Source organism: Panthera tigris, chromosome F3 (genome assembly GCF_018350195.1).
Source record: "Panthera tigris isolate Pti1 chromosome F3, P.tigris_Pti1_mat1.1, whole genome shotgun sequence".
NCBI lineage: Eukaryota > Metazoa > Chordata > Mammalia > Carnivora > Felidae > Panthera > Panthera tigris.
In genome coordinates this window covers 27,250,312-27,311,086 of record NC_056678.1, presented here as the reverse complement: position 1 = coordinate 27,311,086, position 60,775 = coordinate 27,250,312, and the positions used below count along the sequence as shown (strand labels likewise).

General features: G+C 45.5%; 1 protein-coding gene across 1 annotated transcript; it reads right to left on the bottom strand.

Annotated features, from left to right (window-relative positions):
- Positions 1-6,517: 6,517 nt before the first annotated feature.
- On the bottom strand, positions 6,518-58,109 carry STX6 (syntaxin 6). Its single transcript, XM_007096198.2, has 8 exons — positions 57,839-58,109; positions 37,052-37,221; positions 34,394-34,488; positions 26,196-26,258; positions 22,474-22,599; positions 21,169-21,275; positions 16,759-16,853; positions 6,518-12,533 (listed from the first exon to the last, which is right to left on the bottom strand). Exons 1-8 carry the CDS (start codon positions 57,871-57,873, stop codon positions 12,457-12,459), a joined length of 768 nt encoding a protein of 255 aa, XP_007096260.1. The 5' UTR covers positions 57,874-58,109; the 3' UTR covers positions 6,518-12,456.
- Positions 58,110-60,775: the final 2,666 nt, after the last annotated feature.

Below are 60,775 nucleotides of genomic sequence, written 5' to 3'. Positions count from 1 at the left end.
ACATGTGGCCTGAGGGAAAGGTGATGGGGGGGAGGGGACTGGCAATCCTGTGGAATGTATAGTGAATGTTCTCCTGGGTCCAGGCCTTACCTGCAGGAGCCAGTTAAAACTCCCTCTTTACTGCCCCCTGGAGGCTAGGGGGTGAAGGGTGCTCCCAGAGCCCCAGAGTGCTGCAGGATGGGGAGACTGAGCCACCTGGGATGGGGAATGAGGAGGGGTGGCTCCAGCAGGTGAGCAGAGGGGCCAGTGGAACAAGTGTTTGGGCCTTCAGGGTGTGAAGAGGGTGCTGGAACATCTCAGAGACCGACCTGGGGCTCCCAAAGCTTGGAAATGGCCCCATGGCAGGACAGGAAGTAGTCATGGGGAAAACACTGGCAGCTCCTGTACCCCCAATTCCTGGCCTTGAGCTCATGAAACTTGGGAAATTTCATATTGAAAAAAACTTATGGGAGCAAAGGCACCTCTGTTTTCTCTGGTGAGGACAACGTGCCTTTCCAGCTCCAGCCGGGAAGGAAGGGAAAGTAGGGGGCTCTGGCCAGGACAGGACTGGGAAAGGTCTCTAAGCAATACTGGGCATCTGCTTTTGTTACCTCCCAGGGCCAGGGCCAGGGCCAGGCTCTTGACACATCTTATTTAGTCCTTAAAAACAGACCTGCCATTTATGCCCTGTGTATCATCTGCCTTTACACAGATGGAGAGCTGAGTTGAGCAACAGTGACAGGACATTCAGACCTGGCCTCTCTGACTCAAGGCCACTCTTCCAGCTGTGACATCTCCCACCTCCCCCCCACCCCCCGAAAAAGGCTTGACAGAGGGGAGTAGACACTCTGGACTGTGTGAACTAGACCTGCACTTCTTCCTGAGTAACATGAGGCCAGGGGCCCTGACTCGTGTAGGTGGGTGGGGACTTTGGTTCCTCCAGACACCTGCCTGACGTCCCCATCTGCTCTGTCTGGGGAGCTACTAACCAGGTCAGCCCTGTGTCACCCACAGGACTGTCAGAAAGCGCCTGCTTAGAACCTAGTGGAGTAACTAGGAGCCAGGCCCTTTGACAGGCAAGGATCCCCTGGAGATGAGAAAGACGGGCTCAAGCTGCCATAGTCTCAGGGAGACACAAACATGCCCACATGGCCTGGTGCGTGCCGCAGGAGAGCCTGGCACCTGGCCTCTGGGGTAGACAGCCTGAGTGATCAGCTGGGGGGAGGGAGCTTACCGACAGGGGACACCCACGCAGGGTTTTGTAACATGAGTAGGAACTTACAGGAAGGATGAAGAAAAGGACGTTCAGGCACAGAAGATAACAGCGGGCGCAAAGGTGGCTTTTTCCTGTACCTAACCTATGACCTTCCCCCATCCCCCCACCCCCCAGGGCAGTTTATCGGTATTCTGTGTCCAGAGCTCTCTCCACCGAAGCCATCAGATTTGGGGACTACACAGAACAGAAAGTGGCTCCAACTTGGGCCTCAGACATGTCAATATCCTTAGGGTGACAGGTGGGGGTGGGGCGCAAGGTCAGAAGTCGCTAGCGGAAGCCGGGGGTGGGGGGATCTGGGAGGGAAGGGCGGTCCCTGACCAACCTCGCTCCCACCGTCGCCCGCTAGAACCTTTTTTTTTCAGGGCGCCTCTTCTCGGTGGCGGAGGGGCCGGCGGGGGGCGAGAGCTCATCTCCAAGGCGGAGTGCGGCCGGCACCAGGTTCCCTGGGAAGGGGGACCGAAATTTGTCGCGTGTCAGCGACTGTTCGCAGGCAACCGCCCCGCGCCCTCCCCGCCAGGCTACTCTGCTCCGACGCGCGTGTCGCCTGCAAGTCGGGACGGCCGGGCGGGGCGATCCCGCGGGTCCGGGCAGGTCGCACAGGCGGCTGGCTCCCCGCGGGTGCGCCCTCCCTGCCACTCGGCCGCCCGGGAGGTGCCCTCCGCGCCGGCCTCCCGGCCTTTGTTGCGCGCCGCCCGCCCTCCCTCTGTCGTGTCCGCGCTGTCCTTCCTGGCGTCCGCGGGGGCCGGCGCGGGAGACGGGGCTCTGGCCGCACTGCCCCGCCCCGGGGCCGCCCGGCCTGGCGCGGGCTCGGTTGGAGGCGCAGGACGGCTGGAGCCGGCAGTTTTCCAGAGGCTGGGGGCGGGGTGGGGACGGGTTGCACGCTCCCAGCCCCCAACAGACACACGACGCAGGAGCCCTCGCTGGGCGCCGGAGGCCGGGAAGAGGCTGGCCCTCACTTTGCCCCGGAGGGACGCACGGCTGGGGACCGCGGGAGCGGACAACCGGGAGGACTGGCCTGAGCAGGAGGAGGGATGGGACGGGAAGCGAGGCGACTCAGGACTGGCACGCGTGGCGGGGGACGCAGAATGGGGACCGGTACGCGCAGTGTTCCGAGTCTCAGGATGGAGGAACCACAGGCGCAGCTCGGATTTGGGAAATGAAGGTTAATTCAAAGGCGTGCAGTCACTGTGGCGTCTCCCAGCCTGCTCTGCTCCTCCGATCTCCCAGAGCTCTGTTGGGGACGTTAAGGATTCAGTACTGAATCCTTGAGGCAATTCTGCGAGGAACGGACTACTCATCTCTGCTTGCAAACTGGCAGCCGAAGACTCAGGTTAAATTATTTATCCAAGGTCACATTGCAAATATTACTAGCGGAGAATGGATTTGAACCCGGCCCTCTGTGACGGCCAGCCCGTGCGCGTCCTCCCTCCTGGAACCCTGTGGGGCTCACCTCATCCGGAGGCCCTCGAGCACCCGGGTTGGGCCGACCCCTGCCCCCAGCACCCCCGTCCCCCATCTTCACCAGGGCGGCGTGAGGGGTTCGGCTTCAGTTTTTCTGCAGGGAAATTGCGTTGGCGCTCCCATCTCCCCGCGGGGGGCGGGAGGAAGTGGGGACAAGATCATTTTCCAGAACAGAGTTTCCGAAAAGCAGGCGTAACCCACTCGTGGGTCATGTCTTGTGGGTCGACACCAATATTTTAAAAGGTAGCGTTTCGCACAAGGCACGTGTAGGTTTTGAGAACCAATTTTTTCAGAGGGGTGTGTGTATGTGTGTGTCCTGAGCTGTAACTTAAAGGATCGTTCTGACCCCTGCTCTGGAGCGCGCTGAGAACACGCCCTCGGCACCGCCTGGGGGAGTGGTGGTTGGAGAGGAGGCTGCCTCCGTCCTCTGTTACCCCTCTGTTACCCGGAGCTCCACATCCGACCTCCGCGACATCTTCCAGCGGTGCGCTGCCCGCAGAACGCTGCTGAACCTTCCTGGACTGGTGGCTCGTCCATATGTGCGTGGCCCCTAGGGGAAGAGGCATCCTTGATCCTACAGCCTTGTCGCCGAGAAGCCCGTGTCCCAGGGGCAGGGTACAGTGAGGTGACTGGACTTCCTGGTCCTCCAAACCGGCCTCCGTGCAGTGGGATTCCCGCGTGGGTACTTAGGGGCAGGAACTGTTGGATCCCTGATCTGGCCACGCCCCAGATTCCCGCATTCACTCACCCATTTCCTGCTGCTAATTCGAATGCCCTTGCTGGAACACCCTTTCCCTTGTCCACCCGCGGACTCCTTGGCAGCCTTCAAAAATACTAGAGATGCCTGTCCAGCTGTCCAGGGAAGCATTCCAGGAACACCTGCGTGCTGACTTTGTTCCTCTTCCCTGTGCTCCCATATAATCGGGTGCCAGGGCTCTTTATTGTGGCTCTCTTTTCAAATAGAGTTTCTTGCTTATCCTCCATCAAACTTACCTGGCAACACCTGGGCTTCCCTGGTCCATCTGTTCAACCCATTTCCTACCCCAAATCCCCAGGTTGGTTCTGGAGCCATTCACAAGGCTGTCACCGGATCCCCTCTCTCCCCTCCCCCTCTCTCCCTCCCTCCCCACCATCCTCTCTGAAGTCTCCCTCCTTCCTACAGAGCCAGAGCACCTGCTTAGAAATGGCAGCAGCCTTCCTTGGCAAGAAGCTCTGCCCAGCTCTCTCAGGCTGTGGGCTTGGCCAGGTCGGAGCGCCGGGCCCTGAGGAAGGGGCTGCTGTCATTGGCTCTGAATCTCTGCCCATGGAGCCAGGCTTTAACAGCTGCCCTGCCAGGCCTGGAGGGCATCCGGGGCTCTTCTGTGGATGCCTGGGTGCCCGCTGGGCCTGCCTTTGTCTTGTCCTTCTGCAATCTGGGCTCAGGCCCCAATTCGCAGTGTGGGGCTGTCCTCAGGGGTCTGGCCAGGTGCCAGGTACTGGGGAGAGGCCTGCCCCGCCCTTGGGATGCCCACGTCCCCAGGGTGGAGACAGCTACAGCTGTGAAGAGAGACAGACCAGTGTGCCAAGGGGTACAATGGAAGCCCCAGGCAGGAGGCCCCACTCCACCTGGTGAGAAGAAAGGCTTCCCAGACGAGCCAGCCGTGGGCTCAGCAGCCTCCATCCGAGCTCTGGTGTTCTCTCAGGAGCACGGAACGCTGGCAGTGGCGGGAGCTCACAGCAGCATTCAGATGCCACAGCTCTGATCCTCACCCTGGGCTCCACAGACGTCTCCAGGCTTTTCCGAGTTCGTATCAGGAGTCTGGCTCACTTACTTTTTGCCCGTTTCCAGCCAAATAAAAGCTCCAAAACATTTTATCAGCAAGGCCAGCCTGCCTGAGGTCCTTGGCTTAGCAGATCTCTTAACTGTACAGTGGGCATATGGGATTTGAGACGCGGTCAAGTCCAGGGTACCTGGTGTCTGTGCTTTATCTTCACTTCTTAGAGCAGTGCTTTAACCCACCACCAACTCCTACTACAGCTCTTTTCTCTTTGAAGGGACGCTGGCCTCATACTGGTCCAGTCAGACCTGGGCCCTCCTCCTGACCCTACCTCTTCCTCATTTACCCTTGGGCAAACGTCTTCGATGCTCATGCCCGTTTGTGGGTATAAACTGGGCCTCAACGGGGTTTCCCTCGTGGGGTTGTAAGAATGAAACGACCAAAATTTCACTCCCCGTCGTGTCCCTGATGCCCATGATCAAAGACCTGCCAGCACGTCAGATTCTTATCAAATGTTGGCCAGAAGTTTTAGCTGCTAATTAGGTATAAAATTTGAGAAATCTGTTCCTATGAGTTGATGACCTCTTCCCAAAGGCTGGCCAATCTTAATGTGAACTTTTGTGAACGCAGCTAGAATGCATCCGATGGTGTGGTGAGGAAGGGGATACCACTGCAGAGGTCAGAAAGGTTGGCGATTTGGCCATCCAAGCTGGGTTCTGAACACCTCACCTACCCAGAGGTGTATTGGTGGGGATGTTCGTGCCCAGGCTCTGCCTGCATCTGCACCAAATGGAGCCGCCGCTAACGTTCCAGTTGTCAGTGTCGTCTTGGTAGAAGGGTCCCTGTTTCCAGACAAGTGACGCTCCCAAGGTGCCAAGGATCAAGGTTTATGTGTCCTCTTGTACAGTGCAGCATTGTGGCAGTATGGACAGCCCTTCCTTCCTGGGAGTTTCATTTTTGCCCCAGGTCTCCTCTTGTATTTTCAACGTGAGTTTTATGTAAGACTTGTAGCCAGTGGGGACCTTGTGAGAGACAGCACATCACTCTTTTGCTGCACAGCAGAGCCACGAGTGGAGTCAACGTGCTGGTGGCTCCAGAACCCTCAGCCTTGTACACGGCCGGCTTTTTCTCGTCAACGCCACACAGTCCGCAGCTCCCCAGGCCTGGGAGAGGGGCAGATTTGCTTTTATCAGGGGGTACACACAGCCCTTCCTTCTCAAATATTAACTGTAACCCTCAAAATAAGCATTCATTCCTCTAGCAAGGCTGGTTAGTATGTTGACGTGTGTTAACCCTCCTTAGCTATTACATTTGGGGGAAGTCAAGCTGGGGACTCATGAAGCACGGATGTCCCAATTTCTGTGGTAGCACTGAGAGCCAGCAAGCGGCTCTGCCTCGTCTCAGCTGTGTGACCTTGAGAAATCACTTGTGTCCCCGTTCCCTCATCTGCACATTCGAGATAATACTAGATGAGGTAACTTCATAGTCTCAAAACACCATTTTAACTTATCATCTGCATTAATACAGATGAAGCACCTAGAACGCTGCTGGGCACATAGAAGGTGTTCAGATAATGAGGGAAGATGATGAGGACAGATGGGATGATGAAGGTCCCTGTCCTTAAGGAGCTTATATAGCCTCGTCATCTTGTCCGACACAGAATTGAAGGAAGGCTCTTTCACCTGCCAACTGGGATGGCCAGTGTTCTTGCTGGCCAACACTTGGGTGAGGGGGAAATAAAAGACTCAGTTCCTTCTGTGTTGTTTCTCTGCTCCCCACACTCCTTGTCCCAACTGAAACTGTGCCGTATGGTATTCTGAATCCATAATGTGGTTATTTTGGGGTTTAATAATTCACGTAACTTGCCCAGCCCAAGAGAGCACAATTTATAATTCGGATCTTCCAACAGCCACACGCTTTCCCCACCCGAGGCATACGCATATGTCTGTGTTTACTGGTGGGGGCAGAAGGAAGGAGCTGTATGTAAGTATGAAAAGAAATAAGAGAAAAACAAAACTTAAAAAACAACAACTGACAAAGGTCATGGTCTCTCCATTTCTCTTTTAATACTGAACAGTATTCTTTGTACAGCTGTAACATGATTTCAAGAGCAGAAATAAGAAACATTACTGATAGACTTCAGGGTGTAAAAATACCACTTTGAAAGACGGCTAGTTGAGATTTTTCTTACGCAAGTATTTTTAAAAAGTTTTCAAGTTTATAGTGTCATCAGTTTGTTTAATGTCAGGATTATGATCAAAGCTATGGAAGAGGTTTTATTATGCAGGGATGGTTTACTGTAGCCTAAATTCCATGAGGCAGGAGCAGTGATTCTGAAACTACAGTGGGCAGCAGAATCCCCCGGAAGGCTTGTGAAACAGCCCACTGGCCTCACCCCCAGAGTCTGTGATTCGGCAGATCCAGGCGGGCCTGGGAACCTGCATTTCTAGCAAGCTCAGGGGCCATGCCGCCGCCGCTGGTCCCACACCACACTTGGGAGACCCAGCCTGTCGAAAGAGCAAGAATGTATCTACCTGTGGAGGGGGGTGTAAACTGGCACCAGGGCTACTGGGCTCTTCTCGTGGGGAGGAAGGGGGGTGCGCACCATCTGGAAATCACCCAGGCATTTTAAATTCGAATCCTTGATCTCACGTCTTTAGTTTGTGCCTTCTGGTTATTTAAAAATAAAACACCGTAGGTTATTTATCCTTGGAAGAAAAATACGACAATTTAGTCCTGCTGAGTGTTGCCACGTATTACACATTCGATTTTTTCATTACGCCAATTTCTGATTACAAATGAGCCAGTGAGAGCTGATCTCCACTTAACACAAAACGAATCCACAATCATTTACAGCTTGCGGTCTTTGGCCCTTTCCTGGTTTCCAGGCCACCCTCACCCAGGGCATTCTCCTGGGTCAAGTTAGGACACGCCCACATCAAGCTTACAGGTAAGTTCCAGTAACTTCTTAGTGGGAACACCTGGCTGGCCTCTCCCCACCCTGCAGACACTCTCTTTTCCTGAGGACTAGGACGTCTGCCTCTCCCAGAGCAGACTTACCCCCAGGGCTGCGATTCCTGTTCAGTAGCATGGTCCCGGCTAAAGCCCGCTCTCTGCAGAGTCCAACAAGAACAACGCTGGACATGGGGTCACCCCCGGGCTGACAGAGAGCCTGGCTCGTGTCGAGAGCTGGGGTACCGCCAGGGTGACAGAACAAGGCCCGAGAGCTTTGGTCAACAAACAATGAAGCCGGGTGGTCTTATGTCTAACACCCCCTGGAGGATCAAGTGGCTTCTGGGTTCAAGAATTCATAGCCTTAAAAAAAAAAAAAAAAAAAAAAAAAGAAGGTAAAATACACTTTCTCACTGGCTGCACTTGGCAAACCAGGTCCCTACCAAGCAGTCGGGCAGGTGACTGGGACAATGACTGCTGAAGTGCAGTTACTGTCCACACGGCCTTGGGGAGGGGCATTTCTGGACAAAGGTCACATTGGAAGGAAAACAGCACCAACACATTAGTCTACGTCAGAGGGAAACCAAGCTCTTTCTCCTTCCTCCCCACCTCCCCACCCCTGCATTGGTAAAGAGACTCTAACGTAATAAGGAGCTGTCACATGCAGGTAGATGGCAGCAACACAGCCAAGGGGCCGCTGGAACTTTCGGAGCTTCAGTGTTTGTCCAAAAGCAGACGCCCAGAAACTGGAGCGAGGGGTGAGCATGACAGGTCACTGCCGGCCTACCCTCTTGCGCCGCTGAGGTCACTGGCCGCACGCAGTGTACGAGCTCCCTGGGGCCCAGCCCAAGACGCACCCCGGCAAATGCCGCCCTGTCTGCTGGGGGAGCTGCAGTGAGTGGTCTCGTTTCTAAAACAAAAGGGCCGCGCTGGGTGGTCCACACGCTTCCGAGCGTAGGTCAGGGATGCTGGCCCCAGAAGCCAGCAGGTCTGGAGTTTCTGGAGTTTCGGCCCCACCGAGCGACCTGTGCTAAGCTGTGCGGGCTTCTGTCTCAAAGGGTCACTGCAGGGCTGCCCTCGCCTGGACGGCTGTTTCCCTCTGCTTAGAATTCTCTTGATTTTCTGGACTCAATACCAGTCGGCAGCTTCCCAGTGAGCAGGATGGCAAGTAAACACGGGGAGCCTGGTGTCCGCATTCACATCCGACGGACTGCTGCGCAAGCACATTCATGAGAGCCGGGACAGGGCAGCGGACAGAACAGAGAGTGGGTCTCCCCTCATCAGGCCAGCCTGGTGACGGGACTGCCCCTCCCTCAGAAGCAGAGGCCCCGGGGGGGGGGGGGGACGCTGCTGCACCCCCGCCAGCAGCCCAGGCCCATTCCGTGGGGCGTGGTCTTCGTGAACCAACTCGGGTCAGGCGTGACGCGGTGTGACAGAGGGTCGGAAGGTCTGAGAGCTCTTTGGTTTCACCTCTCTCTGCTCTTGATGGAGAAAGAACACGTTTTTCAAAAATGTTATTCTTCAAAAACCTGGGAGGGAAAGAGATGCCAGCGAGAGGAACACAAAGAGGGAGGTAGTGCATGCCGCGTTTTGGAACTTCTGCTTTTCAGACTGTCCCAATTTTGTTTCGCTTCCAAGTTCATCCTGCAGTACAAGGTGAAGCCAAGTGATCCGAGTCCACAGAGCTGAAAAGCAACTCCTATGTATAATTCAGTTCCTAGATCTTCAAATGCTATGAATTCTCTAGAAAGGTAATGGTCTCACTTTATAGCCAGGGAAATTACCAGAAGAAAGATCTTGGCTCTGCCACCTTCGCTTACAGAAGGTAAAACACTTAACAGAGACAGATTTCTGTTGGAGTTAGACTAGATTTCTCTTCACAGCCCTGAATCTCACGAGGTGAGAAGGAGTAGAAGTTGCCAAGTGGTTGGCTACCAGACCCATCAGTCTGTTTAACTCTGGCTAAAAGCAGAGAATAATGGGCAAGCTCCCAAGTCTCTCCCCCTTCGGCTCTGGCGTGAAGATCGTCATGTAACACACACACAGTGACTTCCAACTGCCACCCAGCAGCGGGCACACAGAGAGCACGGGGCGTTTTCAGTCCACACAAAGGCAAGATCAAAGACGAGGATGAAAACCTAAAGGTATTTCGGTTTTCCAGCTGGACCCCCCACTCTGGCTAACTCTCTCAACGGTTCATTCCCCCAATTAACCCCCCAAATCAGCTGATCAGAAAAACGTTCTTGCAATAAACGCAAGTTGAGCTGTTTCTCTTTATCCATCACATTCTGCCAGTTCCTTAGAAATGATGAGTACGTGTCGAGGTGCAGAGGTTGGAGAAAGCCCAACTGCTTCTAGGATGTGCCCCTGAGCAGCGCGGGGGGGTCACCGGTGTCCACTGCTCTCCCCCTCCTATCGGCCGGGGAACCACTTAGGTGCCCTCTGGAACCCGGCAGTGTCGGGATCACCGAGGAGGCAACATTTGTCCTCAAAAGTCAACCTAAGCCCCTGGGTTACGCTCTTGGACCGCCATGGTTTGCGGTCTGGGTGGAGGCTTTCAAATGAACACTCATCTGTAGCGATGCCCCGTAGGCCCAACAGGGTCAAGCCTAGGATCAAGCCCGCTGGGCCAGGAGTTATGCCTGGGGCAGAGCCGGCTCTGACGAAGATATTAAGAGGCTGCCTGTCAAAGAACAGTTCCTCTGAGGCGAGGAGACAGGGGCCTGCAGGGAGCACGCATGCAGTGCTTGTATTTTCAAGTAAACTTTCCTCCTCATAAATAATTCCCTCTTCGGCTTCAGGACTCTCGTCTACAATAGCCACTGTTCAGCAAATACTTGAAATTAGGTGAGGTCATCATGCCGATTCTAGATTCATCCAAACACTTAGTAATTAAGCCTTCAGATTACAAAACCTGCCGCCCCCCAGCCCCCCTCCCCTCCGACACCAGGGAAGCATCTTACTCATTCACGACCAGGCGTGTTCCCAACAAGCCCCACTGACGCATGTGACAGTTGTGTGGGGCACAGTAAATCTGGTAATAGGAGGACAACAGCATGGCTTGTAAAGAGCATAATCATACAGGCCATTAGGATGCCTACTGCCTCTTGTGATGTGGAGTGTGGATACAGTACTGAGACAAGGTCCCCATTTATGTTTAACAAAGACCTGTATATTTTAATGCAAATCTAAGGACCATCCCTGTTCTAAGTTTAGAGAAGACTATTTGAATGAGTCTCGAAACTTTGTAAAACAAATAACCTAGTACCCTATATCGGAAGCCCTTTGTAGTAATCTTTTTTTTTTTTTTGCTAATTTGAAAAAAATAACTTATTTATATATCAGAGTTGACTGTAAACGTGGATGTCAACCACCCTTTTAGTTTTATAAATCTGCTTTTAGCTTTCATCAACAGGCAGATTTACTTACCTACCATGATCCTAACCATGAGAAAATACCCTTCTTTAAAAAACCGTTACAAATATTTATTAAAAAGTGCAAGTCAAAAGTCAGCTGGGCAAGTACATCATTGCAAATCACAAAAAAGGGCGGGGGGGGGGGAGCCCAAAGCAAATAAACAAGAAAGACAAACAAGAAAAAAAATTAAAAAGAAAAAAAAAACAACCAGTGTGCCGAGGAGTGGCCCCCAACAGATGAGGAAACAAGAAGTCCAAGCTAGAGCTCTATCCGGATGTTGGCTGTGCTTTCCAAGTGCACAAAAAGATGGTGAGGACAGCCACGGCCTCCCCTGCCAGGCTCTGGGTCAGCTGCTGCTTCAACAGTGGTGACAGCATCAGGGAGGCTATAAAATATCCTACAGACACGTGTACGTTGGAGGCATTTAAAAAGTCATCAGAAGCCTGAAATTTAGCATCTCAGCAGTTTCAGCTACTAAAACTCAATTAAAGCATCCATTATTTAAATTTGGATTGGCTCAGTTATTTGAATGGATGATTAAAAAAACCAAAAAACTGAGTTGTCATCTTAGGGGGGAAAAAACCCTCAAGTTCACCTACCCATTCTTGCCATGACTCACAGGGTAAGAGAAGTCTGGTTCAGAACTAGCTTTTTTTGTCATTATGGTTTCTGAGTGTCGCTGTGCTAATGATGTACTAACCACTCCCAACCGTGACCTCCTCCTCCCCCCACCCCCGCCCCCGCCCCCGGTGCAGAGTGCCACAGGAGTGACCTAACCGTCGAGGAGGCTGGCCAGGGACCCTAACCCGTTCAAGTGTGCTGTAGCCATACAGTTAAAGGTGGTCCTAAAAATACAAGCTGCACCAGGACAGCAACGTGAATTTGGCAAGGCTCTGACCTCCAGCAACCTCACCCACCGTTCCCTCAGCTGTGCAAACTGGGTCCTGCCACCCTCTCCTCCCTTCAGTTCAAGCCACCCGTTGTTAGCATCCCCAAAGCCTAGTGCTTTCCATTATTCTCCATTAGCTATTTCTTACCACAAAATAATGTGCCTGGAAAAGCAATTTTATCCCAGCACTTATCCCTGAAAAATGGATCGGTGCGTCTTCTGTCACAAACTGCTTCTTGGGCCTTCTGTTCCCATCAGCGACCGGCTGTCAGGGGCGGCGGGGAATGAAACATGCCCGGGAGCCCGCACTCTGGACAGGGCTCATCGGGACGGGACCGCGGTGCGCCGTCGGAGCCGGGGGAAGGGTCTGGGCTGGAGAAAAGAGCTGTCCGAGATGGATGGAATGAGCAACAGCAAGCGCTAGTGGAGTCTGCGGAATTTTCTGGATTCCTCCGAGGCCGTCCTTGGGGCGTGAGGCCTGGGAGGCAAAGCAGTGGCGGGCCATCCTCAGAGCGGGCCAGGCGGGCCAGGAGCTCACGGTCGTCCACCCGGTGTTCCCCGTGGCCCTGCCAGCGCCGGGTCAGAGCAGCTGTCAGTGGTGGGGTCACGGGGAGGGGGGTCAGTGCAGGCCGCGTCTTCCAGAGAGAAGCGGGAGGGGACGGCAACGCCCGGCGCCGCTGCCCGCCTCCCTGGGTTCGAGTGCAGGAGGGGCTGCGCCGGCCGTGTCACAGAACAAGGAGGAGGACCAGCACGACCAGCAGGACCACGAAGAGGACGGCGATGGCACACCACTGGCGCCTGTCTGGAAGGCAGGACACGAGGATTAGCGCTCTCAGGACTCTACGTTCCCCAAGGTACAGTCACCTGCAACTCCCCGCAGCAGAAAGGGGCCAGAGTGTGCCGATGACGGGGGCTCGGAGGATCTGGAACCCGCCCGCGGGCCGGGTGTCTGCACCTGCACCGCATGTGCACCCACAGCTCTGCCGGTCCCTCGAACACAGGCCTGTAACCAGTACGTGCTCCGTGCTTCAAGTCTTTCATTAAAACCCGTGGCTCTCAGCTGGCTGCTGGTGGGTACCATGCCCCTGGCAAGGTGCTGGCACTGGCATTACAGATCAAAGCCCATTCGCTTTAATCCTCTGCCGAAGCCAAATCACTTCATTCAACAAGAATCCTGTTCTTTGCTCAACGGGCACTAGGGGAGGACGGAAAGAGGATAAAAGCTCCCGCTGGTCACTCCAGGAAATGAAGGGCTGAAAAAGCAAACTCTGGGGACCATAAGCACGATCACCGTTACGCCACACCCCTCCAGGAGAGATTACTGGGAAAGTAACTTACGCAGCTTACCACTGAATCCAAGTGGAAGGCCTTCTCTGAAACCTGCCCTCCCAACACTTCAGAACAAGCACCGGAAACTAAGCGGCTAGAGTCCATCTAAACGCCAAGAGCAAGGAGGCGCGGAGGAATAGAAGGGCCCACACAGATCCCAGCAGAGCCCCAGCTCCACCACAATCCCCCGCGTGCCTGGCAGGAAACACGAATACCCTCGTTCACCCTGGGCTGGGCCGGGTGTGGAGCCCAGGGTGCCGCCATTGCCAGGATGCCTCCTGAACTTGTGGAGGTAGAAAGAACAAGCAGTCTTTCTACAAAGGGCCAGACTGACAGAACAGACTTTCACTGGCCTATGAAAACGTACTTCCGCTGCTAGAGAGGAGTCCTCCATTTAAACAGAGATATGAAGGTAAACTGATTCATCAAAAGTCTACTTGAAAGCCTGCAGATTCTAGGACACCATGGCTATGGAGGATCACAGTATAAGAAGGTCTGCATCTAGGAAAATCGATTGCAAAGCTTTCCTCAAAGCAATGCTAAGTCCACAAACCAGTACTTAAATTATCTAACTGCCACGGCTGGCAAAATTTTAGAACCGGCCAAGAGACTGCCACCAAGTGACAGTAAGCAAAGTAAGTACCTTCTTGGTGGTGATCACCTTGCTCTACTTCAGACACTCTAGAAACTCACTTAGAAACTGTGATCAGGGCAAAGACCCCAAGTCTGTTGGTTCCTTGTCTGAACAGGACTAGTCCAATGGGCACGGGAGGCAGAATTGGCCTACTCAGATAATATTTTTAATCTGTTTAACTATCACTTCACTGCTCAAGAGAACTTGAGTTAATCTAGCATTCTTTCATCTATTTAAAAATGCCTATAAGAACTTCAAAACACTCATTAAAATGATTAGTTGGTATTCTTCCAGGACAAAACAGGCAAGATAATTGCTTCCTAACCATCCCTGTCCCCCCCACCCCCCAACATTCTCAACCCTAGATTCCCAATATTGAACCAGTTTTCCACTTTTTGGCTTTCCATCAGCCTCTCCCCATGCCCCTCCCACCTCCGATCACTCTCTCTTCCAGGATTGCATTAAATAGGGGTTTTCATCAAGGACAACATCCCTCATACAAGCTAGCACAACCGGGACGGGACGCTCCTTTAAAGCCATTTCCCTTTGAAGTGCTAAGCTGCTGCTAGGAAGCCTGAACCAGGTAACCTCACCCGCTGACTTCTCCCCAGAAGGGGGGCAACACTAACCACAAAGGCTTCTGCGCTCTCAAGGGAAAAGCCTAACCAGCTTTGTAAGCTCAAGACCTGCTTCAAAAAGTAGATGGGAACAAAGAGAGCTCCAATGGCAGGTGTTTCTCCCCTTCCAGTATATTTTCCTCCACTGGAGAGAAAAGATAAAAAAATTTTAGAAGGTGAGGGAAGACTCAAAAGAACCTTCTACTCAAAAGAATACACCGTCCTTCGGTCACTCATAAAGCGAGTGTGGCATCTTGGCTGATTTCTTCCACGAAGCAGCCAGCCACGGGGAAGGGCAGATGTTCTGATTCTCCGGAACCGTGTGGCTGGCATGTGAGCTCGGTTACTGCCTGATCGGACTTCAACGTGTCTTCATATACTTTAAGTATAGATTAAAAAGCAGCGAACTTGCCCAGAAGTTATGGAGAACAGAGGCAAATACAAATTGCCTTGGTGTCAACCTGAAGCCAAGAGCACCAAGCAGGAGGCCCTGAGCAATCTTTCTTTTGGGAACAGGCAAAGCTTAAAATGAAAAAACCATGGGCAAGCTGTCTAAACTGAAGGGCCTTCCAGGCTAAATTCTCCGTCTCCTGGCCCTTTTTCTTAGACAAATATAATTGAAGTCCCTACTTTGCTCCCCAAACTTTTCTTTCAGGATAAAGTAGCATAAAGCATAAGCAAGGCTCAGTGCTATTTATACACACTGAACAGCTTATCACAATGCAAGCACTTTTCTAAATTATTCATTCCCGGAATGCTGAGAAACAAAGACACAGTGCATCTTTGTTCTTTGCTCTTCCCCAAACAAAACTGGTGCTGAAGTAGCTACTTGACTTTGTGATGAATACACACACTAGAGAGGGCCTGGGGTTTACACTGGTTATGTAATACTTCACTAATTATTATTATTTTTTTTAATTAGAAGCATGAAGGTGGGAGAGAACAGAGGAATAGGGAAGAAGGCTTTGCAAACCTTTCTCTAAGTGTGTGAAAGATTAACTAAGCTGGTGCCTGCTTCAGGCAATGAAAAGCTGCTGGAGGCATAAAGGTATTTGTCCCTGGAGAGAAAGAAGGAACTAAGTCTGGCTACGAGCTTCCCTCTGTTGTGGATAAAAAACCAAAACAGGTCCTTTGCCCTGCAGGGCCATATTCTGCCTGACTTCCTATTTTTTAAAAAAGAAACAAACATTAAGTAAGTACTAATACGTGGGAGACACTTTAAACACTTGTACATTAATTACTATTATTTAATTTAACTTCCACAATGCTCTGAAGAAGCAGGCAACAACCTATTTTTTACAGGTAAGAAGCTGAGCCCCAGACAACTGTTCTTTAACTTGACTATGAGTTAAACTGCTGGAAAGGAAATATAGATCTGTATTAGCCTTAGCGCAGAAGGCTGAATGAACCATTAGACCCCGTAACACATACCTGATGAGAGGAAACCCACAGAAGAATGAGGCAAGAAATGGGAAGCTCCAGCGGGGGTGCTAGTGCTCTGCTTCAACAACATTTACATCACCTCAAGGAGTACCTCAGTTCCTCCCTTGACCAAGCCACCCCCTGCCGACTAAAGAAGAAAGGAGATACTGGATGTTCTTCGGCTTTAAAATACAGTATTTCTAATGTACTACGGGAGGTGGGTTGCTGCCATCAACAAATAGAGTCCCTGGAACATATCTTCCTACATAGTGACCAATTTGAAAACTGTTAAAATTTCACCCCACTCTGGCGCAAATCTGCTAGAATATTTCACTTACGACTTTAAGTGAAAACAATTTATTTTTTATTTAAAAAGATTTTTTTTAAGTTTATTTATTTTGAGAAAGAAAGAGAGAGAGAGACCGTACGCAGTGAGAGTGGGGGAGGGGCAGAGAGTGCGAGAGAGAATCACAAGCCGGATCCCCGCTGTCAGCACGGAGCCCAATGCAGGGCTCGATCTCACAAACTAGAAGATCAATGAGATCATGACCTGAGCCAAAATTAAGAGTCAGATGCTTAAATGACGGAACCACCCAGGTGCCCCTGAAAGAAATTTAAATTAGATCTGTAAGGCCATCTGATTCTGAAATGGTAGGAGTTTTTCAATAAAAGAAAGTCCAGGGAAAACAATAACTGGCTTCTTCATTACTGTTCCCTATTTGGGCAAGGAAATAAGAAAGTGAAATAAAAAAGGATTTTGTAATTGCAATGAGAGTTGCTCCACTAGGAGAAAAGCCACCCACCACACCAGCCTTGTGCGGTGGGGGGACACAAAGACCACTTCTCCGGTGAAGGCCACAAGTGGCAGACGAGGCCTGTGCCTACCGGTCTTCCTTCTCTGACAAGAAAGCAGGCCCAAAAATGTACGACAGGAGAGAGATCTGAAGGGGCACACCTGTGAGAACGCTATAGACCATGTTTCTAGAATGAAGTAGGAATTCTTAAGCTTTAAATGCCATACATACCACTGGTCATGTGAGATACTTTTGCAAGTTTCTTCATCACATTGTCCAGCCGGGACTGAGTGCTCTCCAACTCATGGGAGAAATCATCCAACATACTGGAAACAGAAGCAGACACAGAGGGGTGGCTGGTAAGCACAAAGTCTTGGCAACACGCTGTCCATGAAATTAAATCATGGTAAGGTATGATCTTACCCCACGCCTCAGTGTTAGCAAACCTAAAACAGGTAATGTGGGGGTTTGATCAATCTATTATCCAAACTCCTTAGCACAAGACATGTTTTTTTTATTTCAGAATTTTAGGAATTTAAAAAAGCAATGAATTACATATGCTGGATATTAGCCAGCACTCGCAAGCAGGGTCTGGGGCAGACCCCATAATCAAGCATGTTAATGTTTCTGCAGAGGTAACTAACAGAAATCATAGCTGCAGTGAGTTCAGGTTAGGTTTCCTGTAATATGGGCTTGCTGAAAACTTAAAAAAAATTTTTTTAGAGCTTTGTAGATTTTAGAAGTGTAGACCAGGCAGTGTGGAGCTGACTGATAGAAGAACAGAAACTCAGTGGCAACGCAGTGCTCTAGAAAGAGGCTGTGTGAGGTCAGACAACCAGGCTTTGCCACTTGCTTCCCCTGCTACCTTGACAAGGCACCCCACAACTCTTTGGCACAGTTTTGACATCTGTAAAATGAGGTAGCTTCCCTGCCGGGGGTCTCGTGCGCACCAGGTCATAACACAAAGCACTTCGTGGCGACAGGAGCCAAACATACTTTAATAATCATTGCCTGTAATGCACTCTGTGCTTTGTCATAACGCCGGGAGGCCCTGGGACTGCCATTCCTGACGGTGTGTGCTCCTCACCTACACCCGCAGAGAAGCCAGTGTTTTCCCACGGGGAGAAGCGGCTCCAGGAAGCTAACACTATTTTGCTGTCCAAGGTGCAGCTGGGAAAGAAAACACCAAAATACTCTCATCCCAACAATGTTTATTTCATAAATCACCAAACATTCCAGACTTTTCAACTCTGGGCTAACGTGATCATCTCAAATATAGAATGCAACATACCAATTAGTCTTATTAAGACCAGAGGTCTTATTAGTAAGGCTCTAGTACTCTGACAGCATCAATGGTGGCTAGAAAGTCCTGGGCTTGGTCTGTGCCCACATGAAGCAGCCGACAACCCTTCAGGATTCAGGGCAACCGACTCCTCATTAAGTCAATTAGGAAATACAGTCCATGTTGACAACTAAATAAGCAAGTCTTTGTCCCTTACCTGAATTTTCACATTAAGACATTATTAGCTCATCTTAGATCCTGGTAGCATCTTAGCCCTGCAGCTGCAGACCTATCCAGGCAGGGCCAAACGCCGAAAACACAAGAGCCACCTTTGTATGCCGGGCATGACTTTTCCGACTGAGGACAAAAAGGCCAGTCACCCAGCCTCCGGCCCAAGGACACCCACTAACTAGGTTTCCAGCCCCGATCTATCTCCTCGGCGCTGTCCAAAAGAAACAGGCTGTGAATCCGTACGCTATTTTGTATTTCTGGTAGCCACACATTTAAAACAAAAAGGAAGAAATTAATTTTCATAATCTGCTTTATTTGGCTCCATATAGCCAAAACATTATTGTTTCAACATGTAATCAATATTTAAAAAATCATGCACAAGCTACTTTGTGGGTTTTGTTTTTTTTTTTTTTCATAGTAAGTCTTCAAAGTCTGGTGCATTTACATTTTGGCCACATCTCAGTTCAGACTGACCACATGTTACGTGGCCAATGGCACAGCTGCCAGTGGCTACACGTCCTGGGGAACACAGGTCAGAGTCCAAGACCCACGTGTTCTCCTTTGAATTTACTTATTATTTTTACCAAAATGACACATACTTTATTATTTTTAAATATTTTTTTTAAAAAATATTTATTTTTGAGAGAGAGAGACAGAGACAGAGTGCAAGCAGGGGAGGGGTGGAGAGAGAGAGGGAGACATAGAATCCGAAGCAGGTTCCGGGCTCTGAGCTGTCAGCACAGAGCCCAATGCCAGGCTCGAACCCATGAACTGTGAGATCATGACCTGAGCCGAACCCTGGGTCGGACCCTTAACCAATTGAACCACCCAGGTGCCTCGACACACACTTTAAAGAGCTAAATAGCACGTTAAGAGTTTTCATTAAAAAAAAAAACAACAAAAAAAAAACAAAAAAAAACAAAAAAAACACAGCTGTTTCCCGCCCCCAGGACAACTGCTCCAGCCCCTCCCACTCTTCTCTCGGGCTTTCTCCACTTTTTGAAGTAAATGCTTGCACCAGAATCCTGTCCTGCTGACTCTGCACTAGAAGGGCTAGGGCTTTGCTCTGCTCCCATTTCCTTCCCCATCTCTGCATCCACCCCACACCTCCTCCTCCTTCCTTCCAACATGATTTTGTCACGGTGTGAGGAGATCGCCCTTCGGGGCTCACTCTGTCTAGAGCGAGCAAATGCTCTTCCCAGCTGGTGGCTCGTGGCCACCAGCTTGCTCCTTGGCTCTCCCCACGGCTGGCCGAGGGTTCAGCTTTCTCTGGTCAGTAGAGTCGGTAACCATCCAGGATCTGAATGTTATGCTGATCGTTGTTACTTCATGCTCTATGTCCCCATAGGTTTTATGCGTCTAAAAATAAAAATCCCTCTGCCTGCACTCTAGTGGGCTTTAGGGAGGGAGCGGAGATAAAAGGTGTATTTGGTGTGTTCAAAGTCACCATCTTTAACTGGAAGTCTACCAGGCTTCTCTGTCATCTACCGAAGCCCAAGGAGTTCAGGCAATTAGTCCTTTCCCGTCCCCCAACTGGCATTTTAGGGGAAGAATGCACTTTAGACGGAAATTAAACACGCATGCCTAGATTCCTGCTCTTGTAGCTTCCCACCTAGTCTCCCTGCCTTCAGTCTTGCTCCACTGTGGTTGGTCATCTAAACCGCAGCTAGACATGGCGCCTGGTGGCTCAGCTGGTTAAGCATCCGACTTCAGCTCAGGTCATGATCATCCCACAGTTCATGGGTTTGAGCCCTGTGTCGGGTTCCGTGCTGATGGCTCAGAGCCTGGAGCCTGCTTCAGATTCTGTGTCTCCCTTTCTCTCTGCCCCTCCCCTGATTGTGCTTTGTCTCTCTCTCTCTCTCTCTCAAAAATAAACGTTAAAAAAATTTTTTTATGCCATGGCTAGGTGGGCCTGCCTGAAATGTAAACCTGACCATGGTGTCATTCCCAACACAACCTTCATGGTTTCCCATCACCCTCAGAAGAGAAAGTCCTAACCCCATAACAGGGCTTCTAAGGCCTCCCTGTCTTGACTTCTGCACCCCTCCCCACTCCCATGCTCTATACACAGTAAACCTTTCTGCCCCATGCACTTCCTCACTCTCTGTCTCGGTCGGCCCTCCCCTCACCCCCAACCCTTCACTGGGACACCTTCTCCTCACCCTTCAGGTTCCAGTTAAACACATCTTCTCAGGGACCTGGGCTAAGTCAGGTCTGCAGCTTGCGCTAGGTGAGGGCTCCCAGGTCCCATGTCCTTCCTCCTTCCTTCTCTGTCACCTCTTAATGACTTACACCATTTGTAGAACGTCCGTTCTACACAGTAAATGGTAAACTCTCTGACGGCAAAGACGGTCCGTTCTGATCGCTCCCCTATCAATACCCAGGACCTCCAGCAGAGCAGGTGCCATTCTGAATTTATGAAGAATGAATGTATAATGCTGAACTTAAGAGTGCAACTGGAGAGGTTCTGAAACATCCTAGTGGATGGTCTTACTTTTTCAGAAAAAAAAATTGTGAAATGAACGGGTTTTAGAAGGATGCTTTTGGGGCCATGCTTCCAAGCACAAAAGGAGATTGTCCCGAGGGAAAAACAAAGAAACCCAATTGTTTTTTCTTGTTTGCTCTGTGTTTACTTTTTACTTTTGAGGGAAGATTTTTTTATTAATTGAGGTTAAATTTATAGACTTTTTTTCATAAAGTTAAAGTTTAAGATGCAGAGCAAGAAGTTTTATTCGATGGAGCAGGAGAGTCATGGGGTGATAAAGTGAAGCCAGCTCATGTCCTATCCTCTTCGGGACCCAAATCCCCAGGGAGGTTACAAAAGCCAGATCTGTCTCATGCTCCCATTCATCATAACACTCCAAGAATCTGCTCAGAGGAGACTGGATCTGTTTTTGCAAGGTGTAAAACTAACATGAGAATAACTCTGCCTAAACTCTGCTGAAAATTTTATCTGATAAATTTGCTTCTTTGGGGGAGGTCAGTCTGCAAGACAGAATGAAGACAGAGCTGTAAGTAAAACAGCTTTTGGTTTCACTGGCCATGTAACTGTCAGGCTTTTCAGGGGTCTCTGAACACGGCTCTGCCCCTCAGTTTCCCTGCAGTAAGAGGGGCATGTCAATACTCACACTGCCTGTTCCTCCAGCTCCCCTCCGATGCGCTGGGACATGTTCTTCAGCACCCCGATGCTGCCAGAGACCAGCTCCAACTGCTCATCCTGCTGCTCCACAATCAGCTGGTGCCAGAGAAACGGGAAATAAGCAATGAGAATCCATCTTACCTGGCTCCAGTCCCGGTACTCTAGCAGCTGCTCGCGTCTTTGCCAACTGGGGACAATTCTCATTCAGAAGCAAAGCCCAGAAATCCAAGGACCAGACCATCGCCTCTGAGAACACGCTCAGCTCAAAAGGCTGGGTTGTCAGGCTACTGATACCTCCTGCTGATCCAACGTGTGAACAGTCAGCAAACCTTGAAACCACCAAGGGGGACTGATGCCGTGTGGCTCGAGTCCATTGAGGGAAAAGGCCAGGGCCAAAAGCACCTGTGCAGTAACCACTGAGCCAGGGGGGATTTGGGAAGAGGAAGCCCACACCAGGGTCAAGGTCTCAATCCACAACAGGCTGCCACAGCCTAACTACGAGAGAGAGCCCGGCAAACCTCTGAATGTGGGAAAACTGTGCACACCGAGTCCTTTCCTTCCTGCTCAAGGACAAACCAGAGGCGGCCCTGTGGCAGTGAGCTGTCTCAAGGACAACCACTGAGTGATAAATAATTACTGTTAATTGTGCTGTACCTTCCTCATTTTTTGTATATAAAAAAGTCTACTTGATTAATAGCAATTTAAGTAGACAACTGGTTAAACAGACATGCTAATGGAAAGAGAACACACAGTCCTACATGTATACATACAACTTCGCATTTAAGAACCAGTTTCAATGCATAGAAAACCCTCAAATCCCCAGATACATTGTTCTCAGCTTCCTTTTTAAAATACAACTACATATCAAAAGCAACAATGTGAATATAACCAACCTCGCTTTCTTTCTGCTGTATAACCTCCACCAAAGCAATTATTTTTACATATAATGGATTTTCAATGAAACAAGGACTCAATTTTTCTGAAAGTGCCTTTGTTGAAATGAACAAAAAACGGAGTATAGAAGTGGAGGCGGGGAAAGAGGTTGCTAGTTTTTTGTGTTTTGTTTTTTTCAATCAATGGCCTTGTCTGTCAGTTGTGGATGTCTGGTCTGCTTTTCCTGAGAGAGCTAATCAAGCTTGGATCTCTTGACAAGGTCGTGCTCCGAAGGAGGTTCACGGCACAGGCGGACGCAGGCCGCCGCAAGACAAGTCCCCGCTCCCCCCCCCCCCCACCTGCTGGCAGCGGGACAGAGGGAGGGCCTGGCTCCCACCGCAGCCTACGGGCCCTCGGGTACCTGCTGCTGGGCCTGCTGCTCCTCGATGAAATGGGAGTTGGCTAACTGGAGCTCGCGGTCGAGGCGCACATACTTCTCCGTCGTTCCGGCACTCCAGTTCTGACCACCACTGTCCCCTAGCAGTGCCTATGAGAGCAGGACGGGGCAGCCAGGTTGTGGGGGGCGGGAAACAAGCCATTACTATCTGCATAAATGCTCCACAGCAAGGACATAAAGAGTTCTCATACTGCTCACGGTGCATTTTCCACCGGATCAGCCTTTTGTGTGGTGGTGGAGGTTGGTGCCTGCGTGGCACAATTTCAGGAATGCTGGGAAGGGCACCCGCTGGCTCCAAGCTTTCCCAATGGGACTCAAAAATGGCCTTTGGTCCCATTAAAATGCAAATAAATGTCAACTTCAAACCAACAAGTGCCCATCTGTACACACTACATAATGTAAAAGCACTTGGTCTCTGTAGGTCAGCTCTTCCTGCCCTGGGAAGTTCACCAGAGACTCACAGGTTCTGGTGTAATCCCACAGATCTAGAATCCTTTTTATTCAAGTGTGAGCCAGGGAAGTTTCTGGGGTTTTGTTTTGGAAGGAGGTGGGAGAGCGCCCTAGTATGATAAGAAGCTAAGTCACAGCCTCTCAGACACAGAAGCCCCAAGAACCACCAATGTCTCTTCAGTTTAACCCATACATAAATCCCAGTGCTTTTCCAGTTGAACGAAAGGGCTACAGGCTTCCCAGATAGGACCTGGGGGTTGCTTCACAGGCGGACATGGCCACGAATGAGTGCCTGATCCTGATAACCCAGGCGAGTGCTGGGCCTGAAGTTAGAGCTCTTCACCAGGGTCAGGTTTCCCAATATGAATTCAAGGAAGTTTGTAGCCAGAACAGGATAAGTCTGGAAAAAGGATAAGTCTCCCTTATATGAAAAGGCCTGTCAGGAATGGGAAAGCTCATTCTCGGCTTTGGGCTCGGACTGGGAGCCCCACAAGCCTGTCTGACTAGTTGGTCAAAGTTACTGCTCACACCAGTCCTGCATAAAGAGCCAGAAGATGCTGCTGACTAAGATTCTTTCTCCTTGTGCGGTTGCCAGATCTTCTTACCGGGTACTTTTTATCTCCGGAACTGTTAAAAGCCTAACTGATTACTTGCTTCTCTGTCTGAAAAGCCCTTTACTAGCCCCTTGGGACTGACGTGGCCCACTTCACCTGATGCTCAGAGCTGAATTCGGTCAAAGGGCCACACTTTGGGTACTGGGCTTGGCAAAGCTCGGAAGACAGACCTTAAGTGCTGAGGTGATTATGAGAAGGGGACCAGGGCACAGGAGAGCCTCCGGCAGTCTTTGGCAACCTGGCTTCTGGAGGAAGCAGACCCGAGGCCTTTTGAAGATGGCCCTGCCCTGCCCTGATTGTAGGGTTGTCAAGTTGAAGAGATCCTGCTCCTTCTGAGCTGAAGACTCTAAGAATCTCTAAGGAGGGCAGTGGGGCCTAGTGACAATTTTTTCAAGGTCAGAATAAGGCTATATATAGTGCATCATTAGGCTACCGACAGAGAACTGGGGGCTCCACCAGCCTGGTGTGCTCCTGGGGACACAATCAGGGCTATTTTTCTAGCACATCCATGGTCTACACTCAGGTGGACATATGTCACACCGTTAACAGTCGTCTATGCTTTACTGTGAAGCAGCTTAGATTTCACCAGTCTGACTTCCAGGACTGTGTTTTAATGGGAAAGGAGACGGCAAGGGCCCAGGGCACTGGAGGACCAGCCTGTGTGCAGGTGCCAGAGCCAGAGGTCCCAGCTCAGCCAGGGTTGCACAGCACCTGATCTGGCAGGAAGCAGTGAGGCCTGCCTGCCTGAGTGCGTACAGAAAACCAGCCCTGCGATTCTTTGACAATTTGTGACCCTATGACGTTTCACGCAACACTGAAAACAAAATTCCAGTCCACACTTGGAAAGGCAATGTGTAACTACACAGTTTGTGTATGTCAGCTCAACTTCTACTATCTGGGGAATAAAACAATTCAAGTTCAGGGTAATGGAGGCCAAGAGTTCCCGATCTCACTGTCACAACTACCTTAGGTCACTCAGCTCCTGTGAGCTGAAGTGGAGACAAAAAGGGAACTTCAAAACTAGCCAGCTATGGCCAGACCCTCGGCTTCTCCCAAGAGCTAGTGCCAGATGGACCAGGTCAGTCACTGGCTTTTCCTCGCTGCACTGTTAAGAGGAAGGGAGGTAGACAGGAAGAAAATAAAACACAACAATGACTTGAAAAATGAAATGCGAGAAAGGAAACAGGAAAATTAAGTTAGGTGATATCTGGAGAGCCCCCTCCCTTTCTTTGAGCTCTTACAATACTTGTTTTCAAAATTAAGTGGGTCAACAAACACGTGCAGGTATAAAGTAAGGACTTACTGATACCAGTTAGTTAAAAATGATGAGCTGATTCTGGAGTTAACAGTCTACTAAATGGACTGACTACTGGTAACTTTATGGAGTCTGAACGGAACTGAAGTTAAATCTAAATTTAAATTTTAGGTGACTGGTGTGTGTGTGTGTGTGTGTGTGTGTGTGTGTGTGTGTGTGTGTTAAGTATTTATTTGGGGGGGGGGGCGGGGAGATGAGGCAGAAGGAGAGGGAGAGAGAATCCCAAGAGAATCTCTGTGCTGACAGTGCAGAGACGTGGGGCTCAATCTCACAAATTGTGAGATCATGACGAGCCAAAATCCAGGGTCTGACGCTTAACCGACTGAGCCACCCAGGTGCCCCTGTTGTACATTTTTTAAAACTATTTTATTTTATTTTATCAGTCAGAAAGAAATGTCTACACAAAGCATCTAACTTTAAAAAGATACTTAAAATCCAAGGACTGGTCTCTTGTAGCTTTTATTTTTGATATGTCATTATCTGTGCTTTGGTTTCTGAAATGAGATTTCATGATGTATCTGTAATAACTAATAGAAACTAGACCTCATGTCAAAAAAATATTTAAGGGGCACTTGGGTGGCTCAGTTGGTTACATGTCCGACTTTGGCTCAGGTCATGATGTCACGATTCGTGAGTTTGAGCCCCATGTCGGGCTCTGTGCTGACAGCTCAGAGTTTGGAGCCTGCTTCGGATTCTATGTCTCCCTCTCTCTCCACCCCTCCCCCACTCACACTCTGTCTCTCTCAAAAATAAATAAAAATTTTTAAAAATAATAAAAATACTTAAAATGACGAAGGACTTAAATTCACACGTTACATTAATTTAACACACATTAAGTTTCCTCCAGTGTCTTTACATAAAATTTTACTCATTCGATGTCTACTAAGTTCTATGGGCAATGTAACAGCAGCCAGAGATTTAAAAACAGCCTGTGACACAAACTGTTCCTCACTTTCAAGGAGCATGGGGTCCAGCAGAGAAAAAGACAGGAAACGGAGCAATTACAGCACTTAACAGAGCCTCGCACACGGAGCACGCGCGACACGTCCAGAAGAAATGCCGTGTGGTGGGGGCTACAAGGGTAAGCAGAGGGAGCTATGGGAGCCCAGATGAGAGAGCCAGAGGGTGTGAGGGAGCGGAGGGGCAGCTGACCAGACTTTCTCACACCTGCCGACCTCACTCCAGGCTCAGCGTGTACATGTCCTCTGCTTAAACACACAATACGCAGACATTAGCATTTTTTAATTAAAAATATCTAACCATGCTATTTTCTTTGACTGATGTTGTGTATTCAGATGTTTACTCACCTGTCTGTTTTTTCGTTCAGCTAATGCCTGCACAGAGGAAGGTGACATGTGATCCTTCATGTCCTAATGAGGTAAGGAGAAGACCAGAAAACAAACGAATACCCTCAGATTAAACAAAATCATGGTTAATATTTTACATGCTAGCAAAATACACATACATTATTATGAAATTTTTAAAACAAAAAGACAGCATTCTTTAAAGTCTCAAAATTAAAGGAAATAAAATAGTGGGACTGGCATTCCTTTAAAAGGGCATAACCTGGATACTAAATTTAAAGAGGAAGACAGAGGAAGGGAGCTGGGATTTCCTGAGTACCAACCACGGGTCAGAAACACCACCGAACACTTACATTTATCACTGAATTTTCATAACAACTCTATGAAGCTGGTATTATTTCTGCTTTACAGGTGAGGAGTTTGAGATCTACAAAGGCTGAGAAACTCTCTTAAGGTCACACAGTCAGTAAACGGCAATCCTGGGACACAAACTCAAGAACCTGTGCTCAAGGACCGGGATCTTCAAACAGAATACATGTGAAAAATCATGCACTTTAGGATAAAGTATATCTATCATTAAACACCAGAGAATACTTCCTAGTATTCTATCTTATTTTATTTCTGGGTTGGATTCATGTGAAGTATAGACTATTCTAATCCAAGAGTGAATTTCCAGAGCAGTATCAAAAATAATTTTGTAAAGGGATGCTTGGGTGGCTCAGTCAGGTAAGTGTCCGACTTCAGCTCAGGTCATGATCTCACTGCTCGTGGGTTTGGGCCTGGCGTCAGGGTCTGTGCTGACAGCTTAGAGCCTGGAGCCTGCTTTGGATTCTGTGTGCCCTCTCTCTCTGCCCCTCCCCTGCTCAAGCTCTGTCTCTCTCTCAAAAATAAACATTAAAAAAATAATTTTGCATGGAAAGAAAAATGAATGGACCCATTACTTACTCTGAAGTAAAACACCTGATTAAATATGAGCCATTTTCCTTATCATATTTAACCACAACCCAATATCCTTTAAAATTATTTGAATTGAGTACGATTGCTGTAATACAATTTTTCTTTAAAAAAAATAAATGCTGCCAAAATAACTTCATAACTTTCTGTTGGCAAGTAGCTATTTTATAGATGCAAATGTTGAGGTATTAGGCACTCAGAAACTTTTTCCAAGACGCACGACAAGTGAACAGCAGATGAGACAGTGCCACAGTTTTCCTAATTCCTATGGGCAGTCTGAATAATAACCACCTTGCTTCAACTTTCCCAGCACCCATTTTTACGCTCACCAAATGCTCACTAAAGCCTAATACGTGCCCACGTACAGCAGTGAGCAATACAGGCTGGGTCCCTGCCCACATGGAGCCGACACTATGGTGGAGAAAAGGCAAACAGTAATCCCACAGATAAGTCAACAAAGTGGTTGCTGTGTTGGGAAGGAGGGGAATAAACAGGGCTGGAACTGAGTGGGTGATGAATGCCACTCTAGAGGCATAGGATAGGGGTGACAATGGAATCGAGACCTGAAGGGCAAGAATGAGTCAACCACAGAAAGAACTAAAGGCCGGGAAATCTGGGCAAAGGGAACAGCAAATACAAAAGCCTGGAGGTGGGAAACAGCTCAGTGCCTTTGGCTCTTGAGAAAGCAGGCCAGGGTGGTCCAAGGAGCCAGCTGCGTGTTTGGGGCTAGGGGACAGAAGAGAAGGTTGGCCAAACGTGCAGGCCCCTCAGGCTGCTTAGATTTTATTCTGAGGCAGGGGCTGGCAAACTTTGTTTGTAAAGGAGTAAATATTAAATATTCAGCCCATCATACACTGGTGTGTGTGTGTGTATGTGTGTGTCTGTGTGTGTGTCTGTGTGTGCACGCGCATGTTTTCTAACTATACTTTAAAAAATGTAGAACTGTTCTTAGATCTCATGGGTCATAGATGCAGGCCCCTGTGCAAAGGCAAATGAGAAGCATTAAAGTATTTAAAGCATGGCCATGGAGTATTCTGGTTCATGTTTTAGAAGATCACTTTGGGTATTCTGTAGAAAAAAAATGTTATTAATCCAGCAGAGCAAAGGTAAAGAGATCATTTTACTATAACCTGTCACTATGTCCCTCCCAGTGCTGCCCATCTACGGGTGCATCCAAAAGGAGCAAACCCCCTCTGTTGGGGGCCTTCAACAAGAGGATATGTGAGCCCTTGGAAATGACACTGGGTAGGTAGCACATCCGAGGGGTGTTCTGTCTAGGGTCCAGTTGACCCAGAAATTCTAGAATTCTCTACCTATTTCGGTGTTCACAAACCTCAAAAATACAAATTAAAAAAATTTAAAAAATGGCCACCCATAGAAACTGAGAAAAATATACTTAGTTAAAAAAAAAAAAAAAGCACTCACCATGAACATACAGATATTGGCTTATTTAAAACAAAGGGAATTCAGTGGTATAAGCCATGTTTCTTAAATGTGTGAGATTTACCTGAGTGAGTCACCTGGGGTGGTGTTAAATGTTCACTGGTGGGATAATATATGCTTTAAAAATGCACTTAATACATTTTACAATAGTTAAAAAAAAAAACAGTGAACATTACTTGCATAAAGAAATAATGAAAATATCAACATGTATCCAAACATGTATGGAAAAAATAACTGAAGTTCAATTAAACCTTGAACTTTATCTGTAGAACGTGTTTTTGCTGTTAGAAGTCAGGACAGCGTGGGGCGCCTGGGCGGCTTAGTTGGTTAAGTATCCAACCTCAGCTGGGGTCGTGATCTCACAGTTTGTGAGTTTGAGCCCCCCGTCAGGCTCTGTGCTGACACCTCAGAGCCTGGAGCCTGCTTCCGATTCTGTGTCTCCCTCTCTCTCTGCCCCCTCCCCTGCTCGTGCTCTGTCTCTCAAAAATAAACATTAAAAAAATGAAAAGAAAAAAAAAAGAAGTCAGCACAGTGAACAGGGAAGTAAAGACCGTAAAGGCACACAAGGAGGCTTCTAGGGGTGCTGGGAATGCTCTGGAATGCTTCCATGGCTGTCACCAGTTTACAAACTCTTCAAGCTGTGTACCTGGGATACATGCACTTTTCTCTATTTTTGTACTTCAATAAAAATGTAAAAAAAACAAAAACAAAAAGAACTGCTGCTCTGGAACAATGGCTGGAAAGCAAACTGGACTAACTGAAAAAACTTGACATTTTGTAACAGGAGCCTTGATATTTGTGTCAAATATTCACGGCCTTGACTTAGCAATTCCACTATTAGGATTTATTTTAAGAAAACAATATAAAAGGGGCGCCTGGCTGGCTCAGTCAGTAGAGCATGCAACTCTTGATCTCAGGGTTGTGAGTTAGAGCCCCATGGTGGGTGTGGGGATTACTTAAAAATAAAATCTTAAAAAAAGAACAGTATAAAACATATACCAGAAAAAAAGCAAAGATGTACACTGCAGTGCTATTTATAATAGGAAAGAAAAATAGAAAAAAGCAGCATGTCCCAAGAAGAGAATAGTAACTTAGAGTAAACTCAGACGAATGTGCCATTTCTTTTAAGAGTCTATTTCAGGGGTGCCTGGGTGGCTCAGTTGGTTGAGTGTCCAACTTCAGCTCGCGTCATGATCTTATGGTTTGTGAGTTCGAGCCCCATGTTGGGCTCTGTGCTGACAGCTTGCTCAGAGCCTAGAGCCTGCTCGGGATTCTGTCTCCCTTTCTCTCTGCCCCTCCCCCATTCACACTTTGTCTCTGTCTCTCTCAAAAATAAACAAACATTTAAAAAAAAAATTTTTTTTAAAGAGTCTATTTCAATGTCATATAATGACTAGAGGAAATATGTAAAACTGTTAATAGTGATTATTTCCAGGGAGTGGAATGACAGAATGGAGGGGCATTTTTTACCTTTCTCATCCAGCAAAATTATTTGCATTTTAAAAATAGCAAGTATGAATTGCTTTTAATTTAAAAAATTAAAATACAAAATGCTTATGATGGCTTAACACTATGATCACAATTGTAAAAATACAACTATCATACACTGAGAAGAAAATCAGCATGAGAAAATATAGCAAAGGTTGTGTTCATTATTTGGAGCTTAGATTTCTTTTTTCTATTTTTTCCTCTTATAAACTTTTCTAATTTTCCTTCATGAACATGCATTACTTTAATGAAATACGTATTTAAAAGCTCCAGGTTTTGAAAGTGTCTGCTTACTAAAATATATGTGGAGGGGCCGTTAGCCGTGATGGCGAGTGACTCTTCCAATGGCTGTGCAGCGTGTGTCCTGTGTGGCCACGACAGCAGGTAAAACAGCCAGGCTTTCACTTCTAGTCGCCATTTGTTTCTACGTCCGTTAAAAGTTATCAGCCACCAGCCTCCTTATTAGGATTTGGAATTTTAAGCTAAGTCACTGAACACTGTTAAGCATTCTGTAACAACCTATCAGGCAAAAAGGTAATCAGTCATCTTCTTTCTAACACATGAAGTTTAGAACCAGCAGTCCAGAAGCAGCTAATACCAATACAATTTGGTTCGTCTGTCAAAAAAAAACAAAAAAACAAAAACAAAAACACCCACAATACAATAAATGTCCTAGTTACTTATGCTCCTGTTCCCATTTCATGGTGTCTTCCAAACTGAGTGAATGGGACACCATACATCCCAGTACTCAGCACTCAGAGGTCACACATCCCAACGTCATCTCTGTCCACATTGTACACCTCCCCCTTTTTGGTTAACCATGTCTATCTTGACTTACAATGAAATGGAAACAATTCTTGGGTTGGAACAAGTTGGATTTTTTTTCGCAAGGGGTACAGTTCTCATCATCTTTGAAAGTTAGAGAGAATGTCTGTGAGGACCATTTAATTGATAAAGAAAACATAGAGCCAGAGAGGCTAAATCACTTGCCATGATGAAAATTTATTAAGGTCACAAATGAGCCTAGAACTCAGTTCATTCCCTGTGCCTCTGCCATATACTTCAAAACCTTCTGCTACTAAGTTAAGACAAAGTCACTTCTGGAACATATTTCCACAACACAAAGATTTCACATGCAAGATCTCCGATGTGTAGGTGACCCCACAAATGTAAAAATGATTACTTCAAAAATATCAAAGGCTATTTACACACACAAAAAAATATTTTTGCTCTCTTCAATAAAAACTGCCAGCAAAACTTAGTAAAAACTACATAAACTTCAAAGACACTTGGGAAAACACACAAACAAGACTCTTGAAACCAGGGATGCTTCTTTTTCTTTTTTATTTTTTTTATTTTTTTTTTTTAACGTTTATTTATTTTTGAGACAGAGAGAGACAGAGCATGAACAGGGGAGGGTCAGAGAGAGGGAGACACAGAATCTGAAACAGGCTCCAGGCTCTGAGCTGTCAGCACAGAGCCCGACGCGGGGCTCGAACTCACAGACTTCATGACCTGAGCCAAAGTGGGACGCTTAACCGACTGAGCCAGCCAGGCGCCCCTAAACCAGGGATGCTTCTAAAAGCAAAGCCAATGGACATGAATTGCAAGGAAAAATGAGGGAAAGATGTAATTCCTCAGACAGAACAACCACACACACAAATGTACAATGTGTTACCAACTCTCCTGCCTAAGAAGGAGAAAGCTGTGGATCAAAATGTACTCCTTTTGAAGCAAAGAAACAAAAACGTACTGATAACAGGTTAACAGAGGACTTTATGTAAGCTTGTGATATACACATCCCAAACCTGAGCTTGGTCGTAGGTTTCTTTTCCCAAATCTCCTAACTCTCTGATCCTACTCTACCTCCTCCAACTAGAACCCGGAGATCTCAGTATATAAATACTGCTTAACTAGAGACTCAGTAGGGTAAGTGTCTCTTACTTAATCTCAGCTCAGGTCATGATCTCATGGTTCATGGGATGGAACCCTGTGTCAGCAAGAAGCCTGGTTGGGATTCTCTCTCTCCCTCTCTCTCTCTGCCCCTCCCTTGCATGCACTCGCTTTCTCTCTCTCTCAAAATAAATAAATAAACATAAAAAAAAAAACCCCTGCAAATACTGCTTAGCCAAATGCAATATTTTTTTAATTAAAAAATTTTTTTTACATTTATTTATTTTTGATAGACAGAGAGACACAGAGCACAAGTTGGGGAGGGGCAGAAAGAGAAGGAGACACAGAATCCGAAGCAGGCTCCACGCTCTGAGCCGTCAGCACAAAGCCTGACATGGGGCTCGAGCTCACAAACTGCGAGATCATGACCCGAGCTGAAGTTAGATGCTTAACCGACTGAGCCACCCAGGCGCCCCCCAAATGCAATAATATTCAATCAACACACGGTGCTTTAAGAAAAAAAATTCAAGTAAGCCTCATTACTATGTCCTTCTCTTCTGAAGGATTTCAATTAGAATTTATTAAAATGAGATCAACAAAAGCTCAATTAGGTACTGTTAACCTACAACTAGCAAACAGTAACAGCTTTCCAAAAAGGAGTCACAATTAAAACAAGAATGACTAAAAACTCTACAATACTCAGTTGGATGATACAGTGGAGTATGATTTAGACCTCAACCCTAGAAGGGCTGCAGCATTATGAAGTGTGGACTTGATTTTAAACAGTTCTATCAAAGAATACACTTTAAAAAGCTTTTCAAAATGAATGTCAGTTTCTACTTCCAGTTATACCAATTAACTTAACTTTCAATATACTTACCTCTGAATTTCAATTTGCAAAACTTACAAGTAGTACTATTTTGCAGAAAGAACAAATATAATGATTAAGGTCAGGGATATATGCTTCACTGCAAGGCACCATTTAAATACTAACATCAGGGGCGCCTGGGTGGCTCAGTCGGTTAAGCGGCCGACTTCGGCTCAGGTCATGATCTCGCGGTCTGTGAGTTCGAGCCCCGCGTCGGGCTCTGTGCTCACAGCTCGGAGCCTGGAGCCTGTTTCGGATTCTGTGTCTCCCTCTCTCTGACCCTCCCCCATTCATGCTCTGTCTCTCTGTCTCAAAAATAAATGTTAAAAAAAAAAAAATTAAAAAAAAAATAAATACTAACATCTACAGAAGTGTCTTTCAGAAAATCTATTACAAAAAATAGAAAAGCAAACCGTATGTATCAAATAAGTAATTGGAGATTTACCTTATTGGAATAAACGGCTTCCTGATTAGAACAGTGTTCTGAACCGACTAGAAATTAAGAGTGTCTAATTCAAATGCTCAGTGTATATAGATGGGGCACCCAGGTCCAAAAATATGAGGCCCATTAAAGTATGGCCTTATTTAAAAATAATTTAGATATATGTATATAGAAAGGCAACTAATGAATAAAAGAAGAAACAAGAATAGTTAAAGTTCAGTGATAACCTACCATCTGAAATAATTTCAAAAGGAAATCACATGACATAAAGTTTTTGGCAAACACATACCAAGGTTCCTGCCTAAGATGACTCTTAAAAAGCCATATGTTAGCGCTGGTATGATCCCAAGTCTTTTTATTCAAGGAAGCTGCTTTCTAGTACATATGTTAAAGACAGCTGGTTCTCTTACATCTAGTTATGCTAATCAAACGGCTTAGCCATATAGTTTCAAATACAAACATATCTCAAGGATACAGGATTTGACTTAAATGATATTTTCTCTTAGGTTTTTTTTTAACAATAGATTATTAGCTATGTAATTTGAGACTAAAGATTTGTTCAACTGGGACTAGCTTTTAACACTCTTGATGGATGCTTGCTCTGGACAGCTCCCGAAAGGCTGTCAAGCAGTTGTATATGGAAATGTCAGTAACACGGGTTGCAAAAGTTCCAGAAGCAATTCAGATGGTGGAAGAGGCCGCTATCCAAACCTGGTAAGAGTCACTCTGCACAATGCAAAGTGATTACCAATCCATCAAGGAACCAAATGGTTTCTACAATGGTAATTCTTCCTTTTGTCCAAAAACGCAGTAGAGCAAGAAATAAAGAGGAAACAAGAGAACTGGTTTGGAGGAATGAGAGCTATGGACAAGTAGGACACCCTTAAAGTAACTTCCCCAGGGCCAGGCATCTACTCTCTCCATTTTGCTCCAAGAAATAAGCCTGACAATACTAGAAACAAATTTCTTTCCTTGAATCAGAGAAATTATGATGGAAAGCGGCATTTAATTCATACTAAAAAGTGGTTTCAGAGTCGACCTATTAGTTTACAATTAAGAAAAGCAGTTTGGCTATTTCTTGCACAAATAACACAGTAAGCTCATATTCCTTACCCTGACAACTTGCCGAGTGCTTGTGATGAAGGTTTTTCTTATACTCAATTCAGTCGCATCAAGGTTGAATTTTCTAGGGTTTGCTTCAACTATGCGTGGGTCAAAGAGTCAAGGTAAAGCAATTTCATCATCAAAAGTCTATCAAACGACATCATGTTAAACCACAGAATCTCTCACAGGCAAGCAATAAAATCTGGCTCGATGTCTCTGAACACACAGGCACCTTGACGCACATCATTCTCAAACTCTCTTCCCACAGCTATGAGGATCTCCGTGCCTCAAAGTGGAGAAGACCCTCCAGGTTAAGACTGCTGACTGGGTTCACTATAAATCCATGGCTGTCTGACCACAGCTGAGCTGGGCTCTTCCAGAGACCTGCCAGCACTTTGTATCTATTCTTTTCTGACTCCAGATCACCTTTCCCATGACAGCTCTGAAAACCTGTTTCATCTGCTATTCCAAACCATTCCTCTTATGGCAAGAAGCTAACCCTGCTTACGAATCTAGAGATCCAGGCTTCTTCAGTGAAGCTTCCCCTGATCTCCTCACCCCCAGCCTGGTCCTGCTGCCCCATGTCAGACACTCACATGGCTCTCTGTACTTTTCTCTTACAGTTTGCAAATAGACATTTGTGTTATTCTGATTAATGTCTGTTCCCCTGTCCCCAGAGCTCCTCACTACTCCCCACCATAAATTCCATGAGGGCCAGTACACTGTTCTGCTCATCAGTCCCATCCCAGTAACTAACAAAATACATGGCACACTCAGGGATTACTTGCTGAATGAGTGATGAAAACCACATACTTCATTTTATTGTGCTTTGTTTTACTGCACTTAGCAGACACTGTGTTTTTTACCAATTGAAGGTTTGTGGCAACCCAGTGTCAAGCAAGTCTATTGGTACCATTTTTCCAACAGCATTTGTTCCCTTTGTGTCTCTGTGTCACCTTTTGGTAATTCTAGCAATATTTCAAGCTTTTTCACTGTTATATTGGTTATGGTGATCTGTGGTTGTAACTCACTGAAAGCTCAGATGATGACTAGGATTTTTCAGCAATATTTTTATGTTAAAGATTTTATTTTTAAGTAATCTCTACACCCAACATGGGGCTCAAATTTACAATCCCGAGATCAAGAGACACGTGCTTTACCAACTGAGTCAGCCAGGCACCCCAGCAATAAAGTATTTTTAAATTAAAGTATATACACTGTTTTTAGACAACATCCTATTGCACACTTAACAGAGTACAGTCTAGTGTAGACATCACTTCTATGCACAGCGAAACCCCAAAACTTCACTTGACTTGCTTTATTGCGATACTCACTTGATTGTGGTGATCTGGAACCGAACCCACAGTATCTCCTCTTTCTCTCGTAATTTCTGTCTCCCCAATATTGTCTTCTTCCATCTCAAGGGAAGACGGATCTTCCTGTATCTGTGCTTTTGATCCCATCCTCTCACATATTTTGTTCCACTAATTTTAAAGAACATGCTTGTTTTTTAAAAATAATTTAAAAAGAGGACGCCTGGGTGGCTCAGTCGGTTAAGCAACCGACTCTTGACCTCAGCTCAGGTCATGATCTCATGGTTCGTGGGTTTGAGCCCCACATGGGGCTCTGCACTGACAGTGCAGAGCCTGCTTGGGATTTTCTCGTCCTCTCTCTCCCTTGCTTGTGCCCCCCTCCCTTGCTTGTGCACACACTCGCTCTCTCAAAAATCAATAAATAAACTTAAAAAATAGTAATTTAAAAGGCACCCAGGGTCATTATGATTAACAGAAATATATATAAATTATGCAGTCCACACATCAACTGCACATGAACCCATGCTATGGAGTGATTCTGACGAAAGCCGGTTTCCTAGGTCACACTTACTGAAAGAACAAAAGAGAACTGAGAACATGCAGCTGGCATACCGTCAACGTTTTTGATTGGCTGGAATTTTTCCACCTGAGAAAAGGCCACATAGTTCAGCTTTTACAGTTCTCTGGTTCGTCAGTCAGGTCAGTGCACTTCTTTAACATCAACAGCACGACTTAAATGTAACAGATCTGCTTTTACCAAATGCAACTGGATGGTTTAGAACGCTTCTCCGATGGACACTGGCATTCTAGCATCACCTCCTGAATTGGAAGAAGACAATCCACAAAAGGATCTTCTTTTGATTTCTAATCAACAACGTATAACACTGGCCCTGTATACACCTCTATGTAATAATGACCGCTAACACAGAAGCTCACTGTGCGTCAGGCACCATACTCTACCTGCTACACTTCCAACAATCCTACGAGCTAGGTACTACTATTATCCTAACTTTCTACTGAAGAGGAAACTGAAGCAGAGAACAACGCTCCAAGTCAAACAGATAGTAACTGGTATAGTTAGGGTTTGAACACACAATCTGACTCCAGGGTCTGAGCTTATAACCACTGCACTACACTGTCTCCACACTGCCTGACTTATCACGCACCGTAGAAGAACGTGGCCCCTAAACCTTAGCTCACTAGGCAACTATTTTGAGTGTATCATGGTACAAAGAAGAGCAACATCAATCGACTAGAAAAGGAAATATCTAATCTATGTACTTGAGACATCTGGACAAAAATGTGTTCATTTTTCTGTCCATCCCAGAGGCACAGGCACCATAGAGAAGGATATTGATGGTCTCGTCGAGGTCCTCCAGATCCCACTCTATGCTCCGGAGGTTGTTTCTCAGCTCATTGGTGGTCCAGTCGATTTCTTCCCTTGTTGCTGTGGAGGGGTCCTGGAGGAGCTCTGTCCATCTCTGAAACAAGCCCTGGGCAGTGTTGACTGCTTTCTGTACCTCTCTGTAATCAAGGTGAAGGGAAAGGGCAGAAATCAGAGACAGCACATTCCATGAACAAGTTACTACTGCTTGACTTTAAGTTGACGCCTGTGATCATGTACCATCTTCAGCACCTACCACTCCTAAAAGTATTTTTAGCCTTTACAGAAGGCTCCTCATATGAACAAATATCAAAGTTCGAACCTTTAAAGATACCAGTCCCAGTATTATGTTCTCAGCTGATTTGGGGATCAAACAGCCATTATTTAAGTAGTTATATCAAGTTGATTAGAGAAGGACAAAATGTAATTTTTCTCTCAATGGACTATACTTAAAAATCCTGTAAGAAGCAATCCTACAAATTAGCTAAAGTGCCATTAACATTCACACATGCTGCCATTTGGTGTGATATTTTATATTCATATGAACAAGTCCTAACACAGCTTCCCTTTTCCTGCATGGAGGAAGAATGAGGGTAAAAAGGGTGGAGGAAAGGTTACTCACACAGCTAGTCTTTTTGAAGGTAAGTATTTAAAAAAATTTTTTTTAATCTTTATTTTTGAGAGAGAGAGAGAGAGAGAGAGAGAGAGCAAGTGGGGGAGGAGCAGAGAGAGAGGGAGACACAAAATCTGAAGCAGGCTCCAGGCTCTGAGCTGTCAGCACAGAGCCCAAAGTGGGGCTTGAACCCACGAACCATGAGATCATGACCTCAGTGGAAGTCGGACGCTTACCCGACTGAGCCACCCAGGCACCCCTGAAGGTAAATATTTTAATCTGAAGGTAAGTATTTTTTAATTTAGCCATTCTGATAGGTGTGAGGTGATATCTCATTGTAGTCTTGATTTGCATTTCCCTGACGATGAGTGATGTTGAGCATCTTTTCATGTATTTGTTGGCCATCCCTATGTCTGCTTTGGAGAAATGCCTGCTCATGTCTTCTGCCCATTTTTTAAGTTGGATTATTTGTTTTTTGAGTGTTGAGCTATATCAGTTCTTTATATATTTTGGATACTAACCCTGTATCAGAGATACCATCTGCAAATATCTTCTCCCATTTAGGAGATTGTCTTTTAATCTGAGACATTTTTAAATCCAAAATCTCACTGGACTTCCTAATATTATTACCTTTAAATATATACATGTATACAATATACATATAGCAGGTGAGTGTGTTTCTTGTTTAGAGAGGGAAACCAGGTCATTAAGTGTTATGATCTAGCATGCTTTCAACTTAGATAGAGTCACAAGGTTTTAAAAACTTCCCCCCACCTTCCATGCTCATGGGTTAGAAGAACAAATACTGTTAAAATGTCTATACCACCGAATCTACACATTTAATGCAACCCCTATCAAAATATCAACAGCCTTTTTCACAGAGCTAGAACAATCCTAAAATTTGAATGGGACCGCAAAAGATCCTGCATAGCCAAAGTAATCTTAAAAAAGAAAAAGCAAAGCTGGAAGCCTCGCAATTCCGGACTTCGAGCTGTATTACAAAGCTGTAGTCATCAAGACAGTATGGTACTGGCATAAAAACAGACACACAGATCAGTGGAATAGAACAGAAAACCCAGAAATGCACTCAACTATATGGTCAACTAATCTTTGACAAAGCAGGAAAGAATATCCGATGGAAAAAAGACAGTCTCTTCAATAAATGGTGCTGGGAAAACCAGACAGCAACATGCAAAAGAATGAAACTGGACCACTTTCTTACACCATACACAAAAATAAATTCAAAATGTATGAAAGACCTAAATGTGAGACAGGAAACCCTCAAAATCCTAGAGGAGAACAGAAGCAGCAACGTCTTTGACCTTGGCCGCCGGAGCAACTTCTTACTTGTTCCAGAGGCAAGGGAAAGAAAAGCAAATACGAACTATTGGGACCTCATCAAGATAAAAAGCTTCCACACAGTGAAGGAAACAACAAAACTAAAAAGCAACCTTCAAAATGGGAGAAGACATTTGCAAATGACGTATCTGATAAAGGGTTAGTACCCAAAATCTATAAAGAACTTATCAAATTCAACATCCAAAAAACAAATAATCCAGTTAAGAAATCGGCAGAAGGGAGGTGCCTGGGTGGCTCAGGTGGTTAAGTGTCCAACTCTTGATTTCAGCTCAGGTCATGATCTCAAGGTATGTGAGATCCAGCCTCACATCAGGCTCTGTGCTGACAGCAGAAGACATGAATAGAAATTTTTCCAAAGAAAACATACAGATGGCTAACAGACACATGAAAAGATGCTCAACATCATGGAAATACAAATCAAAACTACAATGAGATATCACCTCACACCAATCATAATGGCTAAAATTAACAACACAGAAAAAAACAGGTGTAAGTGATGATGCAGAGAAAGGGGAGCCCTCTTATACTGTTGGTGGAAAACAATATGGAAGTTCCTGAAAAAGTTAAAAATAGAACTACTCTACCATCAGCAATGACACTAGTTATTTACCCAAAGGATATAAGAATACTAACTTGAAGCAATACCTGCACCCCAATGTTTATAGCAGCATTATCAACAACAGCCAAATTATGGAAAGAGCCCAAATGTCAATCAACTGATGAATGGGTAACAAAGATGTGGTGGAATAGGGGCACTGGGGTGGCTTAGTCGGTTAAGCGTCTGACTTTGGCTCAGGTTGTGAACTCGTGGTTCATGAGTTCGAGCCCCATGTCGGGCTCTGTGCTGTTGGCTCAGGCCCTGGAGCCTGCTTCAGATTCATGTCTCTCTCTCTCTCTGTTCCTCCCCAGCTTCCACTCTGTCTCTCTCTGTCTCTCTCTGTCTCTCTCTCTCTCTCAAAAATAAAGATAAAAAAAAAAAGAAGAGGATATGGTGGAGTAAAAAAGAATGAAATCTTGACATTTGATGTGGATGGAGCTAAAAAGTATTATGCTATGTGAAGTCAGTCAGAGAGACAAATACCATATGATTTCACTCTTATGTGGAATTTAAGAAACGAAACAAATGAACATGGCGGGAGAAAGAGAGGAAAACCAAGAAACAGACTCTTAAGTGTAGAGAACAAATTGATGGTTGTTACCAGAGGGGAGATGATGGGGTGCAGTTGGAGGAGGTGGGTTGAGTAGGTGATGTTGGAATTAAGGAGGCCACTTGTTGTGATGAGCACCAGGTGTGGTATGCAAGTGTTGAATTACTAAATTCTATACCTGAAACTAATATTATATTGTATGTTAACTGAAATTTACATAAAAACTTGGGAAAATAAATAGATAAATAAATAAATAAACGTGATACACATTTTAAAAAAGACCAACCACTTTTGAGGCAGCATTCTATATTGGTGTGGTAAAAATGACACTATATAACTTTTGGGAGGTACAGATAGACCTAGAAAAGAAAAAAACAAACAAAAAATTAGGGTGCCCAGATGGCTCAGTCAGTTGAGTGTCTGACTCCGGCTCTGGTCATCATCTTGTGGTTGGGGAGTTCGAGCTCCACATCAGGGTCTCTGCTGTCAACATGGAGCCCATTTCGGATCCTCTGTCCACCCTCCCTCAAAAATAAATAAACATTAAAAAAAAAAAGGCAAAACTTTGCCCCCTACCAATGGGCCAACACCCATAATTTATTTTTTTATGTTTATTTATTGAGAGAGAGAAAGAAAGAGAGAGAGGGAGGAAGGGAGGGAGAGGGGCAGAGAGAGAGAATCCTAAGCAGGCTCTGCACTGTCAGCACAGAGTCCAATGTGGGGCTCGAACTCATGAAATGGGAGATCATGACCTGAGCCAAAATCAAGAGTCGGACACTTAACCAACTGAGCCACCCAGGTGCCCCCAATATCTACAATTTAAATGTTGTAATTGAATACTATTGCTTATAAAAGCCAAAAAGGAATCATTTTACTATCATATGGTCTATTGCATACAAAGATTATAATCTTCATGCACCCAAACTATGAGACCTGTTTTGATCCTTCTATGACTTCTTAACCAATTCTTCTGGGTGCACACTCAGGGTGTTTGCTACCTGTAGCTTTAAGACAGAAACTGCATGCATCCTATTCCCTCTGACATTTCAAGTACCAGAAGACAAAGCACTTACAAAATGAAGAAAGGTGCATAACAATAATATTTTGGTTTGAGACCACTCATGAGAGCTAGAACGCTGAGTGTTAAATACAAAATACAGCTATTGGGCCAGGCTGAATACACCAATGAGCTATATGGCCAACAGTGAATCTCCTCAGGTAAGTTCAGCACCCAGTTTATGAGTTAGCAGAGTTCTCTCATTGTTCCTCCCCTATCAGCCTTATACTTGCAGTGCTAATGAGAAACTCTAACATAAAATGGGGAAGGACTAACTGACATATAAATCCACTTTTAAATTTTTAGTAAGGTTTCTGGCTGATCTGGTAGAGAAGGAGGTACACACCTTCCCATAATCCGAGGTAATTGGTTTATTTGTAAGTGTTGAGTATCATCTATGATAATAAAAGAGTTTAAAGAGGTATCTATAATGACATCTCATTTTAAAGAATATAAAATTACCACTTCTGTAAAGTAAACATAAATTCCTTTTTGAGAACTAGAAGCCTTAAGCCACAGAAGCCTAGGCCAGGGCATCCCTCATTCTCCATCACCAGAACACAACCATGATGCTTGAATTAAATTATCTTAACTAAACATTCATATACTTTTCTGATCTCAGGGTTTCTTTGCATTCTTCAAAATTATTGAAGACCCCCAAAACTTAAATTGATGTGGGTTATTTATCTACTGCCACTTACCATATTAGAAATCCAAACATGTTTAAAAAAGTATCAAGTAATCAAACATGACAATGAACTTACTACATGTTAACATAATGTTTTTACAAAAAATAACATCTTAAAAATCCACACTCTTTCATATGTTTGCAAATCTCTTTAATATCTGGTTTAACAGAAGACAGCTAGATTCTACTATCTGCTTCTACATTCAGTCTGTCAACATGTTTTGTTGAAGTATATGAGGAAAGCCCAGCCTCATGCAGACAGACAGATGGAAAAGGGAGGAGTATTTTAACAGTCTTTTTAGATAATTGTGGATATTCCTTTTTGCCACTATACCAAAACTCAACAAAACGGCCGCTTCTTAAAGGTTAGTTGCAATGTGGAACCTGAAACTGTATCAAAGACTTTTTGAACTCTCATGTATTACAATCCATTGCCCTACCTTGTATTTTGAATGGATCTTTCACCCACCCATGTCTAATTTTTTTTTTTAATTTTTTTTAACGTTTATTTATTTTTGAGACAGAGAGAAACAGAGCATGAACGGGGGAGGGGCAGAGAGAGAGGGAGACACAGAACCGGAAGCAGGCTCCAGGCTCTGAGCCATCAGCCCAGAGCTTGACGTGGGGCTCGAACTCACGGACCATGAGGTTGTGACCTGAGCTGAAGTCGGACGCTTAACCGACTGAGCCACCCAGGCGCCCCCACCCATGTCTAATTTTATCACATGTACTGGTCATCTGGAAAATACTAGTTTACTGAGTATCACAGGTCTTGAAAATGCTGAGTCTTTCCATTATACACTATCCAAAATCATATAATATCACCACCAACATCATCAGAAAAACTTAATTACTGGGAATATGTAAGGTGATAGTACTTGAGAGAAGTTTTCCAAAATTCTGTTTTTAAACAAAGGCTCTAATTTTATGATCATTGAAAATACTGTCAATTGTTTTCTGTTAAGTGACAGGTTCACTTCATTCATTTCTGAGAAAATATCTCAAGTATTTTTTAATTTTGAAATTTGAGAACATATGCAAGTTCCAATAACAAGTTTGCCAGGCATTCTTTCAAGTAAAAATGGGATCTGTGAAGGGAAAAAACGAGCTATTTCAGCTTGCAACTCAATCACAAATTATTTTTCCTGGAGATAGCCATCTTATTTCATTCACAATATAGCAAAAGTGCTTTGGCACACTCTCATTTTGCCACACAGAATGTCAAAATGTGTACTAAGGGGATGCCTGGGTGGCTCAGTCAGTTAAGCAACTTCAGCTCAGGTCATAATCTCACGGTTCGTGGGTTCGAGACCCACATCGGGTTCTGTGCTGACAGCTCAGAGCCTGGAGCCTGCTTCAGATTTTGTGTCTCCCTCTCTCTGCCCCTCCCCTGCTCATGTTCTGTCTCTGTCTCTCTCTCAAAAAATAAACATTAAATTTTTTAAAAATGTGTACTAAGACTGGGAGAAAACGTTCATGAATTATATATCTGATCAATGTCTTTTATCTAAAATATAATTTTTAAAAAACTCTCAAAACTTAATAAGAAAACAAACCCAACTAAGAACTGGGAGTATGGTGCCTGAGTGGCTCAGTTGGTTAACTGTCCATCTTTTGGCTCAGGTCATGATCTCACGGTTTGGGGGTTTGGGAGATCGAGCCCCATGTGTCGAGAGCTCTGTTTGGGATTCTCTTTTCCTCTCTCTCTGCTCCTCCTGCACATGCTCTCTCAAAATAAATAAACTTAAAAGACATTTTAAAGAAATGGAGGGAAAGAGGCACCTGGGTGGCTCAGTCAGCTGAGCATCCAACTCTTGATTTCAGGGTCAGGTCATGATCCCAAGCCCCAAGCCAGGTTCCACACTGAACGTGGAGCCTTCTTTAAGATTCTCTCTTTTTCTCCCTCTGCCCCTCTCCCCCAATGGAGCTCATTCTCTCAAAAACACAAACAAACAAACAAACAAACAACAACAAAACCCAGAAAGAAATGGGGGGCGGGGAATGGGCAGGGGCAACTGGCGGGGGAGGGGGGGGGTGCTCAGTCAGTTAAACATCTGACTTCAGTTCAGGTCATGATCTCGCAGCAGGTGAGCGCGAGCCCTGAATCGGGCTCTGTGCTGACAGTGTGGAGCCTGCTTGGGATTCTCTCTCTCTCTCCCTCTCTCTTGCCCTTCCCCACCTTATGCTTTCTCTCTCTCTCAAATAAGTAAAAACTTAAAAGAAAAAACAGCAAAAGGGAAACGGGCAAAAGATGTGAATAGTGCTTTCCCCAAAGATGACATACAGATGACAGCTTAAGAACATAAAACGTCCAATACCATTAGTCATTAGAGACATGCAAATTAAATGCACAGTGAGATACCACTACACATGGCCTAAAACAAACCGAGGATGCCCAAATGCTGACCGGGCTGCGGAGTAGCCGGGATTCTCCTGCATTTCTCAAGGGAATGCAAAATGGCACAGCAACTTTGTAAAATAGTGTGGCTGTGTCTTAAAATTAAACATACGTTTACCATATAACCCAACAATCTCACTTCTAGGTGACATGAAAACTTACGTTCACACAACCACCTGCAAATTCTTAGAGCAGCTTTAGTCGTCACTGCCAAAAATTGAAAACACCCAAGCGACAGCAACTCAGGCAGTAGCACCTGCCCTGACAAAACCTCCGGCCAGCCCAGAGCGCCCAGACCAGTTTGAGTGTGACCCCCCCCTGACTCAAGCCTGGGGAAGATGGAGAGTGGAGTGACCTCCAGAATGACCTACAACTCCCTTTCCCTCATTATAACGCTAAAACCTCCCCCAACCCCCCAACGAGGAGGAGCGCAAGCCTCATTTACATAACATAACATACGAAGCTCACACAGGCAGGTTTTCTTATGGTGCAGGCACCTTACACCCACCTCCACATTTGATGACAAGGCTCCCCTTTTTAAACATTCATCCTAACCCTAAGTAAGAGGAACGCATCCATACTTGTTTGGGGAGTCAGTTTTAGAAGTTATTCCCTGTGAACTCCTTCTTTGATGCAAATACTTCCTTTGTGTAACAACTCACCTGCTGTTTTTTTTTTAAATTTTTTAATGTTTATTCATTTTTGAGAGAGAGAGAGAGAGAGAGAGAGAGACAGAGTGCGAGTGGGGGAGGGGCAGAGAGAGGGAGACAGAATCCAAAGCAGGCTCCAGGCTCTGAGCTGTCAGCACAGAGCCCCCACCCACAAACTGTGAGATCATGACCTGAGCCGAAGTTGCATGCTTAACCCACTGAGCCACCCAAGCGCCCCTCACCTGCTGTAGTTTCTATCTGTGACTCACCAAGTAAACTTGCAGAGAAACTTTTTAGGGGAGATGTATCGGTCCCATACGTTATTTGTGAGACGGTGGTTACACACGACTGTATCAGTTTGTCAAATCTTGAAGAACTGTACACTAAAAATTAGGGTCAGTTTTACTGTAGGTAAATCATAACTTTTAAAAAAGAAGGGTCTTGGGGCACCTGGGTGGCTCAGTCGGTTAAGCGTCCGACTTCAGCTCAGGTCATGATCTCACCGTCCGTGAGTTCGAGCCCCACGATGGGCTCTGTGCAGACAGCTCGGAGCCCGGAACCTGCTTTGGATTCTGTGTCTCCCTCTCTCTCTGCCCCTCTCCCACTCATGCTCCATCTCTCTCTCTCAAAAACAAACGTAAGAAAGAAAGAAAGAAAGAAAGAAAGAAAGAAAGAAAGAAAGAAAGGTCTTCTAGGATAGATTTGATACAACTAACAATTTTTACTGTTTCAGGAAGGGCATTCTTAAGGGTACATGACCTCCCCCTCCACCCCCCCACTGTGAGGGAGGAACACAACGAGTACCAGTCCGGTGTAGTGCCACGGCCTGGGTTTACGTGACGGGATCAACAGTTTTATCTGCCACAGGTTTCTGCACCATTGGTGTAAATGTGAGTACAATGGAAAAAACAAACAACACCTGAGTTTTATTACGAAAAGCATTTTAAGCCAAGGGACTCTTCTGTGAGAGGGGCAAGAACCCCTTGAGATTCAAGGACCACACTTTCATAACCATAACTCTTAAGACACTGATAGACTTGAGGGGGAGGCGGGGCACATGCATGGATTCAATCCTAGCAGCACAGAGTGAAATCAGGGAGCTCTTAAGCATGTTCTGAAGAAGTAATCAAAGAAATGGCAGGAAACAGAAAAATGCCACAAAGCAATTCCAGGATAACATCCAACACCCCACAGGCCCAACTGGTCACCTGGCTTATTCCACTCTCAATCTCTTGTTTTTCAATAAGTTTCATCTTTAGCTATCAGTTAGTGGCACAGACAAAAGAAAGGCAAAGTAGGCATTAGACTGCATTTCTAAGACACACGTTTCAAAGAATTACAAAAATGGGAACAATCGGCAATGGTTCAAATCTCGAAAAGCCAGAACCTGCCATGTCAAGGAATCCCATTTTAACAGCAGCTAGAGGGGTCACTCAAAGTTTAAAACATCTCCCAACTTCATTTCAGCTTAGCATCAGCCTGGAAAAGAAGGCCTGAAAGGAGAGTAGAAAACAACATGTGGCACAAATTCTTTTTTACGCCAAATATTAATGGTAACCAGAATTTTCCAAAGAACTTGGGATTTCTGAACGGTTTCAAGAGCCACAAGACACACCCAATAAATGTGCAAGACTCTAGTGACACAACTCAATTAACAACCATTTGTAAATATCTGGAGCTGAATATTTAAAATCACTAGGCATCCCCAGTAAATCAATTAACAGAACAGAGGAGAGAGAGAGAAAAAAAGAGGAGTATATAACAACGTCATCTGCTTCAGGTCTGTGAGGGTTTTAACGAGAAAGAAGAGAGCCCACTGAGTTTTCTTCACACTCCTTTCTCAGCAAGGGGGGGGGGGGGGAGGAGCTGTTTCTCTAAGAACTGACTAGTTAGGTACTTCCCCCCCCCCCCCCACACACACAAGTCCAGCACAGCCCATATGAACATGGCACCCTGGGAGGAGCACCACACCCCGTGAGGAGCACTTCACCCTGTGAGGAACACGGCACCCTGACCAAACAGCAGCAGCTGCTGACTTCTCAGGCAGCAGCGATCCACTTTTGTCTATGGTCTACAAAATATTGCAATCTTTTTCCTGTAAAGTCTGGTTTATCTATTTGAGGTTTTTCTTTCAACTGTGTGATGGGGACAACTGAAGTCTGACACCCAGAACTTTCCATGAGGGGCCAGGTATGCCTTGAATTTTTGGAGCTCTTTGGCTTAGCAAACTTCCTGGTTAATAACAATCTGCTCACCAACAGCACTGGGAATCATGTCTGGCACCGTTTCACCAAAAACTCGCTAATTATTTTCCTAGGAATTACAGGTTTAGCTTTTGACCCAGAGAAGGTCTCCACAACAGTCAAGCCGATTTTCTGCTGCCACATCTGTTGCAGATGTTTCCAAAGTCGGTTCTGTCTTACACATTTCATGGGCAATGAGAGTCACAGTGTTGGAAAATGCTAGGGATGAAGCTCTTCCCCATCGCTGTCCACCAAATGGTCAATCAAAATCATGGGACTTGTCATATCCTAGTGGATTAAATTCCAAGAACACCAGAATGAAGGTCCTTTGCTGTAATCCACCTCAATGCCCAGGGAACTAGAGGTAAATAACTGTCAAAAGTGAAAACACAGTCTGTATCTTTGAAGAATGTATTTTTGGGGCAAAAATGAAGTCATCAAAGCTTTCGAAACCAGAGTCTTCCATTCATTATAAATAAAAAGTTGACACCGTCAGAACTAACCTAGTTTGTTTCTGAAGCCAGGCAAACACTAACCCTGTCATTGCTAGCTGAGCCTCTCCCATACAAGGTTCCAGTCTGTTCCACCATATGGAAGGGCCCACCCTCCCATCCAACCTCTAGGGCTAAAGGCAATACATCCAGATGTCCATAAAAATCACAAAGTTTTCTCATCCACATCTCACCAAGTTTATCAGTAAAGTTGGAGGAAGGAGTATCTCAGCCATTAGGGATTTTGAGTTTCGCAGAATCTTCCATTCAGCTACACCAACAAGTTGTAGGATAACTGGAGCTGCAACACCCAGCAAGCAGCCTTCTGATTTCTCCTTTCTTCTCAGATCACGCTGACAGACTCTGAATTGGCATCTGTTCCAGTTACGGTGGTTGTGTAACAACCGTCCCAAAACTTAGAGGTGTAAAACAACCAGTTATTATGCTCGTGGACTCTGTGGGTCGGGAAATCGTGCCGAACACGGAGGAGACGCCTGGTCCCTGCTCCACCATGTCTGGGGTGGCAAGAACATGTGCTCCTCGGTGTCTATGCCATCTGTCCACATGTCTCCCTCGCGGCTTCAGTACAGCTGCACTCTTCCCATGTTAGCTCAGGACCCCCAAGCCTTGTGTCCTGGGTCAGAGAGATACAGGCAGAAGCTGTGCTGGTTGTCCTTTAGGACCTGAGCTTCAGGAGTCAAGCAGTGTCATTTCCCCCTCGCTCTGGCGGGTGAGGCAGGTACAAAGGTCTGCCCAGGTTCAAGGGAAAGGATCCCGGCTTGACAGAAGAATGCCAGCTTTGCAATCAGAGAAAAGCAAATGGGGCAGGATGTATACTGGGGTGGCCACCTTTGGACAAATACAATCTGCTCCAATACCGGTATCTGGGGCAGCCCTTGTTCTGCACGACTCTACCGACAGGTTCCTGTTTCATCAATATACTAGGAAAGGCACATGGTTTCCACTCTAGTAATGAAACGCCTGTAACCATATCACCGGCCCGCCCCATATCCTACCAGCCTCATTCTGCCACCAATCCCTCGTGCAGGGTGAGAGAGGAGCTCCGGTTACTGCTTGACTTCCACACTCACATCTTTTGTATTTAAGGGGAAAAGCACACACTCTCCTTTCACTTGACCTCACTTCATTTCCAAATTCAACGGTACTGTGATACCTTTTGCAATTACTCTTGTGGGGGAGAAATTGCCTCTGCTTAGTCACCTGCAGTTATATACAATTTTGACCTCAATTTGCTGCTGCTTCCACAACTCCCCGGGGATACTACCAATGACACTGCAGGTCAAAGTCATGAGTGGCTTGCACTCGTGCTCACTTTCAAGGTACTTGCCACCACAACCTGTTTTCTTGAAACTCTCACTTCCTTTGTTTTTGTGTCATTGTGCTCTTCTAGTTTCTACCAGTTTTCTCTTTCCTCTTCCTCCACTTGGTCCCAGTGTTTCTGAGCACTTTTTTCTTTTCACAGAGGGAGACGAGAGAAAGAGAGCAAGCATGTGGGAGGAGGGGGAGGGGCCGAGGGAGAGGGAGAATCTTAAGCAGGCTCAGCACAAAGCCCGACATGGGGCTCAATCCCATGACCATGAGATCACAACCTGAGCCAAAATCAAGAGTCAGAAGCTTAACTGACTGATCCCCACACGTGCCCCTCTCAGCACTTTTTATAGATTTTTTTACTCACAGGTTCAAAATGTCCCTTTAAGCTGATGACTCCCCAACTGCATTACCAACTTTAGCCACTCACCCAGGATTAATTCCTATATTTTTAGCTGCCCATAGGAGCATTCTATTTGCCTAAAACCAAACTAATCCTATCCTGCCTACAAAAAAAAAAAAAAAAAAAAGCAAGTATTAAAAAGATAAAACAGAAAAAACGTCTGCATCCCTTTCTAACTTCCCCTTTTCAGTCAATGGCGCCACTATCTTCCAAGACTTGAAACTTGTCTAGACGCTTTTCCTCTTAAACTTCTCACCTTGCACAGCTTCTACTGAAGCCCAATCACTGGATTTTAGATCTGGAAGGAACTTTCAAGATATCTAGTCTGCACTGGTTGAATAGGAGAATGGGGCTTGGGCATCTTGGCTGTTTGCCTCAAATGCTTCTGACCCTGACTATGAGGCGCCTTCCAGCACCAAGACCTATTCAATCCCATCTTTGCTAAGCCTCCAGACAATCTATTTTCTTTGTGGAATCAGAACACCTGGGTTTGAGCCCTTAACAGTTGTTTGCCCAAAGGCAAGTGAACAGTAACTGCTAGTTAAAACTGCCTCCTGATTAGGAACTTGTAACAGGAAACAGATTAAATTGAAACTCTTTCAGCTGGGTATTCCACACCTTCCTCCCCCAAACTGGCCGACTTTAATATCCAACCTGATTTCTCATTAAAACAAAATCTGTGTCACTTGGCAGGTCTCCTTCCCATCCTCCCCTTTCTCATTTCTGGCTCTAGACTTCTGCTTGCTGCTTCCCCAGCCAAGAGTCCCTACATCTCTGCAAATGAAAAGCAGACATTTCCTTAAGGCCCAGATTGAGACCCTATACTTGCTTCACTAAAATGTTATTGACCAACATTCCCACTGGGGTCTTTACTTTTTTTACTCTCCACGGCATCTTAACTCTCTTCCAAAATCTTACACACAATGCATATTGTCTTTCGCCTACACTCCTCTGCGTTTCTGTATAGCATTCTCCAACAAGACTATAATTTCAGCCAAATATAGTATTAGGCATTGGATAAATTTGTAACAAATGTTTGCGAGGCTGTTTTTATAGTGAAACATCTGATTCTGATTTTTAAAAAGTAGAAAATGAGAGGTGCCTGGGTGGCTCAGTAGGTTAAGCATCCGACTTCGGCTCAGGTCATGATGTCACAGTTCGTGGGTTCGAGCCCTGCGTCTGGCTCATTGTTGACAGCTCAGAGCCTGGAGCCTGCTTCAGATTCTGTCTCCCTCTCTCTCTGCCCTTCCCCCACTCACACTCTGTCTTTCTCTGTCTCTCAAAAATAAATAAATGTTAAAAAATAGAAATTAAAAAAGTAGAAAATGAGATTTGACTTACATTTAAATTTATTAGACTAAAACTACTCTACAAACAAGTGATTTTTTTCAGTGATTATACTAATAGTTTTCTCAACGTTGTGAAGAAAATACACAATGCCTGCCTTCAAGGAACGCACAATCTAGCTGCAGAGACAGGTGCTGGCTAGAGAACACAACACAACATACACCATACTGCTCATCTGCTCACTTATGCCATTATTTCAACATAGATCCACAGCCAAGAACCTAGAAATTATCCTTATTCAGGTGCACAAAGCCTCCCAAACAGCAAAATATTAAGGAGTCACAACATTCGTGCCTTTTACCTATAGGAGAGGCTCACTTGGTACCAAGAGACTCTCATACCCAATGCTCAATGTTGTGGTTTTCTTGGCCTCTTCGGTTAGAAGTCACAAATTCTAAAAGGTTGTCAACAAGATAGGGGAAAAATACAGAATCCAAAACTCATCAAACAAGTACTGCATGAGTCCCTACTAAATACAAAGATGAAATAGGATTCAAATACGGTATTTTTTTCACCTCACAATTTAGTACAGATTTCTTAAAATGAGAATCCCAGCACTATTAAGAGATTAAGGGAAATGGGTGGGGTGAGGGACAGAGTGGAGATAGGGGTGTATTCTGGAGGGCAATCTAGTAGTATGTACCAGAAACTTTAAAAATGTGCATACTCTCTGGGGTACCTGAGTGGCTCAGTCGGTTAAGCAACCGACTTCAGCTTGGGTCATGATCTCGGGGTCCGTGGGTTCAAGCCCTGCATCGGGCTCGGTGCTGATAGCTCAGAGCCTGGAGCCTGCTTTGGGATTCTGTGTCTCCCTCTCTCTCTGCCCCTCCCCGCTCCTCTCAAAAATAAACAAACATTTTTTTTTAAGTGTGCATACTCTCTGAATTAGCAATTCTACTACAGGAATGCAGGCTATGGAAATAATCAGAAGCAGCAATAAAAACCTGTCAGGCATTCTCTTTGCCACTACATTAATTGTAATAGTGAAAAATCAGAAACATCACAACTGTCATCCTGGGTAATAAACTATATTAAATTTGTATGACAAAATACAACAGAGTCATTAAAAGCCCTCTCACTGAAGACATTTACAGGATATAAAAAGTACAGATTAAAAGATTTAAAACAGTATGATTCCAATTTCTAGAACAATTACTAAATAATATAATAATAATACACTTCTATATAAATCCCAGCCTTTCCACTGATAAGCTTATAAGCTTGAAGTTTTCTTTTTTGTTTTTTTTTTTTACTCTCTAAGTTTCATTTTCTTCCTTTGTGAAATGATAATAGTACTACTACTTACTTCATAAGGATTAAAAAGATAATTCCTATTAGGTTCTTAGAACAGTGCCTGATAATATAGTAAGAGATCAAAAACTCTATTAGTAGTATTGCCTAAAACTATTAATAGAAATAAAGATCAAAAAAGACACCAAAAGGAGTGCCTGGGTGGCTCAGTGGGTTAAGTATCTGACTCTTGATTTCAGGTCAGGTCACAATTTCAGCTCAGGTTATGATCTCACTGATTCACAAGATCGAGTTGGGGGCTCTGTGCTGAAGGCTAGGGGCCTGCTTGGGATTCTCTCTTTCCCTTGCTCTCTGCCCCTCCCCGTTTTCTCTCTCTCTCTCAAAACAAATAAGCATTAAAAAAAAAAGACACCAAAATTTTAATGAATTATTTCTGGATGGTGGCATTTCAGTAAATTTTTTAAGGTTTATTTCTTTTGAGAAAGAGAGAGAGAGAGACAGTGTGAGAAGGGGAGGGGTACAGAGAGAGGGTGAGAGAGAATCCCACGCAGGCTCCACACCGTCGGTGAGGAGCCTGACACAGGGCTCGAGGTCACAACCATGAGATCATGACTTGAGCTGAAATCAAGAGTCAGATCCTTAACCGACTAAGCCACCCAGTTTCCTCAATAAATGTTTATTTTCCTTTTTATATTTTTGTTTCCTAATTTTCCAAAAGAAGCATATATTACTCTAACATTATTTTAAATGTTACTCAAAAACCAGGGTTTTCCTCTCAGAAAGGGCAGCCAATTTGGATGGAAACATTTAAAAGAGAATGTCTGTTGGGCATTTAATATGTGCCCCCAACTGCTAGGCAAGTTACATGCATTAACTCATTTAATACCTTACAACTAATAAAGCAGGTATTGTTAAGCCAATTTTGTACCTTGCTAAGACATTTTGTACAAACAGACTCAAAGAGGAGAATTAACTTGTCAAAAGTTACACCCAATAATTGATAGGTGAGATCCCAACATTGGATCAGCCTGATTACCAAAAACCAGTTCTTTCACCAAACTTCACTACTTCCTGAAGTCAGATAAAGAGAAAAATTACACCCAGAATCCACTTTCCCTTTCTCTTCACCCAGCTTTATTCTCACCTGAACTTATCACCACCTGACATACCACATATTTGTTCATTTCCTGTCCTTAGAATGTAAGCTCCATAACGATGGGATGTTGTTTGTTCGCTGCTCTATACCCTCAGCTCCTGGCACACAAAACAGACCCTCAATATTTTAGAATAAAAGATTCTGAATAGAGAAATGATCTGACCATGTCCCTGTGGACACATCTGGTAGCAGTGGGAAGCTTGCTGAAGAAGTTGCTTACACGAGTCCAGGTAGGAGAGAACAAGGACATGAACCAGGGTAGAAGAACCGTAACTAAAGAGGGAGATAAGATTCTAGAGATAGCTAAGGGATGGCACTGACAGAACACAATGCCTAGTGGACATGGGACGAAGGAGTCAGGAGTAGAGGGCTAAGAGGAGGAAGGCCTGGTCAGGCATTGGGAGCGAGGGGGAAGAGAGTGGGGTCAGACTGACCTGGATGTGCACAGAGTACCTGACATAATGGGAATAATCAATCTCACCCAGTGAGAACGCATGGAGAGGATCCACCAGAGAGGCTAGGTTAAGGGCAGGCTAGAGGTGATTCAGTAAAACCTGGAGTTTCAGGGACCGAGTCTGGTGGTGTAAATACCACTACGAATGTCTACTCCAGGTAGAGGCTGGCTTCCTGTGTCCTAAGAGCTCAGCTGCCCCATTGTGGTCATTTTCTCCTCTGTGTTCTGGGATTCTCCTCTGAACAGGACGTTCGTTGATAGTGTTCAAACCCCACAAAACTAGCCTCAAACATCCAGGCATTAAGAACTACACATTTAGATTAAAACAGCTTTCTATCTGGTCCCCTTCTTAATCTTTCCTCACATTGATGCATCCAACACTACCATCAAATTAGTATTCCTAAAAAAAAAAACAAAACTAATTTCACACAATTTCCTAGATTTAAAAATCTCCCATGGCTTCAAAATGAATGAGCACTGGGTGTTGTATGGAAACCAATTTGACAGTAAATTTCATATATTAAAAAATAAAAAAAAAATAAAAAAAAAAAAATAAAAAAAAAAAGAGACTCTCCTTGACCCTATTCTACCTATACTGTGAAATATTAACAGTGTGAGTAGAACTAGGCAGTTCAAATTTGAATCCTGGGTCTACTACTTGTTAGCTGTGTAACCCTAGGCAAATAACTTAACCCCTCAATGCTTCCTCAGGTCCTCATCTCTAAAATGTGGCTAGTACTCACATCACAGAGCTGTTCTTATCAAGTGAAAATTTTGATAGTGCTTACTTAGCACAAACTGCCTGGATAGGAGTTGTGTCCCCTAAAGGTTTGTTATTATTATTACTTCCCCCAAATAAACTTCCTACACACCTGAGATGCTCTCCTTGACAATTTCTAATACACAATGCCCGTCTCAGGGCCCTTGCTGGCAGCGTTCCCACCCATGAATCACTACTCCTTAAGCACCACCACCACAACCACCACCACCTTTGAGTATTTATTTAACATTTATGCTGTATATTCAAAGTGCCGGGTTGGAAGTACAGGAAAAATAAACAGCCCCAACCCTCAGAGCTCATAGTCTAATAATGAAAGACAGCCAGAGGAAGAGGGGCAATAATATGTCACAAGGGCCAAGGGAAGCACTTCCTGGAGGCAGTGCAGATGCTTACACTGAATCTTCAAAGCTTAGTGGGTGAACCAGGCAGAGTGGGTGCGTGTGAAGAGCGCCCAGTATCGGGGCAGACTCACCGTACTGAGTCTGACGTTGCGGGAGCTCTGAGCTGAGGGTAGGCAGAGTGGGCGGAGGGGAAAGGACGGCTGGATCATGGTGGCCATGAAGTGTTTGGACTTTGTTCTGTAGGCAACAGGCAGCCACTAAAAGATGTGAAGTAGGAAACCCCTGCTTGGGTTCTAGAAGAGCTAGAGCCCAATATGGGCTCCACAAGTGACTACTGAACACTTGCAATGCACCAGTAGGATGAAGGAACTGATTTTTTTTTTTTTATTTCAATCAATTTAAATTTAAAAACTGATACGCCATTCAGTTACTGGAAAATTTTTAAGTATGTTTGGAATATTTGGGTATGTGAATCTGCTTTTTCAACTATAAATTTAGTGAAGTCTAAATACAGATCAAAGATTTCTGATGCAAATGTAGTGTCCAAATTGAGCTGTACTATACATGTAAAATAGACACCAAATTTGAAGACCAGGTACAAAAAAAAAAAATATCCCATTATAATCTTCTCTTTTATGTTTATTTTTGAGAGAGACAGAGTGTGAGGGGAGGAGGGGCAGACAAAGAGGGAGACACAGCATCCAAAGCAGGCTCCAGGCTCTGAGCTGTCAGCACAGAGCCTGATGCAGGGTTTGAACTCATGGACCAAGAGAGCATGACCTGAGCTGAAGCCAGACACTTAACCGACTGAGCTATCCAGGCACCCCCCATTATAATCTTTATAATAATCACATGCTGAAATATTTTGATTATATTAAAGATGACATTAATATTAATTTCACCTGTTTCTTTTTAGTTTTTAACATGGCTACTAGAAAATATCAAATGGCATATATGGCTCACGTTATATTTTAGACAGCTCTGATCCAATAGAACCAAAGGCAGATGACCAGAAGCAGGCAGACCAATTAAGAGACTCATTTTAGTAAGAGTCCAGATGAGACTCGGGCCTGAATTCACTAAATTCTACCCATCTTCAAAACCTAATCCAAGACCTACTACTATCTCTAAAAGCTTTTCCAATCATAACCATTTCTAATGAGTTGCTTTTCTCAGAACTACTGGGGCACTTAATCTTCTGTAGCATTCGCTTCAGCGCTTAATTTATCACCTGTCATTTCTACTTAATTTTGGGGTGAGCTGCTTCTCAGAACCATAGCTGCTAGGCTAAGAGCCACAACTTAGGCATCTAATTTTTCTACACCGTGCGATACATTTTCAATATTAATAAATAGAGGTACATGGCTCCCCAAATATTCTCTCACAGTCTGGAAGTATTGTGAATCTCTTTCTTCAGACACCTTAAGGGCATGAGCTAACATGATATAAAGTCAACCAACAATCCAGGCCAGTGTTCCAATACAACAGTGATATCTAATCAGTGAGCAAGCATTGGTAGAATGTATTAGAGACTATCAGGAAAAAAAGGCCAAGATGGCAGGGTAATTTAGCATTTTTGCAAATTCCACTAAAAATCAAACAATTTCTGATTCTCTCTGCTTTCCACTGCCAGAGACAACCTTTGCAACCTAAGCATTAAGAACATCCCTTTAAGGAAAAGACACACGGCTTTGATATTTAAAAATGAACCCCGAAACTAATCCTTCCAACAAATAACACATTTTCCAAGCAGAGAGCCACATATTACTAATCAATCTACAACTCGTCACTTTCCCATCTAAAGTAAGATGAAGAAACCCCTTTTAGGAAAACGTTAAGAAGTGTATAAATAGATTTTACTGTATCATGGATAAAAAAGTCCTTCACCTAAAGTACCATGTGAATTTTCTGAGAAGAACCCTTAAAAAACACAAACACTGAAGCAACTGGTCAGCTTTTACCACTACAGAAATAGGAAGCTAGTAGCAACTAGTTGCAAGCAAAGGGACACTTCGTGATTACTAGTACTGATCTTCTGGGAATTTAGTAGTTCTCAGATTTTTTTTTTTTTATGTCTAACACTTAAAACATAGAACTGACAAGTTACAACAACGTAAGAATCCATCTTTCTTGCATTTGCTTAATGGCTACAAAGATAATACAACAAAGTGCAAACCAAGTTTCTACCTCCAAACAATCAAGCAATCAAAGATGGAGTCAGGACAGCTCATAGGGAAAAGTTAAGGCAGTTCTGTTCTGAAAGGCTGGATAAGAATGGGGGGAACCTGTCAAATAGCCTGGATGAAATCAGGGAGTTAAAAAGAAAGCGCTCACTTCCTTTAGCACTGTGGGAAAATCCCAGTTGCTAATATAAAGCTGAGGAAAGTTTAGTTTGGCTGATTTCATTTTGTTTTCCTTCCAACATCATCGCCGAGTTCGAACGGCTGCTTTCCTCCCCTCACATTACTCAGTAAAAACGCCCCCACTGAATTGAGTTGTCTTCCGGAGCCGTGCTCCCCCGCAGCCCAGCCTGCAAACGTGCTCAGGCGCCTCTGGGCATGTTGTGGTCTCACCAGTCTGCGGGCCAGAGCTCCAAACTCAATGGACAATGGGAACTCACCCCCATCAACGCCAACTACAAAGCTCAGGAGGGCCATTTCCCTTTTCCTGCCCAGATGCTGTTTTCCCTCCTTCGAAGTAGGGCCCCGTGCTCCACCAGAGCCCCAGTTGGGGCTAGGACGCGCGTCTCCCTCCCCACCTGCAGAGCTGCTGGTCCCCTCGAACCCCAAATAAGTTGTATCTCGGCGCACAAGCCAAAGAGGATCTCCTTCCCCAGGGGCTTGGCTGGGGACATGGTTTTCACAGTCCAGGTAGGACTGGGAAGGGATGTCTCTGGACGCTTGGTCATGGCCCTGCAGGCTAAGCCGTCCCCACTGTCCCCTCCCTAGCCTCCACTTGTCTCCCCTCCCCCTCCGGCGAGGAGAGCGGGGAGGTGCGGGCTGGCAACACGGCCACCTCCTCCTCCAGTGGAGACCTCGGGACACTCACCCTTTCACCACAAAGAAGGGGTCCTCCATGGACATGGCGTCCCGGCCCCCGGCTGCCTCACGCCTGCTCCGTGCACCGGGCGCCCGCGCCCTCCGAGCCTCCCTCTGCCCACCACACCGGCCTGCCGCAGCCGCCGGCGCCTCGGCCTGGGGAACCCAGAACAGCTGGCGCGCGCAGGCCGGGGAGCACGGGACCGCCGCTGGTCCAGCAATCGATCGCCCAGAAGACCGAATCCCAGTCTCCGACGCCGGCCCCCGCGCCTGCCTCCACCCCCGGCTCCTCCCGGCGCGTCTGGCAGACTTGACCCCGCCCCCGGGACCTGCGGCCTCGTCCAACCACGAACACGGGCCCGCTGCACCACTTCCGCACCCGCGCTCACGTGACCAGGGCCGGCCCCGCCTCCCGTCGGCGGAGCCTGGGCGCCGCGTCGAGCAACCCTGGAGGCGGGGCTCTGGGGTGGGTGGAGGGCCGGTGTTCCCCCGCCTCCCTACTCAGGTTTCAGGGGAGGTGCTGCTTGCTCCCCCCTTGGGGTTGGTTAGGTTTTCAAGACATACACCCCGGTACCTGATTTGCACAATCCTTTTACCTTTCCTGTACTTTTAACACTTGATCTTGATAACATATGATTTATAAATCCATCTCGTCCTCGACTTGCATTAAAACGAGCTCATATAACATTATCTGACTATGATAATGTTGCACAATTCCTTTATGTGGGTCTTAACTATGTGTCCCGCAATGTCCTAAAGGCTGTATGTGAGTTATCTCAATATTCTTGGGGGGAAGGAATTATTTCCAATTTGTAAATGACAAAGTTCAGACATTTCAAGATTTCCCATGGTCACACACCTGACAGGGCACAGCCATAGATTCTGTGCACTTTCCACCAGACTGGATGTATTTTCTAATGCTGTGCATTGTGCAAGTGAACAGTAAGGTAATTTTTTCATACAGCATACAATGCTTCCCTGGGGAGAGCACCTTTGAGGGATTAAGAAGAGACCATGTATGGCAGTTTCTTCCCAGCTATAGTTCAAGAGCTCTTCAGATAGCATTTTGGTCAGAACAATTAGCCAACTCATTCTGTGTATGCTATATAGGCTTTGTGAACTCTAATTGCTAATTATCTCTGAGCACTTACTGTGTGTCAGGCACTGTGCTAAGTGTTATCTCAGTTGCTCTAATAATAAGGTAATTACTGTCATTATCCCCATTTTACAAATGAGAAGTCTGAGACTCTTGGAGGTTAAGTGACTTGCTCAAGGTCACCAGTCTTTGGAGATGGTAGAGTCCTCAGAGCTAGACAAAACCTGTTTGAACCCGGGTTCTATTATTCAGTTTCTTATCTACAAAATGTGAATAATAATATTTGGCTTGTGGATTATTGTGAAGGTTAAATAAAAATGCATGTAAACCCCAAGGCCCCCAAAGAGTGAGGCAGCACTTGTAAAGGTGTGACCAAACCAATGTGAGTTTGCTCCTAGGTGAGTCCCAAACTGCACCATGTTGAGTAGTTGCTCAAAGAAAACTTTAATTTGCAGCAAATAAGAAAGGGTTTCCAAAGTGATGGCTCCCCAAGAGAGGGTGAATGAGTTGATTTTGTTCTAAGCTAGGATGAATATTTAGATAGGGAAGCCTCATCATCGTATGTGGAGGCAGGCATAAGGTTGCCCATGCACCTTAAGGAAACATGCCCTATATGGACATTGTATGTTATGTAAATGAGTCTGAGGCTCCTCCTTGGGCAGATATTTTAGTATTATAATGTCATAAAGGTAGTTGTAGGTCATTCCAGAGGTTACTCCATGGTCCATGTTCTCAGGCACAAGGTTGGGGCGGGGGTGGGGGTGGGGCGCGTGGTTAACTCAAAAGGGCTTGGTGGTCTGGGCCAGTGGGCGTTCTCTTCAGGGCTGTCAGGAGTGCTTTTGGGTTTCATTTGCCTGAGTTAAGAGGTAAGCCAGAAAAAAGAGCTCAAGGAAAAATGTAAGACAAAGGTTAGTGAGTACAGGCAGGTGGGCAATAAATGTCAGGTCTTGGGGTCTAGCGGGTGACAAAGGAAGAGGAAGGGGTGAATCTGATAGATGTTTTCTAGGAAAGACAAAAAAAAGGACACCTAGACATGAGAGATTAAGTGAGGCTAGGGAGCCAAGAGGTGAAAGGCTCTGTGCTTCTTAGACCCTGCAGGGTCTCCTGCAGGAGCAGTGAGGTCAGATGTGGGGAAGAGAAGCTTTTGGGAGACAACCATTTAATTTGGCTATGGACATACTGAGATGGGAAGGTGAAAAAGGATCACTTTTCATTCATTCAACAAGCACATGTAATTAAAGGGCAGATGAGAATACTGAGTAAGAGCCATATGTGGAGCCAGGTTGCTCCAGTTCAAATCCCGGTTCTGCTGCTTCCTGACTATGGTGTCTTTAACACTAAACTGTTAAATCTCTCACTGTCTTCATCTGTGAAATGGACCCCATCATAACACCTTCCTCCTAGAGTTTTACAAGGATTAAATGAATTGATGTGTAAAAAGCACTTAGAACAGTGCCTGGGACATGTTGTGCACTTACTATGTGCTAGGCACTGAAGAACAGAGATAAATAGGCTTGGTCCTTGCCTTCAAGGCACTCTCAGACCATTGGGACAGACAGGCTCCATGGAAAGGGAAGCTATAATTAAAATGAGGAAGAAACAAAGGAAGCTACTTTATTCTTTTCTTCTCTTTTCTTTTCCTTTTTTTTTTTTTTTTTTTAAGTTTAATAGGTCCAAGGTCCTGGCATAAACAACCACTCAGGAAGAATACTCAGCAAAAAGCCATCTCCTTCCATCCCCCCACCAAAAATAAAGAATTAAAAATTCTCATGGAATAAAATACCAAAATAGTAGTTGCCTTGGGCTTGTTGTATTGACTGGGAAGGGAAACTTCCTGAGGTGATGGAAATG

Bases quoted from the DNA above. Each gene is read 5' to 3' on its own strand.
- STX6 (XM_007096198.2), bottom strand. From the start codon at position 57,873: ATGTCCATGGAGGACCCCTTCTTTGTGGTGAAAGG. The intron at 22,600-26,195 runs GTGAGTAAACAT...CTGCTCTCATAG, and splicing joins CTGAACGAAAAAACAGACAG to GCACTGCTAGGGGACAGTGG. The intron at 21,276-22,473 runs GTACCCGAGGGC...CTCTGGCACCAG, and splicing joins AGCAGCAGGCCCAGCAGCAG to CTGATTGTGGAGCAGCAGGA.